The sequence below is a fragment of the Coccinella septempunctata genome, chromosome 9, assembly GCF_907165205.1.
Source record: "Coccinella septempunctata chromosome 9, icCocSept1.1, whole genome shotgun sequence".
Lineage (NCBI taxonomy): Eukaryota > Metazoa > Arthropoda > Insecta > Coleoptera > Coccinellidae > Coccinella > Coccinella septempunctata.
Genome location: NC_058197.1, coordinates 12,187,422 through 12,246,289, shown reverse-complemented (window position 1 = coordinate 12,246,289; position 58,868 = coordinate 12,187,422). Strand labels below are relative to the sequence as shown.

General features: G+C 37.0%; 2 long non-coding RNA genes across 2 annotated transcripts; one reads left to right on the top strand and one right to left on the bottom strand.

Moving 5' to 3' along the window:
* Nucleotides 1-3,561: 3,561 nt before the first annotated feature.
* On the bottom strand, nucleotides 3,562-34,806 carry LOC123320101. Its single transcript, XR_006538686.1, has 2 exons — nucleotides 34,665-34,806; nucleotides 3,562-3,902 (listed from the first exon to the last, which is right to left on the bottom strand). It is a non-coding gene; the product is annotated as an uncharacterized LOC123320101 (long non-coding RNA).
* Nucleotides 34,807-50,843: 16,037 nt separating this feature from the next.
* LOC123320100 lies at nucleotides 50,844-52,090 on the top strand. Its single transcript, XR_006538685.1, has 3 exons — nucleotides 50,844-51,206; nucleotides 51,318-51,585; nucleotides 51,648-52,090. It is a non-coding gene; the product is annotated as an uncharacterized LOC123320100 (long non-coding RNA).
* Nucleotides 52,091-58,868: the final 6,778 nt, after the last annotated feature.

Here is a 58,868-nt window from a genome sequence, read left to right as displayed (position 1 = left end):
TAATGTTTAAATTAGATGTTTTGTTACATTTATTTTTTGTACCAGTTACCACCCCTGCTCCACATTCTCATATTTTGAGAGTCATCTTATCCAGAAAAATAAAGCATGTTAACAAGAATTAACAATTTCCTCCTCATAAGGGTTGCCATTTGTTTTTCGAGAAAAAACTAAACTAACCTACAATTATAGTACAGGTACAGGACCAACTCCTCAATTATACATGAAAAATTGCCTAATCAAAAATAACTATCGACCTATTTGAGCATTCATCTAAAAAAATGTAAATTCTGTGGGGATTAATTTTGTACGTTACTATATATAATCCGGAAGCTGTGAAGAGTGCCTAGGAAGAAATAAGGCGTGTATCGCATGAACATAAATCATGATTTTTCAACCCTCCATTCCGGAAGCTCGCCAGAGGGCGCTGAAATTCTCTATTCGCAGAATTAAAGATGAGGGAATGTATAATTCAGCATTCGTGCTCAGGAAAAGCTAAGATAAATGAACGCTGTGTAGAATAAGGGATGAATAACAGGGGGTTTCGCACTGTGGCAGGAAGATAACTCCTAAGGAAAGGGTTTTTTGTCGGTTCGCCCCTGAATCACCAAGTTCGGGAGGGTTGGATTCTATGGAGAAAACATAAAATGGGACCTTGGCAACCCTTATTATTATTGCATTTCTTTTGTCGCAGCTGATGCAGGGGATGAATCGATCGCGTTATGTTTAGGGGGGATGATAGCGAATGGAGAAGTGGGGATTTAATATCTGAGAAATATGAAGAATTTAAAAGATTTCATTCGAATTTCAGATAATTTTTACAAATAATTGTCGGCCTTAGAAGGTTAGGAAATTGATATCCCTCTTCATAGCTAACAAAAGAAACTTACAAAAATTTTATGGTGCCCTTTCTTGACATTGTGGAATAACATGATTCTTTTTGGAAAAAAAATGAAATAGTGTTTCTATAAAAGTAGTTTTTGAAATTTATGAAACGTTTGTTATACACAATAATTAGCACTCTTATCTAAAATAACTTTCTGAAGTCTGGTACAGTTCGATCGTCATCTGCTGAATAGTTTCAGAGATACAATTTTTTTTGGAATATTTCATCGACCTTTCCACAAATATTTACTGAAATTCAATACAATTTCAATTTAAAAGTTATATATTCGAAATTTCATAATAAAATTGAAGACGCCTTTAGTAAAAACAAATTATTTTAAATAGTGTAGGTACATAAAACTTCTAACGGAGACAGGAGCAAATTCTCAAAAACCTATTTCTTATTTTCATCCCTTAATTTCTCAAATTGGAAACGAAAAAAATTTAAAATAAAAAGTTTCACTGAAAAAGTGCCTAATCAAAAATGTATTGCATGAAACGCTAAAGAAAAAAATTTCCCCTCTATATAATTTCAATCCCTCCGTAAAAAATCGATACCTAGTCCAAGAACCCTTACGGAACGCAGCCAGCAACGGGGTAAAACGGGGAGAAAGCTCTCCACATTAGAAAACTAACTCGTACATTCTTCAAGGGGTGCACTGGCAGCATCATTGATTTCTTACATGAGGCCACACCCACCGAAGGCTAGGATTTACCCCTCTTTACTTTCTCGTCGCACTCACCCCCCGTCACCCCCTCAGCGGGCCTTAAGGAAGGTCCGACGCTCTTCCCCCCTTCCTGGGTAGCGCTGGGTAAGCATCCCCTCCAAATGCCGAACGCGAGATCGGTGTAGTCTTGAGGAGAGCGGAGATGTTTGCTTTTTCAAGGGTTGGTTTTTATTTTTTCAAGATTCGGATGGCAATTTCTTTCAATGTTGGGGTTTCGCTAAATTTATGGGAATTTTTGAGAGCCATCAAGAAAATTTGAATTATTTGCGATTATTTAAGCTGATCATTCGAATATTTATTACCTGCAGGTTTATTTTTTGAATGGAAATTAAATTTCTCCAAATTTTTAGGTCCATAAAATGACGTTTCTTTGAGATAAAAAGATATACTTTATACTAGGAACTAACTCATCACTTGATTCTATATATTTTCTTCAATATTAACATAGGAACTTCAATTTATTACGTATTCTATTTCTTCCACATTTATAACTGCAGGCCCGAAAAAAACAGAAAAATTTCTATTTAATATTAGCCTGGGATTATACGGAGTGCTACACAAGAAATAAATTCTTTCGTATCTCCTATTCTGTGACTGTCCGAAACTGGCAGAAACAACACTTGCGAAGAGATAGGACTACGGTGAATGCAAATTTCTATAGTTATCATCGACACATCGTCATGACGTTTCCCATATATCTTTTTCTTTTCATCATTGTTTGTTAATTTTTTGGCCCCCGAACATCTGACTGTAATCTACGTTTGTTGGGATTTTCAGGTGTTGGGAATTTACATTTGTGTCAGCTATAAATTGAGGATCTCTAACTTGGAATACATTCAGTAAATTCAAGACATTTTTTTTGTTTTAAATATACTAGGTCAGGTCGACTAGTATTTTAAGTTGAGCTTGTTTTGATGTAAGAATATGTTATATAGAGTGTCCCAATTTTGAAGTGAATTTTTGAGGGGAATCTTATACGCAATTACGTTATTAATTTATCAAGTTACACATGCGTACCAATATTCTTATTCTTTGTCGTTAACAAGATATTTAATGAACAAATTAATAATTTTTACCGATTTTTATCGATTTTTATTGGTCGTTTTGTGAGAAACAATGTTCGCTGAAAAATCGGACAAAATGATGTAGTACTTTTTTTAATTGACAAAAAATACCTTCGATTGAATCATTATAGTATTGAATCCAATATCTTTTCCACGACATGCAATTAAAATTTGTTATTCGATACGTACATTTGCATGTAAAGCTCGAAGTAGGTACCCTTAAAAAATATTCTTGAAAAATTTGGATTGCAATTTACAGAACTATCGATGATGTCAATTCTCAAATTTGGAACACACTGTATAGTACATTTTCTTGTTTTAAAAAACACAATATGAAATTCTAATAGAATTGTCCGAGCATATTTGCAACAAATCTGTCTTTGTTTTGCAGAATTCATTCCAACTAACAAGAGATCCGCACTGTAGTACATAATATATTGTATATTCAATAAGAATAACGGAAGTGAAAAAAAATTGATTTTTCTGGAATAGGAGTAGTTGATACAGTTGAATTAAATCTCAAAATTTTTCTTCGACTTGTGTTATAAAATTGTTTTTTTCGAATAAAAATACCAAGGAATTTTTTTGAAGTATTCAGATCACTGTGTGAGGAAGGAGTCTGATATATGTAGATGTAGGCTTTGAAAAGCCACGTTCATCTATATTGTTTCGAGTTTTTTTTTGAGGTAATATTGTTTCAAGAATTGATTCTGACAAATAGTGTACCTACCTACAAGTTCCAGCCCACAATAAAAATATACGATAATTGTAAATTTTTACTGTTGCTGTGCGAGATGTTGAAAACTCATATTTCATGAAATTTCAATGTTAATTATATCAAATATGGTTAAAGAATAATATAAAATTCGTTACCGTCTACGTTGTTGAGGATTGTGTTCAATCTGTAGGTATTTGTCAAATTGGGTGTTTTTGGCTTAGTCCTGCTTCCTTGCTCGTCTATAGTCTCGGTATATTATCCTGGTTGGAAATGGATCTTATCCTGTTAAATTAGTGTAAATATGTCCTTTTGAATTTCGTCAACTCCATGTTATTCCGAAAATTAGCAGAATGTGAATTTTTTCAGGTGATGTCCAATTGCTCCAGTTTTGATTGATTTGAGTCGGAGTTTGTACTTGAGTGTGCTCAAATGATCGAAAATAATCGTCCAAATAGGTAAATTTTGGTTGAGTCCGATCACCTACATCGTGGCTTGACTGGACTTGGTTACCTGGAAAAAAAATCAACTGTAACAATAGGTTCACAATAGGTTCAAATTGTGAAGGGAGTAACTGATTATTAATTTCGATTTATACAGCACATACAGGTGTAACACACCTAGGTGCTCAAAGGGAAAAATTTGTTGTTATTATTGTCTAATTGTAAAGAATGTAAACATAAATTGTTAAAAATCAATATGTTTTCATACACATGATATGCATCAGAAAACTGTAGATATTGATTATTCTCGTAGTATTGGTTTCTCAACCAATACATTGATAACCTGACTCAATAGTTTTTTTCTGATTAAACCTCGTTTCTTATTGATTAATATGTCATATAAGGTTCCGGAAGAGCCAAAAACCAAGAACCTCCACTCCATTCTCAGAAAATGGAATTGTCTTAAGCCATATGATTTTTTCCCTCGACCTCATTTCAAGAATTCGATCTGTCAAACACCTACTTCTGATTGGGTCCAACACAGGACTGGAATCATTAAAAAAAAACATAAATTAATGATGATACATTCATTCAAGTCTTCGATGTATGGAAATGATGAACTTTGTTCAAAATTTTCACCAATAATTCTTCCAGTCACTTAAATTTGGAATATTGTAATCTAACTCAATGAAAAAAATCATTTTCGCACTTTGAAAGAAATCATTATTGAATCTGCTGTTACTATTTTTGAAAAGGTTTCTTTCCACAAAGAATTACGCTGTTAATTGATGTCAACCTAGGTATTTTATTTTGGGAACCCTTGGGAAGAGATTCAAACAAAGAAATACCTTTAGACGTAGAATATCAACCTTCATTATTCCATAGCCAACTCGACCACGAATTTTTTCGAACTCAAGTAAAATCCAGAGTGCAAAAACTGCTACAAAATATTCCTGGCATTCCGAGAGGAACACTTATTCTGAGCTGTCAACTTCCAAAGGAATTGTTCCTACACCCTCGAAAATTTCCCCACTTTTTGCCGACGACCCTCTACTCGCATTTCTAGCTTAATTCCGCCGAAACACATCTAGGTTTATGCCATAATAAAAGCGGGCTGGATTAGTTGAAGGGCTAGGAACTCGGCATCCATCATACAACAGATATGAATAAGTAAAACTGACGTAAAACTTTCCGGCAAGCGAGCTCGCAGTCTTGTAGCTCAAATTTTAATTAGTTTTCGACCAAAGTTTAAGTTGATGTGCTGGAAACTTTGCTAATATTGAAACGGAAATTAAAAGATAAGAAAATAACGACGCTGCCTCTAAAGCTACGGCAGCGCCATCTTACTGCGAACTTTGAGGGGGTGCCTGTGTGGTGGGTTTCCGTCAAGTGGGTATACCCACGTCAGGGAGGTTTGGACGTTTCTTTATCGATCACAACATTGGCGTAATCTGCCTTGTTTGGATATAGAGAGGGCTTCAAGTTATGCAAACACCAGAACAGTTCGGATTCAGAAGAGAGCATTCAACAGAGCAACAATTATTAAGGCTCACAGAATACATTTCAGAGGGATTTAAAAAAAAAACAAGCTACAGGTCTTGTTTTACTAGACGTCGCCAGAGCATTCGATGGCATGAAGGATTAATACACAAGAAAAGATGTGCTGGATATTCGATCAAAATATGCAAGTTGATCAGGAATTATCTCAAAAATAGAAGATTTTACGTGAAAGTGGGAGGAGAATGCTCCTCAACAAGAGCTGTAGAGGCTGGAGTACCCCAAGGATCAGTACTTGGGCCACTTCTGTACAACATATACATTCACGATATTCCGAAGAACCCAAGAACCATGCTAACGTTATATGCTGACGACACAGCCATAGCAACTCGACACCGCAACCCAGAAGTAATAGAACGAGTTCTACAAGAAACGATTGACGGAACGAATGCATAAAGTGGAAAATCAAGCTCAATGGACAAAAGAGCCAAGCAATATTACTGCAGAAGAGAAGACTGCGACCCACGACTAATCTAGAAGTTGACGGCGAAGAAATCGACTGGAAAAATGAAGCCAAATATTTAGGAATAACGCTTGAAAAAGGACTTACTTGGAAAAGTCATACCAAACAAGCAATCGACAGAACGAAAGCAGCAATGAATAGACTTTACCCTCTGATAGGAAGAAGAATCCACATGTCGAAAGAGACAAAATTGAAGATAATCAAAGCCGTCGCTAGGCCTCAACTGACTTATGGATCAGTTGCGCGGCAAAGAGCCATATCAAAAGAATTCAGGCTACTGAAAACAAGCTGCTACGATGTGCAATAGATGCACCTTGGTTCGACAGGAATAGACAGATTTATAGGGACCTAAAATGGGAAACCATAACGGAATTCATGAACAAAAAAGCAGAGAAATCATTCGAAACAGCGAAAAACAATCCGAATCAAGAACTCAGGAGACTAGTGGACTACGACCCAGAGGAAGACAAAAGGAGAATGCGAATTTACCGAAGGACACCAAGAGATCAATTAAGAAGAGATCAAAATAAGAACATAAACTTATCGAAAAATCCAATAAAGTGTTATCCAATACAGGATAAACACATAAATCCCAGCACGATAGTGTGCGAGAAGAAAACCGACTTAGAGATGAACGATTTATAGGCAAATGCCCGGAACCAATATTCAAGAAACAGTTAAGGGTTTTTAGTGGGTCTCGAGCTCAGGAGAGTGAGAAACCCCACACTTGTTCCCCCTAAGGAGAGGGTAGTTCGTCTGACTTGCAGATTGTAATGCTCTATATCAAAAGAATATATATATATATTTTCCTCCTGCTACACCAAAAAAAAAAGTTGTCCAAATAAGTGGGAACGTCAGCTAACAAATATATGACAAGAACAGATAAAAAACCGATTAAGTGATATGTAGCATTAGCTTATCATGGTAAGACTATGTTAATGCTAGTTAATATATCATTAGAACAATACGAGAAAGAAATGAGCAGAAAATCAACAATTCTCACTATGGAAAATGAAATCGAAAAGGAATAATAATAAATAATCAACATAAAATATTATTGAGCATGATGAAATTAGTAACTCAAGAACATTGTTCTGATTGCTACCAAAGTAAATATACTTTTCAACATCGTGGATCTGCAAATTCCTGCCGAAATTGGTCTCATAGAGAGTCTATGATCTACGCCCTCTGAAACAGATTTCTTGACCAGGTATTTCGAAATGTGAGGAGACTTTGGAGGCAGCTAAGTGAGAATCTTTCCCACGCGTTTTCACGCCCCGATTATCAGAGTTTCTCCCTAGAAACAGCTGAATATTTTCTCGCCTCGTTTTCCAATCAACGTCTTTCGCAGCATCCAGAACACGTGAATCCAATTTTCTATTTCCCTTTCGATCTCTCAAGGTAGTCTCGCCTCTAGTCTTGAAATGAATTAATCAGACCGAACAATGGCATTCTACTTCCTATTTCCTGCAGCCCCAAGGAGGTCCTGAAAAACAAAAGGCAATCTGCGACATGTTAGGAGCACGGCGTGCTTGGATGCCTTGAGTTCCTTTCGCTTGTTAACCACAGGAGGCTAAGAGATGTCAAAAACTTCAGTTACGCGATGGCAGGGGCGTAATAGTGTCGAAAGGCTTCGTGTTGTTCATACAGCTGGAAAGAATATATGAGGGATGAGGCAGCAACATTTCAAAAAACTTCCCTTACTCCCTAAGTAACTATTCGGAGACAATTACAAGCTGAGTCTATTCCACTACACATCTGCGGATCCTTTGAACAGAATTGTATTCAGCCAAAGTACCCAATTTTTCAAATTTCACAGATACTTTTCAATTTTTGAACATTTACTCAAAAACGGTGCCTTATACGAAAAAATATGTAGATTACTTTTATTTCACTAACGTTCAAATATTCATTAGATAGCGTCCAACTTAGTTTCAAGAGTTGGGCTCTTTGATTTTTTGTTTTTTCATGGTACGTGATGGTCATAATGAGAAAACTGGAAGACGGGGGTGATATCTAGTGTTCGAAAAAGATTCATCGAATAAATGAAAAACTATATTCCGAAATTCATTTCATTCTGTAAAACCGTTTGTGAGATAAAATTAAAAATAATATTTTTTTATGGTTTTTTTAATCTTTTTTTTCGTATCTTTTAAACCGAGCCCATTCGAAAAAAATGGTAAAGGAAACAAGTTGTCCGTTTGACCTTAAGAATCTACTGTTGAAATATCTGTACGAGTAAAGGACTCACCTTGTAAAAGATGGTTCGAAAGTTATGGGTAATTGAAGAAATTAAAAAATCAATAAAACACTTTGTATCTTGATTATAAAGAGAAATAGACCTTTTAAATTTAGGTTATTATGATTATAATGATTGATTTATATGATTAATTATTCTTACTGTTCAAAAAAATATATCGACAAAGACCTTCATCCCTTCAAAGGGAAAACCTGTAGAAAATATCGTGAAAATCGAACTTTTAGTTTACAATTAAGTACCAGTATTCACCTGAAACCCCCCAGAATTGCCCCCAATTGGTCACCATTAGAACGCTACGTGCCAAATCGAAAAAGAGCCAGTGGCGTCCGCCTATGCACCAATACGCAAAGTATCGAATTGCAATCTCTCTCGAATTCCAAGACGCTGCAGCCAGCCAGCCACTAGTTTCCGGCTATTGCGAGATCTCGGCGTATATTTCAATTCCTCTTACAACTTCCCTGATCTTGATATAAGTGCTAAGATTCGCCAATTTAGTTTCAGAACGTAGCTCCCAGCCCCGTCTACATCGGGAACCGTTATTACCATGGTAAACGATAATAATAATATATTTTATTTCCTCATATTCGGCAGTCGGTCGCGTTCCTTATCGGGAACGCTCTATGCTCCCGTGGGGTATTTAAATCGGTAGACGTGAGTTTCCAGTTTTGCCAACGCGATAATGTCAAATGGTCCTATTAGTCTTGCCGGGTGTGGGTCGTTCTGTGTATTAAGACGCTCTGTTTTTGAGAAATTTAGCATAGTTTATCAGAAGAAAGAACTAATATCTCGTTATACTGTTATACAGAGAAAAATGTTATACAGTATGTATCACATTTGAAAAATGCCGTCATAGATTATTTTTAAAAGGACCTTCGTACCATTTATGACTATTATTAAATAGAATATCAAGTTACAAATGCGTACCAAACATCAAATTATCATTCCCTATTGTTGAAATGTTGTTTAACAAACATTATCTAATTCAAAAACAAAGAATCTGATTCAATTCAATGAAATAATTCAGACTATTGAATACCAAGAGTTGTTTTTTTTTAAATCGATTATAATGGAAATTGGAAAAATTTTCGAGTTATACGTAAGTTTCTGTATAACTGCTGAAAATATGTTGAAGTTTTCAATCTTTTAGTGTGAAATTACGCAACTGGGTACTTATCTGTAGTGTGGCAACCTGACTCTTAAAACTGAGTTGGACTCTATCTAATGAATATTTGAACGTTTTGTAGAATTCATCACTGGTATTCGTGTCCTGACTTTTTAAATATTCAACTACATATACTTCATTCAACTTTATTTTAGCAGTCGGTTGGCCATGGAAATTTGACACATTTCACTCTGTATAGTACGAAAATGTGGGGTTATGAAGCTTGTCAAAACATTTTTGGGTTTTAAATCAACGCTATGTTGCCCCTTTTACGTAAAAGTTTCTGTTGTTACGTATTTTATCACAATGTCGAATCTCTTCGGAAAATATGTGACGAACATAATTGAAGTTTATACAAACTGATTGAAGGCATACCAAATCCAGTTATTTGCATGGAAAATACAAGAGATCAGTATAATATCATAATATGCACTAGCTTGAGGAGATTTAATGTTCTTTATCTTCTTTGGCTTACATCATTTGTAGATTTCAAAAATATTAACCCGAAGATGAAATGCATATGATGCAGTGGTTGGGAATGGGTATCTCCCGAAGGAATTAACAGATAATTAGAAGAATGTTAAATTCTTCAACAGAAATCATCATTGCATCAATATAAGTAAAAGGAGTTGAAGGAAGTTTCAAGTTAAGATGCAACTTCACCGTTGAACAAAAAATTTCACATGAATAAACAAGTAACAGGGCAACTTGCGCGTATTTGTGGGTATTCATCTTAATACATTGATGTAATTATAATAATTAGGTATTTATTAGTACCTTAAGACATTTACATTGTATAGGACAAATCAAATGAAAAATAGAAAAATCAATTTTCGGAAACTTATTCTACGATGACATTTATTGAAAATCCTGTAGTAAACTTTTCGCATTAATTCACTCAAACATAAAATTCCCAAATGCCACCACTTTTTATGGGTCTCCCAATAGAAGGAAATTCTTTGTCATACTCTTCATTCACAATCTTTCTGATTGTGGAAATATTCAGCTGAAATATAAGTATTTTAGATTCAGATGAAACATTATATAAATTCTCTTACATTGAATATGTAATGTATTTTAGCACTCGGTTGGCCATGGAAATTTGACACATTTCACTCTGTATAGTACGAAAATGTGGGGTTAAGAAGCTTGTCAAAACATTTCTGGGTTTTAAATCAACGCTATGTTGCCCGTTTCACGTAAAAGTTTCGTTGTTACGTATCTTATCACGATGTCGAATCTCTTCGGAAAATATGTGACGAACATAATTTAAGTTTATACAAACTGATTGAAGGCATACCATATCCAGTTATTTGTATGGAAAAACAAGAGATCAGTATAATATCATAATATGCGCTAGCTTGAGGAGAGTTAATATTCGTTATCTTCTTTGGCTAAAGTTTGAATACGTTACATCAGTTGTAGATTTCAAAAAAATTAACCCGAAGATGAAATGCATATGATGCAGTGGTTGGGACTGGGTATCTTCCGATGGAATCAACAGATAATTAAAAGAATGTTAAATTCTTCAACAAAAATCATATTGCATCAATATAAGTAAGATGAATTAAAGGAAGTTTCAAGTCAAGATGAACTTCACCTTTGAACAAATATTTTACATGAATAAACAATTAACAGAACAACTGGCGCGTATTTGTGGCTGTTCATCTTAATACATTGATATAATAAAAATAATAATTAGGTATTTATTGTTACCTTAAGACATTTACAATGTGTAGGACAAGTCAAATGAAAGATAGAATAATCAATTTTCGGGAACTTATTCTACGATGACATTCATCGAAAATCCTGTAGTAAACTTTCCGCATTAATTCACTCAAACGTAAAATTCTAAAATGCCACCACTTTTTTGGGTCTCCCAATAGAAGGAAATTCTTTGTCATCATCTTCATTCACAATCTATCTGATTGATTGTGGAAATATTCAGTTGAAATATAAGTCGTTTAGATTAAGATGAAACATAATATGAATTTTCTTATATTGAATATGTTCGCCACCGTCTGACGTATTGTGGATTTTAGAATATCAGGCTATATCTATTTGAATGAGCGAACTGAATTCTAAATAGCACTTCCTGAAACCCTGTCTCTTTTTTCAATCACTTTCGGCATTTTTGAATTTTCGTAATAAAAATTGATATTAGTTGTGGCAACGGCGTTATGACATTAACGACATTTCATGAGTGCCAACCTAACTTCGTTCTAGTTACAAAAACTTGAGAAAATCATTTCATGGCCAACCGACTGCTAAAATAAAGTATAGTTGAATATGTTTTGTAGAATAAAAGTAGTCATTTTCAAGTTATTTCATGTTCAAAAATTGAAAGGTATCTGTACCTAAAATTGGAAAAATTGGGTACTATGGCTGAATACAACTCTGTTTATAAGATCCACAGATGTGTTGTGTCACAGATTTAGCTAGTTATCTGAAGGTAATTTTGTTGATCCAAGGCAGGGTTAGCACAGCTCATTATGAAAACTTAAAATGACTATATATCTTTTTATCAGGGCCGAATCGGTAAAAATGGTACAGGAAAAAAGTGTTTCTTTTGACCTCAAGAATCTACTATTGAAATATTTATACGAGTCAAATGACTCACCCTGTATAGAAAATTTTTGGTTTGTTCCCATTAATTCCATAGGAAAAAAAATGTTTTTTTTGAAAAAAGAACAGCGTTCCAAACTCGACAAAAAATTAAAAGAAAATTTGAGAATTTTTGAATCAATTCTCATATTTTTGACTTCTCTATTAGATTGATACATCAATTATAAAAATTGGCGTTTTCGCCATGAAATAATTGAACATGTTTTTGCAATATCCTGTTCAAGTTTTAATTTGACTCCTTTGCAATCAAAACTTGTATCTCATTCAGTTTCAAAATATGGTCCTTTTAGGTATGAAATTTGCCATTCACTTTTTAGGTAATGACGAGATGTGGAAGGTGGAATCAATTTCGGAATTTATTCGAGACGGAGGCAGGCTTTCAAGGAAAACTCCATTAGGGTATTTCGTCCTTTTCACGACTCAGATTGACAAATAGATCCCGAAATGTCGAACAGTCGCGGCCCTAAAACAAAGACGAATGGTTACATTACGAAATTAATCTTTGCAACAAAGCCAGGGCCTCCTTTCTCCTTGGGAGTTATTCATCAAAGCCAACTCATTTATTTAGTTACTTCCTCCATCAGCCGCTGCCTAGTCGTTAGTACAGTCTATCCTCTTCTTCCTTCGAACATAATTTATAAAGGAATAACTCAGCACAATGAAGATAGTTATAGACGAATTGCAAATTTCGCTGAATAATTATTTTCCGTTTTCAAACGAGTTCTGTGCGCTGCGAATTTCCTCTGTGTTCTCCTCATTATTCCTAAGACTAATTTCGTCTGTGACGGTGACGTGCAGCTCTATTGCCAATCAGCCATGAAGAGAGGGGGACTTGGTTTCGTTACTAGCCTGTTTTTACCAGTTTCACACTTGAGATGGTGATTTGATGGTTTTGGTGTCTACGGCTTCTATCGACGAAATCAATAAAAAATAAAAAAAAATTGTTTGAAGAAGCTTCAAGCTTATTGAAACTGTTTGTTTGCAGTGCTGATGATAAATTTGTTATTTTCAATATTATTTCAATTTTGGAATACTCCAAACGAAATTAACCAAAATAAATTTGTTTGTTCTAATTCATTATTTTATGTTAATTTTCATTAAGTGTCGTGCATATTTATCTTTCTCAGTTTGTTACTTATTTTATAAGTAGTGATTATTTAAAATATAATTTAAGTATAGATAGAATAAGTAAAAAACAACGCACCAAATCATATTATTATCTTCTTTATACATTATTATATAGGAAAACAATCATCCAACTAAATATTCATTTCGAATTAGGCAACTTTTCAAGTTGATTGAACATCTGTCATGCGCAGTCTACTAGTGGTGGGAAGTATTATAGTTGATTATTTTTGAATGACAACCCTTTTGTACTAGAAATTCATAAGACTTTTTATTGCTATTTGCTTTATAATCAACTTTCGTATGTATTTTGAAGTCAATAACATCAAATTTTGGGTCGATTTATGTTTTTGAAGAGTCAGATGAAAGAATCGATTACAAGTAAATTTATTTTTGCAATTGCGATTTTTGTAACTACTCTACGAAGAAGACATATTTTCGACAACAATTCAAAAATAACAGTCACTTCTGAAAATACACCTCGAAATACATAAAAAAGTAAAAATTAGAATTCAATAAGTTTAACCAATTCATCCCTACAATAAAAAAATAGAAAAAAAATAAAACATCTATGAAGAAATGATACTCTACATCAAAAGATCTAAAAATGTACATTTCTGGTACAAAAAGGAAGGGTTGACATTTGAAAAAAATAAAACATGAAACATTGGAAAATAAAAAAAATTACGTGTATGATCATTTTTTCGATTTGTTACATGAAGCAGATAAAAATTTCAATAGGTTACTTGATAATATCCAAATATTTAATTCTAGAAAACTAATTCAGTAACACAATTGATACTAATTTTAAACCATTTTTTTCAACACTCTATTGAAGAATGTAATATTTTTAATGCATATTGTGCTCAGTATTTCGTATCTCTTTCTAGTTATTTGTTCAGTACAAAATGTACTGACTAGAATGAAAAACTCCACATTATTTTCTTCACACATCAAGAAAGTGAAAATTTATTGATTCATGAGCGTCGTAATTTGCAACTAACGTTCATAGAAAAAGAAATACGGAAATTTCTAAATCGCGACACCTGAGCTTTCCATCCCTAATTAGCAGTAGGCCCTGAAACATCTGCACGTCTAATTCCAAATCCCTCCAGGCCCCATAAGAAGGCACCCCCAACATCATCCCCTAATACTTTCTTGAACTTCCAAACAGACGTGAAATCTGAAATCCAAACTTTACGAATGCTAATGCGATCCAACAAACCCTTATATTAAATGAACCGCGCCATTTTGGCCTAAAAATGATACAAATTCCGCCCTTATACCTCCATGCATAAGGGCGCGTTTCTTAAATAAAATCTAAGGCACACTTAGGACTGAAGGGGTGAGTTTTCTCCGGGGTTTATTTGTGCAAGGATCCGGAGGGGACAGGGAAATCGGAGCCGTCCGGAAGGGCGGAATAAGGGTCGTTTTCGGGCGAAGGGAGATTTCTCGTTAAATAGGGTGGTTTTATACGGAGCTCAGGGGGTTGGATGAAGTTAGAAATGAGGGAACGAAGTTCCTAAGTTGAATAAGGATGTTTTTCGGCGAGTTCGGAATTATTTATGTTCAATGAATTTAGATGATGCTGCATTTCGGGGGATTATAACTTGTAATTGGTTTTTAACTCGGGGCTGTATTTCTCATTTGAAAATTTAGATTTTACGGTCGCCAATTTTCATCAAGCGAAAATTCTCTAAGCGGAAAATATCGAACAAATTTTATAGTTACTATGTTCAACGTTTTCTCGTAGAGGGTTGATGATCGCCTAGAAAACTCATTTTGTTCCAGCATAATTCGGTGGTTTCTGACCTTCAGTTTTTATTAGGAGTACAAACTAAACTCCATTCACATTTATTTGAGCAGTCGGTTGGCCATGAAATGATTTTCTCTAGTTTTTGTAACTAGAACGGAGTATGGTTGGCACTCATGAAATGTCGTTAATGTCATAACGCCGTTGCCACAACTGATATCAATTTTTATTACGAAAATGCCGAAAGTGATTGAAAAAAGAGACAGGGTTTCAGGAAGTGCTATTTAGAATTCAGGTCAGCTCATTCAAATAGTTATACCCTGATATTCTAAAATCCACAATACGTCAGACGGTAGTGAACATATTCAATGTAAGAGAATTTATATAATGTTTCATCTGAATCTAAAATACTTATATTTCAACTGAATATTTCCACAATCAGAAAGATTGTGAATGCAGAGTATGACAAAGAATTTCCTTCTATTGGGAGACCCAAAAAAGTGGTGGCATTTGAGAATTTCATGTTTGAGTGAATTAATGCGGAAAGTTTACTAGAGGATTTTCGATAAATGTCATCGGAGAATAAGTTCCAGAAAATTGATTTTTCTATCTTTCATTTGACTTGTCCTGTACATTGTAAATATCTTAAGGTAACAATTAATACCTAATTATTATTATTATATCAATGTATTAAGATGAACAGCCACAAATACGCGCCAGTTGTTCTGTTTGTTTATTGTAAAATATTTTTTCAAAGGTGAAGTTCATCTTGACTTGAAACTTCCTTTAATTCATCTTACTTATATTGATGCAATATGATTTTTGTTGAAGAATTTAACATTCTTGTAATTATCTGTTGATTCCATCGGAAGATACCCAGTCCCAACCACTGCATCATATGCATTTCATCTTTGGGTTAATATTTTTGAAATCTACAACTGATGATAACGTATTCAAACTTTAGCCAAAGAAGATAACGAACATTAACTCTTCTCAAGCTAGTGCATATTATGATATTATACTGATCTCTTGTATTTTCCATGCAAATAACTGGATCTGATATGCCTTCAGTCAGTTTGTATAAACTTCAATTATGTTCGTCACATATTTTCCGATGAGATTCGACATTGTGATAAAATACGTAATAACAGAAACTTTTACGTAGAACAGGCAACATAGAAAACATAGAATGAAATGTGTCAAATTTCCATGGCCAACCGAGTGCTAAAATAAAAGTGAATGGAGTATAGCTGGATCCATTTTGCTGTAATAAACGCCACATAGTGACAGATTATGTGTTTACTGAACAATTTTTCACAAATGTTGCAGTCTAGTTTGATACCACTGAAATGATTCTTTTTCTTTATATGTTTATCGCTCAGTTACAGAAACTTCAATTATAATTTAACGTTGTATCATACGCCGTTCATAGAAGGCTACAAATTTTAATGGACCATTAAAATATAATTGACTTTTCTACAACCAGGTTTATTTCTTTTATATTTGTCACTCAAGGCTTTTTTAAAGGTAACCACAGTCTCAAGGGGAGGTTTGATATTTGACAGTGGCTGTCATCGTTGGTGCTTTCAAAAAGGGTGAAGAGTCAAAAAATATTCTTCGATTCGTACATGCTCCTGCAATAAAAATACGACAAAATTACTGATAAATAATCCTTCCAGATTCCCACGTTTTCGTTAGTTCAACAAGGCTCAGCTCCGTCGTCCTCAACATACAGAAAAACACTGAAACAAACAGTGCAACTTTCGATAACAAAAGCCTGGACCCGCCATTCATCTCGAGCTGAATTTATAACATTCACTGGGGGATGGTAGGGAAAATAAACCTGGAAACAAGCTTTTCCCGAGCATATTTTCATTTCCTATCCTCGGGGAGAATACAGGAAAATTTGATAAAAGTGGACCTAAGTGCTAATTTTCTAGCGGTTACCCGCTACGTATGAAAAATTATGTGCCGAGGAAAGAAGGGAGAAGCAGGGACGGACTCAGAGGAAATCTACAATCATCTACGTGCAACTGTGGTTGTCTGGTGTTATCTCTTGGTACACTCAGACAAGCTGCAAAAATCGTAATATTCAAAACAGAGAATCAAGAAAGATTCCCTTTTTTTTGACAAAAGGTAGAAGTGATCAAAATATGGCATAAATTGTGTATATGAAATATTCTAGATGGTATGGTGTTTTTCTGGCATACTTCTGAAACCCACACAGGGCTTTGGTTTCAATTGTCCGGTATTTGGTAAATTTTAGCTCGTTTCATTGTTGTTGGATGTTCTAGTTCAGCTCTTGGTCTGGGAATAGGAAAAATGACGTAATGGTGGACTGTTTAGGGGGTACGCAAAGAATGTCAAGATAAAGGAGGATGCTATTGTATCCCTTTTCCAAAGAGGTGACTACGCGGGTACCAGCTTCTGCTCTGAAGAACCCTTCAGGATAATTGTACCTGATAGAGATCTTTCCTCTACAGCAAACAAGCTTCTTAGGCCAGAAGGTCCCACTTGGTTATTCCATGGCTCTGTGATGTTCACAGAGACTTGTATGAGGATCATGGGATCTTGTTTTGACCAGTCCTTCCCCTAGGACAGGACTGTTTGAGTGTTCAGGTTGAACTATAATATAGGACTGAACTGATGCTGTTCTTGTCTGCATGCTGAAGAATATCTGACGGGGATACACCGGAAAACAAATCTATATATTCTGGAACAGTCAGGGAACAATGAAATTCCTTTTTGAGGAAACGGTCAACTCCTAACTAGCAGAGGAATGCAAGAAAGCTCTTGATGACCTGGGATCCGGTAACGTTTTCAAAGTTATTTGGTGTTCAGCGTTCTCAGAGGTTCCTGGAAAAGATAAACTAGACATACTTGCTGACCAGGATTCCGCTCAGCTTTTGCTGGTCCTAAACTGGCTAGGGACCTCCTTATTAGATAGCTAGACAAAACATTGTCCTTTAAATGGAGCACAGGAAGTGATCTAAGAAAGTCTTCTCATTGAGAGACCGTCTCCTAAGCTTGAGGTCGAAAAACTCCTGGGCCTTGAGAGAAAACAGCTGAATCAGGTGATTGGTGCTATGACTGACCACCTGTTCAATGACAATGATTCATTCACACTGTCACACTGGTGCAGGAGTACTCAGGATACTGTCAAACATATTCTGTTCACCTATATCAACCTAACAGAGTTAAGGACCACATATCTAGGACACAACTACCAACTATTCGTTTGGTGATAGGTATTTCCTTCTGTAGACTTGTTGCATTTTTGTTGACGTGTCTCTAGGTATTAATCTCTCCAACAGAGCTTTCCTCTGCTTGGTTAAGCTAAGTTCTTGGACACCAAACCTTCGTGATGTGTAGAATCGAGATAATTCCTCTGCTACGGCTCTGGAGCCGGAACCACCGCCGCTGAGGGCTTAAAAAGCAGAAGAGAACAAAACGCCGCCCCCGTCCCTCGTTCCTGGATGAAAAATAGCCGAATACTTTCAACTTAAGTGAATTTTAAGCAGCCCCAAATTGTCCGTCGCTTCTCTCCCGTTTTTTGGTCACTTTATAACGTTGTAACGCTTGAAAGTTGGCGGTGTAATCACTCGGAAAACGTGATATACGGTCGGAGTTACGGCCTGTTTATCACGCGACATATTTTCCGAGTTTTCAGGCGGCGCGCGACAAGAAAAACTCGGGGGTGGCTGGACTGGCTCGTTGACGTTTTGACGTATGGAGATGTATTGGACGGAACAATTCGATGCTTTAGGGGTTAATTGGGGTTGACCGAAGAAAAATCGTCTCATGATGTGAGGGTGGAAATTCGTGTGATTTTTCACGCAGGACTATTGCTCCTGGGCGGTAATGAAGGGAGGACACTATGCGAGCAATTTATTTCAATTGAATTGTTGGTTGAGATGAACTTGAAATGACGTATCCAATACTTGATGAAAATACATGAGTTTTTTAACTATGATACGTGTTTTGCTATCGTTGTTGCATCTTCAGGTGGGTGAAGTTTTTTCGAAAGAAAAGTAATTAACACTAACTCTACAGAAAGCAGCAAAGTCGATGGATGGGCCATAAAAATAGTCATGGAGAAAAACGGTTTTATTTATTCGAATCAGTAGAAAATATAGTTTTTGTGGTCAAGTTTTGAAAGAGATATCGTTAAGATGTCGGCTGTCAGCAATGATACACTGATGTAGTCGATTTTGGAAGTTTTAGACCGCCTTTCGTCATATAGCGAGCGGCAAGGCCCAGATTTCTTCGGTGATTCGCTGCTTAAGGATGTGTGGATGATGTTCGAAGGCATTTCCTTTAAGATAGTAATAGTTTGACAACGGTCGTTCTCAGAGCCCTCTACAGCTCTGGACTTCAGTATCTGAGAGGACTTCGAAGAGACTAAGTCCTCATTCCTCCTATAATTTTCTTGTCCAAGACCTTCCTTACGCAGGTTTGCAATGGCGATGCATTCTGTAACCAGGTAAACAAGAGTTTCCTGCTCTTCCCCGCATAATCTACACTCTTTAGTTTCTGATAACCTCATTTTCATCATATGCTTTCGAAAGACACAGATTCCTCTAAGTCTTGGCTTGGTGAGGAGGCGTAACTCATTCTTGCTCAGATCCAAATATGTAGTTTTCGGATCTTGCGTTGAATTTCTTGGAATTATCCATTCCTGGAAGATTTTTTCAGAGTGTTTCTAGTTTGGTTTCTTCCTTCTCTAGAAACTCTTTGTTATAAGTAAATTTTCCTATACCACAGAAAGGTTCTGGACCTGTTAGTGGCGTTTGTGCTTCCTTTCTGGCGAGAGTGTTGCTTCCTTGTTTCCTTTGATTCCAGACTGACCTAAAATCCAGACTAAGGAAACCTTGTTGTTCTTGCCTATTTCATTGAGTATTTTCAAGGTACTCCCAAAGAAGGAAGTCGCAGATGAACTAATTAGGTGAGCACGCTGGTCTCAGTGGGATCAGTCTCTCTGGGAACATCTGTGTCAAAACAGCTGATGAAATTCAACCTCTGTGGGCTGAAGCCTCATCCTGCCAGAACCATGTCACCCAGATCGTGACCCTCAGTAATTTTTCCCAATTCGGGCTGTAGAAAGGTTTCCAATATGACTAACGATGGGCGGTCACGGCAACGGTGACACTCAACTCTTCGAAAAGTAAGTATTTCCTGTTTCCTCAAGTTGCCGAGCCTTAGTTTTTATTGTATTTGCAGAGGGGATGGAACAGTTGAGAGTAAAGTGGAGATGGAGCCGAATCGCCTGCTGGGCTCTTTGGAAAGACGCAGGAACTCGTTTTCAGCCTGAGAGATATGAGTAGCCTGCCCACAGCGAACACCTCTGTTAAATTTCTTGGAGTGTACCTGGATGCGTCTCTTACGTGGGCAGTCCAAATTGATAGTTTGGCTTCTAGACTCAGCAGCAATATATTTGCTCTGAGGGTACTATCGAGCTCGTTGTCAACCGGAGTGCTTAAGACTGCCTATTTTGCCTTGGTAGAAACACACCTTAGGTATGGAGTCCTAGTATGGGGTAATTGCGCCCAGGCTGGGATCATTTTTGGACTACAGAGACGAGCGATGAGAGTTTTGGGCGGGCTGGGATACCGTGACTGCTGTAAGCACGTTTTCAAGGAACTGCGAATACTCACTTTTCCCTCCCTATTTATACTTGAGAGTCTGCTCTACATCCATAAAAACAGCAAAAATTATACAACGCAGTCAGATACTCATGAACATGACACCAGGAACAGACTCAATATTAGGAAGGAGTACGTTAGACTGAGCAGATCCCAGCGCGGTCCGGACTTCAGCGCTGCTACATTATTCAACAAGCTTCCTGTTGGGGTCAGGGGCCTGCCGACCAGGATATTCAAGGATAAAATTAAAAAATTTTTGTTGTCGCATGTCCTTTACTCGGTAGACGAGTTCAAAGGCATGAGAATCTCAGAGACCGACTTTCATTGAATTGCAGATCTATTATATATATTGATTATAGACTTTCAATACTGTATGTTTGTTTGACTATTCATGTAATTAGTGCTATGCTATTTACCTATATATGTGTGTGTGCATTCTGATTATGTGAAGTATTGTTGTAGTATCTGATGTTTCTATATCTCTGTACTGACCTGTGAAAGCATAATGTAGTGTGCAATTCATCAATAAATCTCTCTCTGGGTTGCGATCTCTGTTACAGTTATTTTCGTCAAACGCACTAATGGCGAAGCCTAGTTGCATTTCGGTCAAAGTAATGATGCCGAATAAGAACTACAGACCCTAAAGAACACAAAAAGCCCTTCCGCACCTATCTGCCTCCCCCACAACCCAAAAACTGACCCTTCGAAGCTTGTCAATCGGTTCTGCCGCACCATGTACTCTACACTACTACAGCAGGTACAAATATGAGAGTTCATCAACAAACAATAGAAAAGAAGGCTGGCTTGCTTTAGATTTTAAGGATGTAATATTTGTGCACCACGCACTGTCCGAATAATGGTATGGAGAAGTATTGGTCATCTTTGGTATTCATCAGGGGCAAATGACTGCCATGCATTATATCCAAGAGGCGGTGGAATCACATGTTCTGCCTTTTATTCTGGAGCTGTCCAATCCAGTTGTCCAACTGAAGCAAGAACATTTCTAGCAGATTTTTGGACACGAAACTTCTTAGGTCTTGAAGAACCAGAGTGTCACCATTCCATCTGATTGTTGCTTTGTACCCAAGTCTCATCCATTGTAACAATTCGGTCTACATCGTTTTCAAATCGAGCACAGATCGAACGCGATGCTTCTACCCTTGCACGCTTTTAGTCAACATTCAAACATTTGGGGATCCATTTTGCAGCAATTTTTCTCATGTCCAAATTGACGTGAACTATGATGAACAAGTTCGTATGTTATATTCAGTGCTTCAGATATCCGTTTAAGACCAATTCGACGGTCACATAAAATCATGTCATGAACTGCATCGATATTTTCGGAAAGTGACACAGAAACTGGACTGATCGGTCATCATCTTCAATGGAAAATTTATCTCTTTCGAAGCTTGCAGTCCAATTTTTCACGGTCGCATACGAACGATATTGATCACTAAGGGTATTAAGCATATCTTCGTAAATCTGCTTGCCTCTTAACCCCTTTTAAATACAGGTACTTTATGATGGCTCGATACTCCAATTTTTCGATTTTCACAATTTCGGTGGACATCTTCTTTCTTTTAATTTATTGCCTTACTCTGGTTTACTTTTTTGACCTCCAAATTCACACTGACTCTTCTAATGAGTTATTGTTCGTTGCTATGGTAACGCCATATTTTTTTATGCATGGAACTCTTCTAGGCTAACTAGATATCAATTCATCCTATTATGTATACCGAAAATTATGGTAATAACTAGGTGTTCTTTTTTTTGTTGCCATTATTTGGTCACAATTTGACACATATAAAGAAGGAACATATGTATTTGCTACATGTTGCTTCCATATGAGGGAAAGTCTACAGGAGTTTCCTTCTTATACCCTGATAGAATCATCCCCATTTCTTCGTCCCTATTTCCCCAACTCTATGGCATCTATGGGCGTTAATTTGTTTTAAGTTGGCGGCTGGTAATTTATCAGCGAACACCTCCCATCGCGGGAGGAGTTCATAACGTCAAAGGAAAGTTTCATTCTGTCTGGTAGACGACGACAGGGGAAATATATAAGGATCTTAAAAGCGCCCGCTTTCGGTAACCGTTCGGGCGGAAAAGCATTGAGGCGCCCACGAGGAACTTTCCTCCACTTCCATTCAGTCTCTCATTCGTTGCCGAGGCGCTTTGTTCGAGACAAGACAGGCGTAGGATTTTTTTGTTGCTGCTAGGCGGCTCGGAAGAGATATGGCTGTTGATTAGTGGGAAAATGAGCGAGATCCTGGAAATATTTCGTTTTGTGAGGCCTCATTTATGAGAGGTTCAGGGTTGTACAGTGTGTCACATTGGGAATAAGACACGAGTAGCTCTAACACTCATGGTTTTGAATACGTTCCGAAACTTTTTCTTATTAATACAGCTAAAGGTCTTCTGAGCTCAACCCACCATCCATCAATCCCATCTCCATGGTCTAAACAACAACACCCTCTCGAAAAATCCTCTGACTTGATGCTGGAAAATCTGGTGCTTGAGCTATGAAAGCTCATGCAGCTTCTTGTCATAATCGTCAATTGTTTATTTCTGTTGGCGAATAAGCAGTCAACGATGCAAAGTCACTCTCAAATAAGTAGAGATATCTGTACAGAGCTACAGAATATTTTCTCTTTCGCCAGATCAGATTTTTCTAATGTACAAGGCTCATTTTAGCTAAGTCTTGAATACTGCTCACACATCCCGAGCTCAGCAGTCAAACCTTCATCGAAACTCCTGAAATTCGTCCATAGGAGAACATTACGACTGATTGCCTGGCCAACTTGAACAGTCAAGTCACCTGTCTTCAGAATATCGAAGAAAAGTGTTAGGCCACCCAACTTTTTGGGAATTTTTCGAAGATCAGCTTTCGAGTGGTTCTTCTTCTAGGATACTTATCGTAGATCTGAATGTGGAACATATTCTGATAGAGCGAATCTTCTAGTAATGAATCTGAGAAGTTCACCCATCTCGTCGCAACCGTCCAGTCTTGAAGAAGATTTAACTGAACCCATCTTTTTGGGAATTCTTCGATGGTCAACGTTCGAGTAGTTTTCCTCCCAGGAAAATTATCGTAGATCTAAATGTGATAGATATTCTGAAAGAGCAACTCTTCTAGTAATAAATCTGAGAACATATTCCATTTCGGCGCAACCGTTCGGTCTTGAGGAAGTTTTTTTGGGAATTTTTCGAAGGTCAGCCATCGAGTAGTTTTTTTTCCAGGATAATTATCGCAGATATAAATGGGATACACATTCTGAAAGAACAGTTCTTCTAGTAATAAATCTGAGGAGTTCACCCATCTCGGCGCAACCGTTCGGTCTTGAGGAAGTTTCAACTGAACCCATCTTTTTGGAAATTTTTCGAAGGTCAGCTCTCGAGTAATTTTTCTTCCAGGATAATTATCGTAGATCTGAATGTGATACATATTCTGATAGAGCAATTCTTCTAGAAATAAATCTGAGGAGTTCACCCATCTCGGCGCAACCGTTCGGTCTGGAGGAAGTTTTAACTGAACCCAACTTTTTGAAATTTTTCGAAGGTCAGCTTTCAAGTAGTTTTTCTCCCAGGATAATTATCGTACACCTCAATCTGATACATATTCTGTTAGAGCATGTCTTCTAGTAACACATCTGAGAAGTTCACCCATCTCGGCGTCACCGTTCGGTCGTGCAGACAGCCTGTACAATCCGAAACAATGGTGACGAATTTCGAGTCCCCAGCCTGCCTCGAAAACCGTCAAAGTATACGAAACGTATGCGCGAATCACTCTGTGGGAATTTGGGAGAAAGACAATCTCAAATTAGATTCAAAGACTCTTCTGAGGAGGCGGCTAAGGACAGAAGACAGTCGCTGGAGCTGGATGCACACCCGATCCAAGTTGGCCCGGCCCGCACCCGAGCCCGCTCTGATTGAATTAAGCAATTTGTAAAAGCGTGTCTCGAATAAATTGACAATTGAAGTCGATGCAAATACAGGGGTGGAATTTGGCATTCTCCACGGATGTCGAGATAAGAAATGGTGGCGAGAAGGGTTGGATTGTGTGATCTTGCGGGCGATGCTAATAGCTGTCGCAAAAAGTATGGCGAATGTACAAGATCCCTCATTTGCTTATCGGATGAGAGGTATTTTCTTCTGTTATAGCTGAAGAGCTTTTATTCGAACGAGTTTAATGTCCGCATTATATATATATCAGCATGTTAGTCTTATAGGCTGGAGTTTCCACCGTTTCTGACACTTCAATCAAGAAATTTCAGATCTGAGAAATGAGATGAAGTGTCTAGTAACACCAAGGTGTAGTTTCTCTTTGAGTAGACTCCCCCTTTAATTATTTTTCTGTTGGGCTATTCCCGTTTTAAGCATTTTTGACTTTTGAGTGAATCATTTGTTGAGTAGACTTGCCTCTTAAGTACATGATGTACTTAAGTCTTTGGAGTGAAATCATCCATTGAGTAGATTGAGCTTGAGTTGAATTGTCTTTTAAGAAGAATCGCTCTACTCCCACATCACGATCTAATTGTAGATTCAATTTGAACCACTCAAATTCAGTTTGACTCTCCTTCGAAGTCTTGGTTTATACAGGTTTGAAACGGTGCTTCAGCTTTTTCAAGAATAAGTTTGTTGTCCTGATTTATTCTCTCTGGAATAAAACAAGGCTGCGTTTTAGCGCCTTTACTGTTCAATATTTTTGCCATAGCTGCCTCGATAATTCCTGACATGAGTATGCCTCTAGATAGACTTGCCTCTTAAATACATGATGTACTTAAGTCTTCGGAGTGAAATCATCCATTGAGTAGATTGAGATTGAGTTGAATCGTCTTTTAAGAAGAATCGCTCTACTCCCACATCACAATCTAATTGTAGATTCAATTTGAACCACTCAAATTCAGTTTGACTCTCCTTCGAAGTCTTGGTTTATACAGGTTTGAAACAGTGCTTCAGCTTTTTCAAGAATAAGTTTGTTGTAGCTGATTTATTCTCTCTGGAATAAAACAAGGCTGCGTTTTAGCGCCTTTACTGTTCAATATTTTCGCCATTGCTGCCTCGATAATTGCTGACATGAGTATGCCTGTAAGAGGTGTTGGTATAAGATTCAAATTTGATGGAGGCCTGTTTAACCTGAACCATCGCAGAGCAAAAACCCGTGCAAAGTTTATCACGGAACTTCAATATGCAGATGACTTCGTACTTATCTCTAGCAGCTCAGAGGATGTACAGATAATGTTGGATACCTTTAAACATATATACGAAGCTTTAGGCCTTAGACTCAATATTGACAAAACCAAAATCCTGGTAAGTCCGCAAGAAAGACTTCAAATAGATATCAGCCTGGAGAATGAAACTCTAGAACAGGTCGAGCTTGGGAAGCTTCATCAATACTAGGGCTAACCTAGACACCGAAATACACAACCGTATCAATTCGGCATCATGGCCATTCTGGAAGCCAAAGGACAGAGTGTTTCAAAATCACGACCTCAATCTGAAGACCAAGACAGCTGTTTACATAGCAGTGGTACTCCTAACGCTTCTTTATGGAAGCGAAAGCTGGACGCCCTACAGGCGACATATTAAACAGCTTGAACAAACGCAAGAACGTCATCTAAGACAAATAATGCACATCAGATGGTTCCACAAAGTTTCGAATGCAGAAGTCTTGCAACGCGCGAGTTGTACAACAATTGAGACTCAAGTAACGAGAGCCCGACCCAGATGGAGCGGCCACATTCTGAGGATGCAAGACACAAGACTCCCCAAAATAGCTCTGTATGGTGAATTCACAAAGGAAGCTCGGAAACCAGGAGGCCAGTATAAGCGGTTTAAGGACTGCATCAATCCCTAAAATCAGTTAATGCCAATCATAACTGGGAACAATTAGCGTTAGACAGGTCACAGTGGAGGTCTTTGGTCCACAGTTATAATGGAGACTCGAGAAGAATGGCCAGATCTGGTTGGCGATCCATGCCCGGAGTGTGGAAGGATCTGTAGGTCACGGTTAGGTCTCTTCAGTTACAGGAGGGCACACAGTCGCAAGTAGCCCTAAGAAATTATAAGTTTGATAGCAAGGATAGTTTTGTTCTTGAGTCTTTTTGTATATTTATTCTCGGTAATGGGATACAGCAATGATGATGATGATGATGATTTTCAAAAACCAAACACCAACACAGATTTCTCCGTCCTTCTCAATCTTATGGCACGTTGGGGGCCAAATTTCTGTAGAATTGAATGCTTCACTGAGAAAGCAGTTAACAATGTTAAGGCTAAAATGAATCTTACATCATTCAAATCAAAAAAGGTAACGTTATCATCAGGATACGCCAGTATCCTTTCACAGGTTTCTCCAGGCGTGCTGTGGGACGTATATAGGAAGACACCGTCTTCATCGTCTCATAAATAAAGCCAGAAATTCGCACGCGGCAACGAAACTTCTCCCAGATAATTTTACCAATTTTGCGAATGTAGGAAACTTCAAGGAGTTTAATTTTACTTTGAGCGACATTCATTAGTACGGACCGGGTGAATGGAGACGCGCGCCCCTTTGAGCTGACGTTCAAGACTTCGCTGGCCGACTTCCCTCACAATGAAATGCAGGAAGGCAAATTTTCGAACTAAAATGGCGTCCCATCTATCTTATTTTACCCGTTCTTCGTGTTATTAACTTTTACGGGAATTCCTTCCTCTTATCTAATGTTTAGGGGGGGATTTGGGGGGCTAAGGTTACTCTATGCTGATTGGAGGGGGATTTTTGAATGTTGATTATACCTGAGGGTATCGAAGAAATGGTGATAAGAAGAGATCCAATGATCACATTCGAGTAGGACGTCATATCCTCAATTCTCGACATTTCATTTTGAAAGATATATATTGTAGTCGATTATTGAATTTTTTTGAAATTTAATTTAGGTTCAAAACGTTGCTCAGAGCATTATCTAATATAATCATATTCCTGATACAATTGAAACTATGTTATTTATGTTATTTCTTTATTGAAATTGAATCTTTACTTTTGTGTTCTTGTTCGTCAATATTCAAACGATAATTGTTTTTGTTGAGATGTTTCTTCTCTTTTTTGATGAATTTTCATGAACGATTGTCTGATTGGATGAATAGGGATTAATTATTGTTATTCCTCATTTTTGAATCTCGACGAGAAAAATAACAGTAGAAATTAAATAACAATATCTTCCAACTAACTCAACTTTCAAATGTATGTGGCACATTGAAATGCATAAGAAATATGGATAATAATAATAAATAGTAAAAGGTCATGTTAAATAAAATATTGAGTAGTTTCTATGAATATTCTCTATTTTTTTAATTTGTTGGTTCTTTTTTAAATGGAAGAATGTTCAAGAAAAACCGTTCTTATTTCAATTTAGTTTCAGAGATAAGTGAAAGATTTTAGTGCTTCCTATATCTAAAATTATAAGAAAAAGCATTCTGTAGAAAGTAGTGGAAGCTAACAGCTAACAAAGACAACAAAGTACGAAGGATGAAATATTCTCAAAATGAGCTTTGCATACTTCTTCATCTTCATTCGCCACATGTGCAAGTACCACAATCTGGCTAATTCGCAAAACTTTCTGTAACCACTTCCGATATCTCAGCTAGAACGTTATTATCTCTTTCCCAGCAAACTTTCCCAGAATAAACACTAATTTCCTTACCAAATTGCGAGACTTATTTGTTGAAGCTCCTCAGACGTTTTGCTGGCTCGGGGTACATAAAATGTATTTTCCTTGCCTTAAACTTCTTGTTTGTATAATTCGCCAGAAATAAACGAATTTTCCGACGAGTTTTCATCCTTGTCTAGACCGTCGTAAGAGGTTCATCCCGTTCTTGCAGACATGGGCGTAGGTCTAAAGTATCAGTAGAATCCGATGAAGTATCAGTATCCCAATTTCTGAAAAATCCTACGATCGCATGTCGAATATATTTTTTCTACATTTTTGTTTAAAATTGGGTAATTTCTGCTTTTCTTTGAAAGCTTTCTATATTTATTTTCAAGTACCTATAGTAGTATGGCTGGAAAGATAATATATTTTGTTGAATTTTGTTGGTAAATTGATCGAAACTTTTGCTATAAATTTCATATGAAAAAGATATTCAGTATATTATGACTATATTTTGGATAGTTGTCACCCTCCAAGGCCTCCTAACTCTAATTTTGGAAAAATCTATGTGATGAATCTGTTTGAGAGTAATGTTTAGTTTGAACTGAAATATTCTGGAATTATCAGTCGAATCAACCCCTATTTTGTGTGGAACTTAACCAAATTGATAGCTTGCAAATAGTAACGACTTCAAGTAAAATCACTTTTGCAGTAGATAAGCATTATGACGTGAAATTTTTTGTGAAATTCTGTTTGTAAATTGACCAGATTTTGCAGCATCTAAAATGACAGTTTATTATCTAGAATAATTTTAATTCAGAAAATAAGTATTTTCTGTGTCGCGCCCAGCAAAATATCACAGCAGACGCCACTGCATCCCCCCCTGGTTATGTAAGGAATTAAAATCGTAGCAGCAAGCTTTATAAATGAGAAACATTAAGCAAAATGCTAGGACGGCATTATGAATGGGACGATACGGCAAACACCCCCCTATTTCCATTTCTATAAGGGCGCTTTTGCACCACTGTCGACTTGGCCAATAGAAATCTCGGGATTTTAATTGCATCTTAGGTTGCTTTTGTTTCCTACCCTTAAATTATATAGCATCCAACGTTCCGAAATTACTTTGCTTTCTGTTAGGGAAGAGGAGGTGGGGGTGTAGACACCCCCTATGTCTTTCGCCCTTTCTTATGTCACCCCGCGCTCGGTAAAATGGGGTATTCGTACGGCTTTCCAGATTTAGGGGTGGAATTGGTCCATGATTTATGCTTTTATTATTGATTTTTTTATTGCTTTAGATCGTGCCTCTTTGATAACTGAGATTTAATTTCCACAAATTGAATATTGAATATACGGGATGTTTTTTTATTTGAGTTGACGATAAATTTTGTCTCTTCGATAACCCAGAGAATAATATTGGACCTAAACATACAGATTTTAGCTCAATTGATCTTGATTGTCAAACAGTCTGAAAATATAAATGGTGAAAGTTTTCCTTCGACGTTTTTTATGAATTTATTTGTGTTTTATTTGGAGAAAAGTTTAATTAAATCTAAGTCTTTTCTTCAAAACTCAAAAAAAAGTTTCTATTATATGAATATGTAAAAATAATGTATTTTTTTTTAATTCTGAGTTTTAGATCATCAGAAGATAAATGATAACGTCTTATATCAATTAGACTTATCTATACTCTGTTAAATCATTCCACATTTGCAAAAAACCATAGATAGTATAATATTATAATCAATTAATTTAGTTTTGTGTATCAGAATAAGATTCTTAGTAAAATGAACCTTGTTAACGGCATAAAAAGATATTCCAAGAAAAGCATTAACTGCTGAATCAGCTATGCAAATGCTGTTGAATAAAATATGTATTACTTTGTGTTTTATGGCTTTTTGTTTTGTAAAAAAGTGATTGTTTCGACCTCTATATGTACATATATTTCTGCTGAATTATATGTACAGGTCAAAGACTCACCCCGTATAGATGTAGGTGTAAATGTAAGAGGTGAATCCTTGTCAAAAAATAGATTGCGTCTTACATACTAAAATTTTTTTCGAGCCGCTCCAACTTATTTGGAACCCCAAAAGCAATTTTCTTCTTAGGAAAGAAAAAACAGACAGAAATGTAATCGAGCATAAAATCAATGGAGCTAGAAAACAAGGGAGGTGGAAAAAGCCATTCCTAGAATATGTTTCGAAAGAAACTTTTTTTTGAAAAGAAAATAATTTATTAACAGGTTTGTTGCGTGAGTAGTATAGGCTGGAATATCAACTTAAATTTACCTAGTAGGAGAATAGAATGCTGACTTTATAGATAATAGGGGATCAAAATATTTTTTATTGCTTTCTCGCTGTCATAGTATGTCTGCTGAATTTCATTTCATCAGTTATTTAGTTTCTAAAATAAATTTTGCTTTTCAGTGGCATCTTTAGGTGGCTGCATATAACGCAGTATATTTAGGGGCTGCTCAAAAAAAAATTTCCTCAAACGACCTACATTTTCGACAAAAAATCACCCCTTGAATTTTTTCGCAATTATTTTCTTGAGAGATTTCATTTTATATATCCTTTGATGATTAATAGTTTTTCACATCAATATTCCACTGAAATTATGGATGAAGGTGAACTCCCTTGAAGAAACCAACTGTCTTTCACAAAAATATGATGGTATACAATATGAACAATGAAAAAATTTATCTAATTTTTCATTGGTCCATAAAATGATACTTCAGACTTCGGCCCCCTTTAACACTGGGCAATTTCGGCGGTGGCATGCACAGGATTTGAAGACGTCGAAAATTACGCTGCGGCTCTAGCGTTTCCTGGCGGGTCTAAGGGGGGGTATTAATATAAAATTAATGACTAATAAGATTATATGTAAGAGCGGTGAAAATTTAATCAATTTGTATTAGGGCTTATAGGAAATCGTCAATTTTCTCGTAATCTACACCCATGTGATTTGATGAACCGACCCCGTTCTTGAACTATGCGGGGTTGAATGTCGAGAAAAGCGGGTTTCGGGGTTGTTTTCTTGGCTTTATTGCCGATTAACTCCGCTTGATTCTTTTACCATGCCGGTAATTCGATTCGATGACCGATCAGATCCAGATCAATAATAAGAATGTTGAGGAAGATTTTAGTAATTATATTCAATGTATACAGGGTGACTCTTTGACTAGCACAAATATTTCAACAGTAGATTCTTGAGGTCAAAAGTAACAATTCTCTTCCTTATTATTTTTTTCGAATCGGCTCAGTTTAAAAGATACAGGTTGAAAAACCATAAAAAATGTTATTTTTAGATCTCACAAACGAGAAATTTTTTCAAAAATAAAAAATATTTGCGATATTTGACAAATTTGGTACCTACTTTTGGCTGAATTCAACTCTGTTTAAAAGATCCACTGATGTGTACTGCCACAGATAGAGATATTCTGCCACAACTATATATTTTTATCAGGGCTGAATCTGAAGAAATGGTATAGGTAAAAAGTGTTTCTCAAAAACCTACTGGTAAAATATTTGTACGAGTCAAAAACTCACCCTGTACAGGGTGGGCAAAATTGGTGATACCTGAACTACAACTTTTTAACCCAACGAGATAGAGAAAAATGAATGTACCATTCATGTCGTCTTTTTTCGAGAAACTAATAATGCCATGAACTGCATTCCTCTATCTTTTTTCGTTTATGAGTTATAGGCCAAAATTTAAATTTGCGCGATTTCAACTTTGGTCATTATTTCCGTTTCTGTTTGTGCTAGGATGTTGAAATGGAGACACAATACAGACACTTTTTTTATAGCCATCCAGTGCCGTAGGTACTATGATTTTTTCCTACAGGTTTATTTGCTGAGCCATAACATATTTGTTGATCTCGGTTAAGTACAGGGTGGGCAAAAGTCGTTGTCTACTGAGTGGATCTCGAGAACTATAGCAGCTAGAAGAAAACGGATGACACATTCTCGAGTTCTTTTTTCACGACTAATCCAAATCTAAAACCAGAATCGGCCTATTATTTTTAGATTTCGAATTATACACAAAAATTGAAGATTTTGACGATTGCGAAAAGTTCTCATAACTTTGTGTCTTTGAAGTTACAGATCTGAAACTTGAACCTTCATTTTCATACATATACTGCATTCACATTTATTTTAGCAGTCGGTTGGCCATGACATAATTTTGTCAAGTTTTTGTAACTAAAACGGAGTAAGGTTGGCACTCATGAAATGTCTTTAATGTCATAACGCAGTTGCCACAACTTATATCAATTAATATTACGAAAATGCCGAAAGTGATTGAAAACAGAGACAGGGTTTCAGAAAGAGGTATTTAGAATTCAGGTCCGCTCATTCAAATAGTTATACCCTGATATTCTAAAATCCACAATACGTCAGACGGTAGCGAATTTATATAACGTTTCATCTGAATCTTAACGACTTATATTTAGCTGAATATTTCCACAATCAGAAAGATTGTGAATGAAGAGGATGACAAAGAATAACCTTCTATTGGGAGACCCAAAAAAGTGGTGGCATTTGAGAATTTTATGTTTGAGTGAATTAATGCGAAAAGTTTACTACAGGATTTTCGAAGAATGTCCTCGTTGAATGAGTTCCCGAAAATTGATTTTTCAATTTTTCATTTGAATTGTCCTATACATTGTAAATGTCTGAAGGTACCAATAAATACCTAATTATTATAATATTATTATATCAATTCATTAAGATGAACAGCCACAAATACGCGCCAGTTGTCCTGCTAGTTGTTTATTCATGTGAAATTTTCGTTCAAAGGTGAAGTTCATCTTGACTTCCGTTAATTCCTTTTACTTATATTGATGCAAGATGATTTTTGTTGAAGAATTTAACATTCTTGTAATTGTCTGTTAATTCCTTCGGGAGATACCCATTCCCAACCACTGCATCATATGCATTTCATCTTCGGGTTAATATTTTTGAAATCTACAACTGATGTAACGTATTCAAACTTTAGCCAAAGAAGATAACGAACATTAACTCTCCTCAAGCTAGTGCATTTTATGATATTATACTGATATACTGATCTCTTGTATTTTCCATGCAATTGGATTTGGTATGCCTTCAATCAGTTTTTATAAACTTCAATTATGTTCGTCACATATGTTCCGAAGATATTCGACATTGTAATAAAATACGTAATAACAAAAACTTTTACGTAGAACGGGCAACATAGCGTTGATTTAAAACCCAAAAATGTTTTGACAAGCGTCATAACTCCACATTTTCGTACTATACAGAGTGAAATGTGTCAAATTTCCATGGCCAACCGACTGCTAAAATAAAAGTGAATGGAGTATAGAATCTACTGAAGAATAAAAGTTTGCATTTAAAAAAATGAAAGTTCACCTTATGATTCGAAATGAAAAAATATTTTGAGCCCATCAGTGGATTCTACGTAAAAAAAGTGCCTGTAGAAGGTGCAAGTTTCAGGTTTGTCATTTCAAAAAACAAAAAGGTTACGAGAACTTTACGAAATTGTCAAACTCGAAAACGAAGCATCGTAGGAGACTGTGGTTTTCACCATTCTTTGTTACTCCGAAAATGAGCTCGGAAATGTGTCATCCGTTTTTTTCTAGCTGCTATAGTTCTTGAGATCCTCTGAGTAGACAAGGAATTTTGCCCATCCTGTACAGCATCTTGTCCCATTTTTCGACAAAACGACAAACTGTTTTTATAATTTCATTTTTCTTGTTTGACGAAAACTGATTAACAAATACTCCTCGACATTCAATTGTCAAACTGGCTGAGTTATTTCATTAAGGCCCGGTACTTTCACCTTCGAATAAATTATATTCACTGTCAATAAGTATCTGTCAAATAATTTCCTTTCTGAAGGATACCTTATTTCGGTGCTTTCAGATGAAATTATTTGACGAATAACAATTCTGTGAAAACACGGTTTACTACTTTTCACTGATTAATGTAAAATAAGAGACCGCATTGTAGAAATTGTCATAATTCCAACTACAAAGCAAATATTTCGTGAAAATCACACAAAAATTAACCATACTTCCAGAATCTTCAAAATTCAACCAATAATGACGTTATGACATTCGATCTATGACAAATAAAATCTTATTAACGAGATTCGATGACAGATTTATTCGATGACTAACACTATCTGAAACTGAAAGGACTGAATTTTTACTTATCCTAAGAATAAGACTTATTTATCGAATAAATTTAGTTATTCGCACGTGAAAGTACTGGGCCTAAGATGAATTAGATCAAATACTAATCGACAAGGAATAAGTATTCGATGTTTGATACGCATGTGTAACTTTATATATCCTTTAAGAAGAGTCTTAAGAAACTAGAATTGCCCATAAACGATGACGTCATGCCTCAAATTTCAGACACACTTTATAACATTTTCATACATCGAAAAGAGCTGTATTCGAAGTAGTAATCGACCTAGTCGAGCATATTTAAAACTGTCTTTGATCTACTGAATTTATTCAATGTTAGAGATACCCCACTGTCTAGATTTTCTTGGAGAAACTGCAGGGTGTTCAAATTTTTTCAGGCTTCTTTTTCGAAAAAGTACTAAAAGACTATATACGAATTACTTACTGCATAGATCCGGGACAGTTTTAGCGTCCAATTTCAGCAAAACAAACAACTGTAACTCATTCACAATTCCTTCGGAAAATTCAAAAAACGAATGGCTGCCATAGTTTGGACTCCAGCCAAGACCACGATGTATCAACCACGAAACCGATGATCGGACTGACCACCCAACGTCGAACGATCGCAAAAGTAACCGAAAAATCGAACACAACTAGCAAAACTCGAAAATCAGGTTGGGAAAAATGGACATTGTGAAAAAAAGGGTAGCAATATCGACGGCCGGACCTCCGTGTCGCCCCTAAGCGCCCCTGCCTTAGGGTCCGAAGTCGCGCGAAGGGTCGAAACTGACCCTTTCTTGGACTGCATTTTCTCACACGGCCCAAGGTGCTCAAACCTGTTCCGGAATGACCAATATTTTTTTCGACCCTCCGTGATCCGATAGCGGCTCATTTTTAGGTGCCGGGAAAGGGGTTCTTCGCGATGTGAAAATGTGCTTTTCGGGCCTCGTGTGTGTACCTAAAACCTGTTCCCGAAGAATGGTCAGTTGTACGGGACGACCGGACAGTGATACGAGCTAGGATACAATTGTCCGATTTGGGGAAGGTTCCTGTTGCTGTTCTGGTTTGTTTAGTTCGGTAAAAGAAAGTTGTTCACAGGGTGTATGTAGGAAGAAGTAGGAATACCGTTATCTCGCTATCTCTAGATAGCAAGATCATTGCAAAGATACTTTTAACGTATACAGTACGAGTCTCTAACTTGGATTAAAATCAATAAATCACAGGCAATTTTTGAAGTTGAGAAGATACCTATACCTTGGATTAAAGTTTTTAGAAACATGTAGGGGAACATTTAGGAAACATAAAATTTTAACTCTGTATGGTATTTACTTATTTGAATGCATGATATTTTTTTTCAAGAACAAGGAAAGAATGTTACAGCACACAACAGTTCATAATTATCAAACAAGAACTATGGACTTACATTATCCAAAGCATAGATTGAGCTTAAGTGAAAAACATCCATCTTATAATTGTATGAAGATATATAATCATTTACCAATTAGTTTAAGAGTTATAAATAATGTAAGAACCTTCAAGAAAAAAGTAAAGGAGATGTTAATAGATTTAGAACCATACTCATTGTCAGAGTATTTTGATTTTAGGTTTAGTAGTTCATCAATGGGTAGTTAATTGTAAATGTATATTTTCCTGACACTATTTCACTCTACGTTGTACATACTTTGAAATAAAGATATTTATCTATCTATCTATCTATCTATCTAGAACGGAGTAAGGTTTGCACTCATGAAATGTCTTTAATGTCATAACGCAGTTGCCACAACTTATATCAATTAATATTACGAAAATGCCGAAAGTCATTGAAAAAAGAGACAGGGTTTCAGAAAGTGCTAGAATTCAGGTCCGCTCATTCAAATAGTTATATCCTGATATTCTAAAACCCACAATACGTCAGACGGTAGCGAATATATTCAAAATGTAAGAGAATTTATATAATGTTTCATCTGAATCTAAACGACTTATATTTCAGCTGAATATTTCCACAATCAGAAAGATTGTGAATGAAGAGGATGACAAAGAATTTCTTTCTATTGGAAGAACCAAAAAAGTGGCGGCATTTGAGAATTTTATATTTGATCGAATTAATGCGAAAAGTTTACTACAGGATTTTCGATAAATGTCATCAGAGAATAAGTTCCCTAAAATGGATTTTTCTATTTTTCATTCGACTTGTCCTATACAATGTAAATGTACTAATAAATACCTAATTATTGTTATTACATCAATGTATTAAGATGAATAGCCACAAATACGCACAAGTTGCCCAGTTACTTGTTTATTCATGTGAAATTTTTGTTCAGCGGTGAAGTTGCATCTTAACTTGAAACTTCCTTCAATTATTTTTACTTATATTGATGCAAGATGATTTTTGTTGAAGAATTTAACATTCTTGTAATTAGGAATGATATTGATCGGGTCAGCAGTCTTGTAATTATCTGTTAATTCCTTCGGGAGATACCCATTCCCAACCACTGCATCATATGCATTTCATCTTCGGGTTAATATTTTTGAAATCTACAAATGATGTATGCCAAAGAAGATAACGAACATTAACTCTCCTCAAGCTAGTGCATATTATGATATTATACTGATCCTGTGTATTTTCCATGCAAATAACTGGATTTGGTATGCCTTCAAACAGTTTGTATAAACTTCAATTATGTTCGTCACATATTTTCCGAAGAGATTCGATATTGTGATAAAATACTTAATAACAGAAACTTTTACGTAGAACGGGCAACATAGCGTTGATTTAAAACCCAAAAATGTTTTGACAAGCGTCATAACCCCACATTTTCGTACTATATGAGTGAAATGTGTCAAATTTCCATGGCCAACCGACTGCTAAAATAAAATTGAATGAAGTATACAAACAACATCAACTGATTCGAAAATCAAGTAATTTGAGGAAAATCAATGTAATAAATTGGGCAGATTTTTTCAGGAAGATGTATCCCTATTCACCACTCATGTCGTAAAGTACAAAAGAGTTCCGAAAAAACCTTTCTATATCAAGAAAAATAAAGTGTCAGAAGTTTTTTTAATTTCTTTCTCGTTTTTTCAGTTTTCTACTGAATAACCACTGGTACATCTATGGAAGATGATTACCCAACATAAGGGTCCTGTAGAACAACTGAAGAACAGAAGAATCATCACTTGGAAGACTGGACCTGGTCGATAGACCCTACCAGTCTAAAGCAAGATTTGGCTATTATAAATTTGAGTACTGAAGGCATTTATAACGACGAGGGTGATCCTCCACCAAGATCAGCAGAAGATTTTTGACGCAGAGATTATATTCCTCCCAGTGCAATTGAAGGACAAGTTATGTACCTATGATTATTTATGTTTTTCTTCATTCATCATCAAGTCTTCGAATAAGTTTTGATGATAATCACTTTTTTTCTCGTTTTCTGCCCTGAGAGGATAAAGAGATTTCTATGTCAATGAAAAAGAAGCCCTTCACTATAAAAAGCTTATTCTGTAAACAAATTTGTCATCACTACACTACTCACTGGTATACTTAGTTTAGGATTTTTACTGAGGTTTTTCTTTTTTTTTTGAGCTCTTGTATCATACTCCAAATTGTATGGTACACCGTTACACTAACCTTTGCTCAAACTCATACATATGCTATACGAGGATGTATTGATATCTAGTTAGCCTAGACCAGTTCCATGCATGAAAAAAATATTGCGTTACCATAGCAACGAAAAATCTGCTGGAAAAGTTCTTGCTTCAATTTTTTGGGATTGCCATGGAGTAATCATGATTGATTTTTTGGATAAGGGTAGAACAATAACCGGAGATTACTATTCGACATTGCTGACCACTCTACGGGAAAAAATTGAAGGGAAAAGACGCGGAAAGCTATCCAAAGGTGCTTTGTTTCTGCAGGACAACGCCCCTGCACACAAATCTCATGTTGCCATGCAAAAAATTCGTGACTTAGGGTTTGAATTACTAGAACACCCCCCTTATACACCAGATCTGGCTTCATCCGACTATCATCTTTTTCCTCAACTGAAAAAAAGTTTAAAAGGTCGTAAATTTTCTTCCAACGAGGAGGTAATAAAAGCTGTGGAGGTCTGGTTTGCAGAGCAAGTAGAAAAATTTTTTTTAAAGGTCTAGAGACATTGCAGGTTAGCTATAATAAATGTGTCCAATTAAAAGGAGAATATGTACAGTAATAAAATATTTTGACATTGGAATTTTGTTTGGTTCTATAGTAGGCTAGGAATTTTTGAATATATCCTTGTATTGTTTGATAACCAAAAATATATAGCTTACATTCAAAATATATATCAAGAAGAAGTCAATGTTTGGTAAGGATTGCTCGTGGTCGAGTAATAGGACCAATTTTCTTCGAAGAAAATCTCAGACAGTTGGATATTAAGAATTCTTGGAGTTCTAGTTCCGAGCTTGGTTACTCTGTATCTTGCTGACAAAGTCGACATACCAAATAAAAATATCTGGTTTCAACAAGACGTGCGTAAGTATCTGTATGATGTATTAACAGGCCGATGGATTGATAGAAGAGGGGCTTTTTGAATGGCATCCCAGGTCTCCAGATTCAACACCTATGGACTATTTTTTATGAAGGTAGGTACATGAAGCAAAGTTCCTCAAACCAAACTGAGAAAATTGTTTCTTGAATTAATTCAGCAAGTGATCGAATCAGTTCGTTGCAAACCATATTATTCACATTTTCTTTCTCGTTTTCTGCTATTTTTGTTTGTTTCAGATTTATTTTCGAGATGGAGGATAAAGAAATAGTATGTGGATGGTAAAATATGGTGGAAAATAAGAACAGAAAATAAGAAGAGTTTTCACTCCTCTGTAATTTTGTTGTTGAAAAATTGAGTTTGAGCAAAACCACCCATCCGAGCATGTGTATAATATATCAATATACAGGGTGAGTGTGCGACTCGTACACATATTTTAACAGTATATTCTTAGGGTCAAAAGAAACACTTTTTTCCATACCATTTTTTTCGATTCGGCCCAGATAAAAAGATATAGCCATTTTAAATTTTCATAATGAGCTGTGCCACCCCTGGAGAAGCAAAATAACCTTCAGAAAAACTAGCAAATGTGTAGATATAAGATCTTACATTTATCATTTTCAAAAACTGTAAATTCGGGGAACAATAAATAAAAGAAGGAATAACTTTTTCCTTAAAAATATAAAATTAATAGAAAAACGTCATTGAGACGGTTCATATATAGCATCTTCAATTTGACGTATTTAGTCCCAAACCTTCCATTTAAATTAGGGTTATAACTTATTCTCCCTTCTCATAAACTTATTACCGGTCATGCATAATGGTCATCTCTCCTTGTAGCTGATCCAGATGCACGTGTTTTGCTACTTGTATGTCTCAGCATGAAAATAACAAGCCTTTCATATTGGTCATTATATGGTCACTTCCCTTCTCAAACCCCCCCCATGATTGCCAGCGTAAAAAGCATATTCATGAAGTGACCACCGAGCTCACCTAATACGTTTCCTATTGAATAACATCTGCTAAATCATCCAGGATATCCTCATGATGTTTTATTGATCTCACAAACCATTAATTCGATATAAAGGAATTTGAATATGAATTCATATTTTTCAGTTCTTTGAGATGTTTATATGTTGAATGGATTCAATTGGTCATTATCACATATTCAGTAGTTTTTTTGCACATCCTGCCAGGTTGACACAGGAGAAATATCTTAAAAGCTATGATCGATAAGTTTTTAATTGAGTTAGAACAAATCGTTCTGAATCGACAAAAGTAAAGAACGTACGAGGATATATTGAAAAATTCTTAGCCTACTATAGAACCAAACAAAATGTCAAAATCGAGGTCAAAATATTTTCTTACTCAACATATTCTCTTGATTGGATACATTTATTACAGAGAACCTGCAACGTCTGTAGGCCTTTCAAAAAAATTCTTCTTCTTGCCCTGCAAACCAGAACTCCACAGCTTTTATTACCTCCGTTGGAAGAAAATTAACGACCTTAAATTTTTTTCAGTTGTGGAAAGAGATGATAGTCGGATGGAGTCAAATCTGGTGAATAAGGGGGGTATTCTAGTAATTCAAACCCTAAATAACGAATTTTTTGCATGGCAACATGAGATTTGTGTGCAGGGGCGTTGTTCTGCAAAAACAAAACATCTTTGGATAGCTTTCCGCGTCTTTTCTCTTTAATTTTTTCCCGTAGAGTGGTCAGTAATGTCGAATATTAATCTCAGGTTATTGTTCTACCCTTATCCGGAAAATCAATCATGGTTACCCCATGGCAATCCCAAAAAACTGAAGCAAGAACTTTTCCAGTAGATTTTTGGACACGAAACTTCTTAGGTCTTGGAGAACCAGAGTGTCTCCATTCCATCGATTGTTGCTTTGTTTCTGGATCTTAGAAATGCACCCAAGTGTCATTCAAAGTAAAATTTCGGTTTAAGAAGTCTAAATCGTTTTCAAATCGAGCACAGATCGAACGCAATGCTTCTAACCTTTCACGTATCGGATGCTCTAGCAAGAGAAGGCGCAACATCAGCGCTTATTGGCCCAGAACCTAGTGTAGGAATTTCCAATTCCTCAATCAGGGACCGGAACAACAGCTGGATAAGGCAAAAGGTTCTGGAGTACTGGCGCAACCGTCCTGGACTGCGTCACTCGCATAGGGATAATTCAGTGCCTCCCAGCCCATACACCAGTCTAGGATTTTCTAGAAGAAATCTGAGATTTATAATGGCTGCTTTCACAGGAAATTGTAGACTTAGAGCCCATCTTAAAAAGCTTAGTATCGTCAATGACCCGCTCTGCAGACTCTGCTTAGAGGAGGACCAATCGATTGAGCACATCCTCTGTGACTGCCCGGCGGCAGACAGGGTCAGACTTGGAGTATTTGGTTCTCCAAAGATGATCCTAGAGGAACTCAAGAATCATTCCCCCTCCGACATCATCTCCTTTTTGGGTAGGATGGCACTTGAGGGAGAGATCTAGCTCTGCGAGCTTGACTGTTTGCTACAATAGACCACTTGGTCGCAGTGGCAGGTTTGGTTTACCCGTCCAACACACCCAACAATCAGTAATCAGTAGTAGGTTAAGAATTTTTCAATATATCCTCGTTCATCAGTGTAGATTCGATCGAAGCGGGAGTGCCTCAAGGATCGGTACTTGGACCTCTGCTTTACGTAATATACGTTTATGATATCCCGAAGAATGCTAGAAATATGCTCACCTTGTACGCAGATGACACAGGAATAGCGTTCAGACATCGACGCCCAGAGATCATACACCGGAGACTGCAGGAAGCCATAGATGAATTACTCAAATGGTGCATCAAATGGAAAATCCAAATCAATGGAAGAAAGACTCAAGCAATATTACTGCAAAAGAGAAGATTGAGGATGGAAGAAAACCTTGAAGTTGATGGAGAAGAGATTGAATGGAAAAATGAAGCAACATACCTAGGAGTGACGCTTGACAGAGGACTTACATGGAAAAACCACATCAAATGTGCTGTTGATAAAACAAAAGCCGCAATGAATAAACTTTATCCACTCATAGGCAGAAGAAGTCATATGAATAAGAACATCAAGTTGACGATGATTAAAACTATTGCGCGACCACAACTCACATATGGATCGGCGGCATGGGGCTTCGCAGCCAAAACCCACATCAAGAGAATACAGGCCACTGAGAATAAACTCCTTAGAATGGCGATGGACGTACCCTGGTTTGTTAGGAACAAACAAATCTACAAGGACTTGGAATGGGAACCAGTAACAGAATTTATGAAGAGAAAAGCGGAAAGGATATTCGACAAAGCCAAACAACATCCAAATGAGGAACTACGAAGATTAGTCGACTACGATCCAACGGAAGGAGCTAGAAGGTCAAGAACCTACCACCGAAGACCGAGAGATCAGTTAAGGATTTAAATGTAACCAAAGAAGAACTTAACCTATAAAAGCTATAGGCAGCATAAAACTATCAACACGACTATGATCGTGTGAGAGTCCAGAAACCATAAGAGTCAACTGGTTAATAGGCAAAATGCCCGGAACCCATGAAGAAGCAGTTAAGGGTTTTCAGTGGGTCTCGAGCTCAGAGTGAGAATCCCCACACTGTTCCCCCTCAGCAGAGGGTGTGTTCGTCTGTTTTGCAGATTTTCCCCCTGCTACACCAAAAAAAAAAGATTCGATCTCTGTTTTATTAAATGAATTTCTTCAGGAGTTTCTACCACAGCTTTCAAAGCAACGCATTTGGGCATTGAATTTTTCGAAAATTGCCTTCCCACATATAGAGGACGAGAGTTCAAGAAACGACCACCAAAGGTTGCCTATTGAGATTTCCACATACGCTATTTGCCAGAACGCCAGCCAAAACCCCTCCCCCTCCCTTGTTCATTCCAGCGACCTCCCGAAACTCCGTTCGCGAATCAATTTCATCTCAGAGCCATTCGAAAACTTGGCATAGTTTAATAAATGCAAGAAAGTTACCGCACGAAATGGGCAAGTTTCCTAAAACTCCAAAATCGAATTTAAAATTATTTATGGAAACCCTTTTCCATTAGTTATCCAACACGTAAAAGATTCGCTTCAAAATTAAAATATTTCAGAAATATACCCTTCGAAACTTCGAGTATGTAAAGGCTTGTGACGTAGAATGCCTTCACTAAAGTCTAGTAATTTTTGTTAATTAGACAACAGTGGAACTGATCAAGAAGATATAGAATTCTATATCCACACATTTCAAAAAATTGTTTCTGTAATCTGTGTCTATATATTCTTAAAAAAGATGACATTTTGTGTCATTGTTTGATATTTCTATGCACTGTTTTTGTTCCTTGTCAAATGTGATCACCAAACTTGATATTTATTAAGTCTATGATGATCATAAAACTTTCATGACCATTATTGATTCGACGGGCGTTGCCGGATTGTGAAAATGACGTAGAATGTTCATAAGAGAGCACTTCTGAAATCAGAATTTTCGTAAGTGAATACAGATAAAACGCAATATGTTAAAATTCTAAAAAAATATATTTCGATATATTTGAGTTATAAGGATTTCAATGACATATATTTTGAAATTTAGGAAAATACCCCATTGTTTAAATTTTCGCAGCCCGCTTTTGATGCAGGGCGCGGGGGGGCTTTGGGGGGGCGGTCTGGCTTCGCGGGGCGAACTGTTTCATTTATATTATATGCCAGTGCGATATTAGATATGCAAATGAACCGGAGCCGCAGCGCCTCGGGCGACGGCACACTCCACTAATTGGCAACTTCTTAATGTCGTTTATACTTACTTTGCCAGGCTAGGCACGTCTCTTTGATAAGTTCACTCCATTCCCGGTATAATTGTATGAAGAAGACATTGTAAGAAGCGACTACGTCACAAAGATGATTGGAGGCGACGAATTTCATTATTGCTCCTCCTTTGTGGGGTCCTCCATCGTGGCGATGCTCGAACGTTTGACGTTTTGGTTACTTTTCTCCCCTCTAAGAGTTTTTTGGTCCCCTTCGTCGAAAATAATCATCGGGATTGATGGTAGTGGATGATTTATCTTTCCAGGCAGGAAAAGCAAAAATTTGAATTGTCACTGTTGGCCTTGAGGCTTTGTAGGAGATTTTTACGTCTGTACCTCCTCACCCAGTGTAATGAGGGAGGTATTGTGTGGTTGCTAAGTTGAAATATACAGAAAAGAGACTTTTGTAAACAAACGCTTATCAGTTTCTAATGGATTTCTCGAAGAAGTGTTGATATCTAGCTAACCATCAAGATGAAAAATGTATTGCCATACTTACGTTAAATAAGGTATCAGAAGTAGAAAACAAAGAATCAAACAAAAGCAGCAAAGAGTGAAAATAAAAAAATTGTAGTATTGAGCTATCATCAAGGATGATTTATCTTTCCAGGCAAGAAAAGCAAAAATTTGAATTGTCACTGTTGGCCTTGAGGCTTTGTAGGAGATTTTTACGTCTGTACCTTCTCACCCAGTGTAATGAGGGAGGTATTGTGTGGTTGCTAAGTTGAAATATACAGAAAAGAGACTTTTGTCAACAAATGCTTATCAGTTTCTAATGGATTTCTCGAAGAAGTGTTGATATCTAGCTAACCATCAAGATGAAAAATGTATTGCCATACTTACGTTAAATAAGGTATCAGAAGTAGAAAACAAAGAATCAAATAAAAGCAGCAAATGGTGAAACTACAAAAATTTTAGTATTGAGCCGTCATCAAGTACATCTATTTGATTCTCGAGTATTGTCCAAGCTCAAAGAAAAGTACAACCTTGGTACTTGAGAAATCAGGAGTATTATGCATAAAAAGCTGCAAATTTTCGATTTTTTCTTTCTTTTTGTTGGGAAATGAGCATTTTTCATTCAAGTTTGGAAATAAGTTTATAGGAATATGAATCAATTCAGTCAGTTTTGAAAAAAATGCGCTACCTAGCCCCCTACCTCAGAATTCTCGGTGCCCACCCAACCGGAAGAGTTGCTCTTTTTGAATAAGTATCATATTTGGATCTATGATGACTCTGTTGGGGGATGAAAGATGGGGTCAGTTGAAAAATTCGTCAAAACCGAATGGTTGCACTCAAGATAGGGGCCAGTGTGGCCAACATTGAGCTTCACAGCCCCCTAGGCCTAGGACTTGGCCTATTTGAAGTCCTCCCAGATACTGTGGAGTTCATTGGAACTTTGTAGCTGGAGATGTAAATGGCGAAGTGATGAAAGCACAATAGATAAAAGGTCACAGTGAACTGTAACCCCCTTTTTAAAATGTACGAGGATACATGTATTGAAAAATTCCTAGCCTACTATAAAACCAAACAAAATTTCAATGTCAAAATATTTTATTACCCAACATATTCTCCTCTTAATTGAATACATTTATTACAGCGAACCTGCAACGTCTCTAGACCTTTAAAAAAAAAATTTCTTCTTGCTCTGCAAAACCAGACCTCCAAAGCTTTTATTACCTCCTCGTTGGAATAAAATTTTTCACCTTTCAAACTTTTTTTCAGTTGAGGATAAAGACGATAGTCGGATGAAGCCTAATCTGGTGAATAAGGAGGGGTGTTCTAGTAATTCAAACCCTAAATCACGAATTTTTGGCATGGCAACATGAGGTTCGTGTGCAGGGGCGTTGTCCTGCAAAAACAAAACACTTTTGGTTAGCTTTCCGCGTCTTTTCTCTTTAATTTTCTTCCGTAGAGTGTTCAGTAATGTCGAATAGTAATCTCCGGTTATTGTTCTACCCTTATCCAAAAAATCAATCATGATTACTCCATGGCAATCCAAAAAACTGAAGCAAGAACTTTTCCAGAAGATTTTTGGACAAGAAATCTCTTAGGTCTTGGAGAACCATAGTGTCGCCATTCCATCGATTCTTGCTTTGTTTCTGGAACGTAGAAATGTACCCAAGTCTCATCCATAGTAACAATTCGGTTTAAGAAGTCTACATCGTTTTCAAATCGAGCACAGATCGAACGCGATGCTTCTACCCTTGCACGCTTTTGGTCAATATCCTAAAATTTGGAGATCCATTTTGCAGCATTTTCATCAGTGCTTCAGATATCGGTTTTAGCCCAATTCGACGGATGATAAAATCATGTCATGAACTGCATCGATATTTTCAGGGACTGACACAGAAACTGACCTTCCCGATCGGTCATCATCATCATCAATGGAACCTCTTTTGAAGTTTGCAGTCCAATTTTTCACGGTCGCATAAGAAGGACATTGATCACCAAGGGTATTAAGCATATCTTCGTTAATCTGCTTACCTATTAACCCTTTTAAATACGGGTATTTGATGATGGCTCGATTCTCCAATTTTTCGATTTTCACAAATTCGGTGGACATCTTCTTTCTTTTAATTTATTTTGTAACTCTGGTTTACTTTTTTGACCTCAAACCTCACACTGACACTGCTAATGAGTTATTGTTCGTTGCTCTATTAACGCAATATTTTGTTATACATGGAACTGGTCTAGGCTAACTAGATATCAATACATCCTATAACTATAAATATTTGAAAAGTGGGCAGATTAACAAAGATATAATAAAAACTCTTGCCAATCCATACAGAGATCTCTTGGTGGACCAGGTTTTTTTTTCTAGCTCGTTTCCAAAGGTTCATTTCCAGAAATGATTTACCAAGATACTGATCAGAAGAGCGGAAACGGAAACATACAACTGACGGAAAGAAACCCGTGGAAATATGATTACCGAATCCATGCGGTATTCAGGTCCACAACAACGCTATAAAAGGGATCGTTAGACCTTCTTTGTGAAGTGTCAATGTTATAAATTGAAAAGAGTGTCCGACGCTGTTTCCCTCAAGTCCCAGGGGAGACCGGCTTGACCCATGATGTGACGCGGTGTCCGATGGGCCTAGGTCTATATGCCGAGGTATCGCCGATTCAGGTAAGGGAGGTGGTTTTGAAATTCGCAGGTTTCGATGGACAGGTACACACCTCTTAATGATGAAAATCGTGAAATTTTCGTGTCATTATTTAGTTTAGAAATAGTTTCTTTAAATTATATTTTCAAGAAACAAGAAATCAGCACAGAAATATAACAATGATGTTGACGGTAAATAAAAAATTCTTTCACATTTTCGAGAATACTTTTATTTTACAAAACCTTCAAATCCTTAGATAGCGTCCAACTTAGTTTCAAGCGTTGGGTTCTTTGAATTTTTAATATTTATATGGTATACGTTATGGTCGTAATGAGAAAACTGGAAGACGTGGGTGATATCTTGTGTTCGGAAAAGATTCATCAAATAAATAGAAAACTTTATTTCGAAATTCATTTCATACGATGAAACCGTTTGTGAGATATAACTAATAATAACATTTTTTATGGTTTTCAACAGCCTGTATTTTTTAAACCGAGCAGATTCTGAAAAAATAGTCGAGGAAAAAAGTGTTTCTTTTGACCTCAAGAATCTACTGTTGAAATATTTGTACGAGTCAAAGATTCACTCTGTATAGGCATCTTATAAAATCAAGATATTTCTCTTGGTACCATTTATTTCTGGTTTGATGCTCATTGAGAGTATAGATCGACCTCCGTTAAATCGAATGAATCAAGATTGAAGAAGAACTTTTCCTATACCAACCTTATATCCAACAGTCAGTTTTATAGGTACTGTTTTATAATACTTTTAAAGTACATAATATGAAAAAAACCTTCAAATATTATTATAACTGTAACAAATTCAACCCTTTCGTTCGAATACGCGTCTCACATTTTCATCCCTTTCAAACAATAACAGGCACCCTTCTGGGATCTCCCTTACCAACCCTCATGCGAATCGTCCTGGACAGTCCCGATTTTCGAGCTCCTAACTGACCACACAAACTGGTATGGTTTCCCATGACCTCGTGACATCTTCTCTTCATTCATACGTCCAGTTGTTCTTGCGTCTAGTCCAGTTTATAATGCCAGAACTGGTTCCAATTGTTATTCGAGGATCTCATTGAATATTTGGATTTTTAAATGTAGCTTGTCCGATCCGTTTCAATTTCAGATTGCACCTTTTCACTCGGTACTGTAGATCGGAGTACTGGCAGAGGAACACCTTTGGAATCGAAAAGATTCATTTTCTCAAATGCTCTCAAAGTTCTACTTCTAGTGATCGCATTTTATAATATGAATATCAATGAAATGTTTGTATTCTTTGACTGAATTCTAAGCAAAAACTGGAAGGAGAAGCCTATCAATGCCCCTAAGTTCGTGAAAAAACTAATTTTTCTCTACTACAATCATAACAATTTATCATAGTAGCTTTTCCACTCAGATAAATTGCAAATATAGGTAGGTACAGCCTGATTCTGAATTGATGCGAAAGATTGAAGAAGGTGATAGTTCAACCGAAATTGAAGGGAGTCTTCAACATCAATTTTTGATCTGAGCTGTTTATCTTTCAAGTTACTGCCCTTTAAAATTTTGGGAAAAATTCGGTCCTCATTAATACAATGTAGAAAGATTAATTCGTTATTCAGCTTACATTACTTGAATGTCACTTTCATCCAGTTTTTTCAATTCCGAAATTTCATTATGCGGACAATAATTCGCTACAATATTATGCATCAGAATATTATGTGCTTCAATATTGGGTCATGAATTTTAACTTCATTTCCATAAGATGTTTGATTGAAAAAAATGGATCATTCCAGAAAATTCCTCTGGAATTTCAATACTGCTGGATCCGAGAAGTATTTGGACCTTAATAAAAATGAGCTACGCCTCCTCACAGGGCATTGTTGCCTTGAAAGTATATAATGAGAATGGGCTTATCAGAAATTGACGAGTGTAGATTATGTGGGAAAGAGGAGGAAACTCCTGTCCACCTGGCTACAGAATGCCTCGCCATTGCAAGACTAAGCAAGGAATGTCCTGGACGAAAAAATTATAGGAGGAATGAGGACTTAGCCTCTTAGAAGCCCTCTCAGATACTGCACTTCTGTAGTTCATTGGAGCTGGAAGGAGAGCTGTGGAACAGCTCTGATGCGGGGCAAAATGTACCTTAAGTTCGCACCCCCTTACTATTTTACTAACTATAAACTATGATGGTTATGAAAGGCTTGATCCTCAATGTTTCGGGTGGAAGACCACATGCAATATACTGTCAAAATAATGGTATGGAAAGGCTACACTGCTTATGGAAATAGGTCAACTTTGGTATTTATCAGAGACAATAAGAATGCCGTTCATTACATCATCTAGGAGGTGATGTAACTACATGCTTTACCATTTATTCGTTGACCTTCGAATAATTGCCAAAAAGATGGGGTCAGTTAAAACTTCCTCAAGACCGAACGATTGCGCCGAAATGGATGCTGTTCTCAGATTTAGTACCAGAAGAGTTTTTCTTTCAGAATATGTATCACATTTAGATCTACGATGATTTTCCTGGAAGAAAAACTATTCGAACGTTGACCATCGACAAATTCCCAGAAAGATGGGGTCAGTTGAAACTTCCTCAAGACCGAACGGTTGCGCCGAAATGGATTAGATTAGATTAGAATAGAGGAGTAGAGAAAGGTCATCTAACCTGGCATGCACCTAAAGATCTATTGTGCATCCCAGCGCTGTTTACCGGTCAGGCTCTAAAAGTTTCAATGAACTTCACCACCTTTCTGGGGGCCACATCCATTACTTGTTAATACTATAACGTTGATAAAAAATGATCACCGAATCGTATCAAATTTTTTGCCATGTTGAAGTGTCGGTGGAGGGTATGGGAAATTTGAAATGGCGAGCGCAGAAGGCGCGTGGCCGGGTAGAGCGGTAAATGGAACGCAAGAGTAAGAATCGAGCTTTCCGAAAATGCCTAGATCGTATTTTTACCCCGTCTAGAAGTGTCCGAAAATTGCGTGAAAAAATCGCGAAATTCACGATTTTCGCGAAAAGGTACCAATTTGATTTGATTAGCTTGAGAGATCCGCGGTAGCTCGAGAGCCGGGATGGGTGTCGAACTAAGCTCGAAGAACCCGAAATTAAAATAGGCCTGTTTTTTTTCCCGGAGCCCGAACGATATTACCTAAAAAAGCGTAAGAATTTTGAAAATTTTTGACGTCTATTAAAAATCGAGTGACATTCCACAAAATTAAATTATTTTCTATTGATTATCAGAGAGAATTAAGTGAAAGTGCACTTTGACAATCGATGTCAGAGTGTGATTTAAAGGTTAACGTCAGTTTTGACGGCTTGGCAGCGATCACAGAACGAGGTGCCTTAAATCGATCGTGCTTTTAAAAAACGTTTTTGCCCTATATATTTATAAAAGGGGAATCGAGCGAGGGCCGAAGGCCCGAGCTACGGACGAAAGGCGAATCTGCCAGTAAAGGTGAATCTACCTACAAGGTGGATCTCCTGGCTATACTAGTTAATACTATAACGTTGATAAAAAATGATCACCGAATCGTATCAAATTTTTTGCCATGTTGAAGTGTTGGGGGAGGGTATAGGAAATTTGAAATGGTGAGCGCCGAAGGCGCGTGGCCGGGTAGAGCGGTGAATGGAACGCTAGAAGAAGAATCGAGCTTTCCGAAAATGCCTAGATCGTATTTTTACCCCGTCTAAAAGTGTCCGAAAATTGCGTGAGAAAATCGCGAAATTCACGATTTTCGCGAAAAGATACCAAAATGATTTGATTAGCTTGAGAGATCCGCGGTAGCTCGAGAGCCGGGATGGGTGTCGAACTAAGCTCGAAGAACCCGAAATTAAAATAGGCCTGTTTTTTTCTCCCGGAGCCCGAACGATATTACCTAAAAAAGCGTAAGAATTTCGAAAATTTTTGACGTCTACGAAAATTTGATGAATAATTTCCAAGAGCATAGAGGTAATTTCATTCAGTTTGACGTTTCGAAAGGGGTTTCTGCAGTTTTCGGAAACTTGAGTCGATTATTATATGAATAATGCCAAAATAGGGAAGATAAATGCTAGAGAATCATTCTCCATATCCTGTAGCATCTCCAGGTACCCATATTTCGGCTCAATATGTACAGGTAAGTTTGCAATTTTCGATATTACGAAACCACCTCGGTTGAGCACCGTTCATAACCTTCGTTTTGGGGCCCTGAATATTTTCAGTAAAAATCGTGATTTTCAGCGTTGAAATTGAAAAAAATAAATTTATATTAGGAATGTTGAGGTCACTATTCAGCTAAAAATAAATTAGAATTTTAAAATTTCCATAATTTTTCAATTCCTATAACGTGTTTTCCTGTCATTCGACTAAAAAGAGTTGTTACTCTTTGTCCTTAAGCAAGTTTCATTTTACTGTTGACGGACCGTGAAAAAATTGATGCAAATTTTTAAGGTTTAATTATTATTCAAATTGAAGGATATATTTAATATATTTACTACATTTCTCTCCGTACGATAGTACTTCGAAGCTCACATCACAGTTGAATTTTTTCCCATAATCGGAAAGTTAGGTTATTATTGAATTTCCAGATATGAAAGACAGTTCTTCGACGTGAATTTGTATCAAAATCGGATGTGATAACTGATAGTTTATTTTGTCACAAATAATACTTATTTTTCAGGCACATATTAATTCATCATATCAAGAAATGTATGAAATTCATAAATGTCAAATATCATCTATCGGAAAGTCTCATTTTAAATAAAAAAAGCTACTTCAGGGGTAAGCTTCTAAGCAATTGGTTCAGAAGAGTTTCTATTTGAAGTATATGATCCATTTGTCAAGTTTACATAATGGATTTCAGATTAAATTACATGCAAACTCACAGAATGGGAAACATACTTAATCTTGGTGTATGAACATTTCTAGATAACAAACGGTTCTTGGGGGTGAGTCTGCACAGAAAATCGACCAGGAGATTCTATATTTTATAATTGAAATTTATTTTCAGGCACATATAAATTTATCAGATCAAGAAATGTATAATATCATCTCTCGGACAGTGTTATTTGGTAAAAAAAATGTTCTTCAGAGTAAGTTTCTTAAGCAGTTCGTTCAGGAGAGTTTCTATGTGAAGCAAATGATCTATTTCGATTCTTTTCAACTGAACACAACAGATTTCTGACAACTTTCAAGCAATTGGGTAGTGTACGGAGATGATTTTCTTAGGCTAGATCTATGGAAAAATATGTTTTGAGATAAGTTATTCAGTTGGAATGATATAATGATTATTGAAACACAATCTATGAGTGAGTTTTTGCGTTAAAATTCTATATTTATAGACATTTGTCAGGTTCTCCCATTTGGGGTAAGATTTTTGCTATTATCGTAGAGAGAGGGACCCTGTAGGTTTTTGTTCAAAATAAACAGAATTAAACGTTATAATGCTTGAAATTTTTATAATTAGGCTCCTTTCCCATTCCATATAACAGATTTTGGCCAATTGTTAAGCTTTTTGATTATTGTACGAGGATTATTGTATTTAATCATTCCAGATGGAAGGAAAAATGTTTTCGAATAACTTATTTGAGTGGAATGATATAATGATTATTGGAATACAATGGCAGGGTGTGTTTTTTGCGTTAAAATTCTACTTTTATAGACTTTTGGCCAGTTATTCTCATTTCAGGTTAGTGTTTTGTTTCATCGTAGAGAAAAAATTTTTTTAAGTTTCTATTCAAGATGAACTGAATGCATGGAATCTCCGTTATAAGGCTTCTGTACAACTGAATATAACTGATTTTCGCCAATTTTTGAGCAGTGTATGAGATTATTTGTTTTCTTTCGTGAAATTTGCGACAATGCCTGTATATATCGAACGCTGTGATTTTTGTGTGTTACTACGTATTGTATAGTATTCGCGTATCATTAAGTGCGAGGGCCGTAGGCATGAGCTACGGGCGGAAGGCGAATCGCGAGGGCCGAAGGCCCGAGCTACGGACAAAAGGCGAATCTGTCCATGAAGGTGAATCTACCTACAAGGTGGATCTCCTGGCTATACTGATCTGCCAAAAAAGGTAGATCTATCAATAAAGGTAGATCTATGGGCTTACTAGTTCCGGCTCTATTAACTACGTAGCTTTTTCCGATGAACAGCTTCGCACTCGCATAACAAGTGTTCGGCTGACTCAGTGCCCTGTGGGTGCCTCAGTTCTGGCTCACTGAGTGAGAGAACTTTTTTGGTCCAGTGAGAGGGAAATGACTTGGCCTGTCTTTAACCATTGATCTTGCTTTCTCTTTTGTTCCCAGTTCTTAATTCCGCAGCTTGATGGCTAGCTGGGAAGCTGCAAAACGGCTCTGGCTGGTAAAGAGGACTACCCCCCCTTCCCTGGCCAGTTGGTCTGCTGCCTCATTGCATTGTATCCCGGAGTGACCAGGCAACCAAATAAGATTGACCTGGTTCTTTACTCTGAGTAAATTGAGTGACATTTTGCATTCCCAGACTAACTTTGACTTGAGAAGTGAAGAGTCAAGTGCTAGTAGGGCTGCTCTGCTTTCAGAAACTATGTATATTTCCGTTTTCCGGTAATTGCGTTCTGCGCAACGCACTCCCCTATGGCAAGGGTTTCTGCCTGAAACACCGAAGGACAGAGACCCATTGGTATGGCTAATTGAATTGAGGAGCATCCAACTTAGTTTCAAGACTTGCATTCTTTGAATTTTTGGTATTTTTATGGTACGTAATGGTCATTATGAGGACACTGGAAGACTTCTTTATTTCTTTTTATGGTTTTTCAATAGCCTGTTTTTTTTAAACCAAGCCAGTTCGTAAAAAATGGTCAGAGGAAAAAGTGTTTTTGACCTCAAGAATCTACTGTTTTAATATCAGTACGAGTCAAAGAATCACCCAGTATGTATATGATAATGATTGAAATAGTTAATTTTATTGGATCTGTGGAAAAACTGGTAAACTGACATATAAAGTGAAGGTTTCATTCAATGACATGAACATATATCGCTGTAAGTTCGATACAATTCAAAGGGTGCTGTTGTGCCTATATCTGCCACTTCCAAGAACGAGGAACTTTTCGCGGCATAATTAGCAGCGCTCCATCGGAAGCGGCAACGCATCACACGCTCCTCGATCAAGAAGAAACGGAAACCAGCCATTAATCAGGCGACAAATTGGAACTGCTGTCTCAAAACGTCGCCGCAAGGAGAAATATTTCTGATTAATAACCGGTAACGGTGGCAGCCTGCTCTCTCCCATCCGCGAACTCGGGCCAAGCACGCCGAAGAAGAAGAAAACTGCAAGATGGCGCCCGATCGCAACCCTTAATTAGGCGAAGCCGGAGCGCGACGCGCTCTTTCCCGCTTCTATTCTCGATTGTGTGTGTGTATTCTAATGACGAAAGTTCGCGTTCGCAAAATGTAAACGTTCAAAGTTTGATTCATTCCCTGGAACTCCGTGATTTGAATTAGGAAGGGGTGGATGAGGGTCGGGGGACGAAGACGGCTCGGGGGCTCGGGAGGGATATCGTTGAAGCCGTGATCAATCTTAGACATTGTCACGGAGTGAAACTCATCAACGATCAGCACATTACACAAAGGAGTTTTGTATTTATCGATGCTAAATTTTGTCACCCACCCTTTTTCCTGTCCATGTAGACGATGTTTCCATTTCAAACCAAAAACACATAGTCAGCTTCGCGAATGACAGCACACTGATCTCTTTAGGCACCTCTGAATCTTACCTCAATAGGAGTTGCAGAAGTCTGTCTAGTATATGCCCCAAAAATTTGCAATAGTTTGACATGCCAAGGCAATGCAGATGGCAACAAAGGAAAACCCTAGAAAGAATTCAAAGTCTAGCCACTATTTGCATTACTAAAACTATAAGAATGTGCTCAACTGAGGCACTAGAAATCAGAGCCTGGGCCTCTCTGATCAAGTACATCCGATCAGAGAAACTTTTTACAGACGAGATGATATCTCGTCATCAAAAAAACATCCACTATGATGCAAAGTAGCAAAGGAGAGTGGGAAAGAGAATCCAAATCAAATCCTCAAAAGAAATACCGTTGAAAACTCCTGGCTAGGGTTAGCAAATAGATTCTGGTGACTGGAGCAATGACTGGCCATCTGTTCAACAAACAGTTGAATAGAATGGGACTGACCGGCTGTTCCCTGTGCCACTGACACAGGAGCACTGATGAAACTGTTGAACATGTTCTGATCATCTGCAGCAACCTAGAAAAGTTAAATGTTACCTAGGAAGCTCAACATACACGATTCCTATGGTGAGAGGGACTCCTATCTGTCGACTTGTGGCATTTATGCCAGTGTGCCTCAGGGATTGAGTCTCTCCAAATGCAAGCAAATGAACAATGTGTCAATAGACCTCAATTCAGTCCGGTGGGGTACTGCATGTAGAAGAAGAAGGTGCTCAGATGACCCTTAAACCACGGCCCTTAACGCTGCTATCAGAGAACCGATCTCTGGATTCTTAGATGGCACGGAAGTATCGAAGAACACTTAACGAAAGGGACAAGAATAATAAGGCCTGTTTTAGCCTGGATTCCCTGTCATTCAGTAATCAAATGTGTTGAAGAGGCCGACAAACTTGCTAGGAGAAGTTCATGAACTCTCTTTCAGTGGTATAGAAAATGTACCTACAAGGAGCAGTTTCAGTGGTTGGAAAAAACCGAAAGAGAATAACGTTGGAGGAATCTTCTGTGACTGAAACACTTCAAGATGTTCCTTTTAGGAATTCTAATAGTATCTAGATCTAAGCAAGAATATGCTACACAAGAAACACATAATGAGAATGGATGTAGCAAAAACTGACAAATAAATATTATGAGGATAGGAAGATGAAACCTTAGATGACCTGATCACAGAATGCCTTGCCATTGCAAGCCAACGCAGAGAAAGCTTCGGACGAGAATGAAATAGCATCCTTGAAGCCATCCAAGATACAGATTTGCATTAGAGCTCTTAAACAGGCGGGCAAACTGTAGAAGAGCTAGTGGTGGAAACAGCTCAGATACGGGACACAATAGATCTTAAGGTTGTAGAGCAACGCCACTCCTTTCAAAATCTACAACCAACAATCCATAGATATCAGCAAATCGATTTCCTTAATGAGAATCTAAGGAAGATAAACGAATGGAGCAATTCAGTGCTCCAAAGAACCAAGACTCCCTCCCTCATGATGAGGGTCAGTTGCTTGAAATGAGGGAATCCATGCATCTCTTTATCCAATTCTCTCTTGGCTACATGAAACATGTAGCCATAATTGGGATTATGTGTTCAAAGTTAGGAGACATATCTCTTCAGGTAGGAATTACTTACTCTTCAAAAAAAGTTCCTGGCTTTGATCTTCCAAGAAAAATTTGGTGTACACTAAATCGACTGAGGACTGGCCATGGTCGGTGTAATGACATGCTCTTTAGGTAGAATGCTGTTGATAGTCCAAGATGTGAGTGTGGTGCAGAAGAAGAAACTATAGACCACTTGGTGAAGAGTTGTAGAATAATCCAGAGAAGAGCAGTACGTCAATTAGCTCTTCAGTTTCTTCGCTGGACTGGAAAATTGCAAAATAAAGACTGCCACATTATTTTTTAAAGGTATCGTTCAGGTTACATAGGTTTGCCTTCCCTAAAGGTGCACAAACATAAACAGTAAGATAACCTAGAACTCCACCAAGTCACAAATGGTAATGAACAAGAGGTTTTCAGAACATATAAGGGCAATTACAATGCGTTTTGAACTTACTTAATACAGTCCCCAGGCACCTCTCACCATTAGGAAGACTGCCCTGATGCAGAGAAGAGCTGTACTGGGATCTCAAATGGAATAACATCATCCTAAGTGATCAATCCAGATGGATATGTATGATGGACATGCATGATGGCCGTGCAAGGTTGAGGAAGTGTGGTGAAAAACGAGTTCTTTTTTTTGTGGAAACGCATTTGCCTACGGAAGAATGTTTCCTTTAGGATACATCGAAGGCAACAAGATCACCGTGAGTTACATCCAGGAAGCTGTGAAACCACATGTTCTGTCTTATATTTTGACGCTGTCTAATCCACTTCTCCAACAAAGTCATGCAAGAACACAAGCGTTACGTTGGCTCATTTGACAATCAAGTCTCCTAGAGGGTGGTAAGTTGCCTTGCCCTCTAGATCTCCCGATATTCCACCCAAAGAACACCTTCGATGAGCCCCTCCAAGAGGATATCGACCATCTTATTAAGTTTTTGCCACATGGTTTTTTTTTTGAGTGCAAAAGACATCGTGTAGGTCCAAGTTTTGTAACAAATTCATCTGTTTCCTTTGTCGCTCAGTATATTGAGTTCTTTCAATTCACTTAGGGATAGTTGGATGGGATATGGTGTATTCTTGAGAATAATATTCCTGGCATCCCTCAAAAAATATCCTTCTTCATCTGAACCTCGCGATCAACCCCCTAGTCCCCGAACGAACCGCACCCTCCTTCCGTACTCGTTTTAATTTCCACCCGATTTCAGACGGAATAAGAGGGCATCCCCGTCTTCCAACCTCCAGCCACCCCCGATCGATGGCATTCTTTGAGTTATAATGGAAGACTCTTTAACGTCTGAGTGCGCAGGTCAAAAATAAATGATTTTCCTTGGTTATTTCCTCACGTTTTCAAGGCGTTTCTTATTTTACGGGGGCGAAAGGGGAACGGGGAGACGGGAAACCGGAGAGATGGCGAAGGTGAGCTTATTACCCTCTCTCTCTCTGTCTTTCCTCCTTTATTTCGTTCTTTCGTGCAAATGGAATTTGAAGAAAATAAAAGTTTTTTTATTGTCGGTAGAGTGTGGAATGCTCAGTAACATACCGTCTGGAAGGATTCTCTAATATTTTACTGATAAAGAGTTCTGATTATTTTATTCATTTTAATATGAGAAAATGGTAGAATCGTTAGTTAAGACAGCTTTTGAACAAAACAGATTTGCTCGGGGTTGAAAGGAGATTGACTTGCTCTTAGCCCTTTATTTTAACCTAGAGAGATTTCGAACTCCTCTGCACAAAATACTATACAGAGTGATTGAATAGTAACGCACATGATCCATAACGATTTTTATTATTATGCAAAAAAATGTACTTATTATTATTATTGTATGTTTTTATTGCCTATGCAATTGGCCATCGACCAGCCTTCGCAGAAAAATGCTCCAACCAATTTTTATTTCAAACTACCATGTTATTCATCCTCTACTAGGCTAGATCTAGATCTATCTGGAATTGATAGATCTCAAGGGCCTCAAAAGTTCAGTTTAGAAAGTGAAAAATGCCCTAAGTCTGTATTATTTTCGAAATTTAATTGTATTCAAGGAAATTATAGAAGGAAAAGCAAAATTTTAGTAGGTCCCTATTCATTGAACTATAGATTCTAAGGAATTAGGAAAATACGTAACGATTTCTTGTCCTTCATTGTAAAATATTTATTCAAACAACAATTATTTTAATTATTGGTTATTCACAAAGATGTTTATGCGTCCTCCTTCAAAATTTAATCAAACAATTTGACTTCTGCTTCCTCTTCTAGATAAGGAGCCAAAAAAATGCGAATAGTTCAAAACCTCCCCTTGGTGTACTTTATTGCTTCACTTCACATGAAAATCACACTATGAAACTAGTCAATACCCAGCAGGAAGTTGAAGAACCTATATTTATTTTGATGAGGAAGTAGATACTGAAATTATGAAATTTTTATGATTCGACAAATTTTGTCTAGTCTAGAATTTGAAAAAATTCTTCATCTTAGAACGAAGAATACTTCAATGCAAGATATAAGTCCGCCCTTTTAGGTCTATCTGAAATAACCAATTGAAATATTCCAAACAATCGTGAAAAAACTAAACGTTACTTCAAATTAAAGATAGGAATAGTTTTCAACAACCTATTTCAATAGTTCTTGAATTCAACATGATGTTCCATTAAAGTTTTCTTCTTTTTTTACAGAGATCTACATCCATGGCATCAGGCTTAGTTTCAATTTCTTCCAATAGGATGAAGCGGGGTTACTGAAATGCTCAATAGGGGTGTTTTGAAGTTCGAGCACCACCTAGTAGATGGCGCTAAGGGAAAACTGCAACCTTCTGATATAATTTCCAGATTATCCCATTCGTTTTACGTAGAGGAAATAGACAAATACGATTGAAATTAATATTGTATTCTGTTGTAGGATAATGATCAAAACG